Source organism: Cucumis melo, chromosome 1 (assembly GCF_025177605.1).
Source record: "Cucumis melo cultivar AY chromosome 1, USDA_Cmelo_AY_1.0, whole genome shotgun sequence".
Taxonomy (NCBI): Eukaryota; Viridiplantae; Streptophyta; class Magnoliopsida; order Cucurbitales; family Cucurbitaceae; genus Cucumis; species Cucumis melo.
In genome coordinates, this window is record NC_066857.1 from 23759073 (window position 1) to 23831161 (window position 72089).

At 36.9% G+C, this 72089-nt stretch overlaps 1 protein-coding gene and 1 long non-coding RNA gene across 2 annotated transcripts; one reads left to right on the forward strand and one right to left on the reverse strand.

Annotated features, from left to right (window-relative positions):
- Positions 1 to 32227: 32227 nt before the first annotated feature.
- Positions 32228 to 37983, forward strand: LOC127148357 (uncharacterized). Its single transcript, XR_007819231.1, has 2 exons — positions 32228 to 32700; positions 37639 to 37983. It is a non-coding gene; the product is annotated as an uncharacterized LOC127148357 (long non-coding RNA).
- A 29125-nt stretch (positions 37984 to 67108) lies between these two features.
- LOC107990863 (uncharacterized) lies at positions 67109 to 67657 on the reverse strand. Its single transcript, XM_017044849.1, has one exon. The coding sequence runs from the start codon at positions 67655 to 67657 to the stop codon at positions 67109 to 67111; it is 549 nt and encodes a 182-aa protein (XP_016900338.1).
- Between the last annotated feature and the right edge of the window lie 4432 nt (positions 67658 to 72089).

Consider the following 72089-nt stretch of genomic DNA (forward strand, 5'->3'; position numbering starts at 1 on the left):
TCAAATAGAATTATAGGAGTTATTTAAAAGCCTAATCAAAAGTAATTTGCGATATGTGTAAAGGTAAAATCCTAACTCGGGCCCTATCTAATTTTAAAGAAATAAAATAACAAATAAGGAATAACTAAAATGCAAACATTTAAGGTCTAAACTCGTATATAGAGCAGAAGCAAGAGATCCCTATGGCTCGCCACGGTCACTTCTGGTCGCTCGCCAGCTTGCCCTTGCCCTTACCCTTGCCCCTGCCTAAAAAAAGTGAAATGGAAAGAGTGAGTATAAAATACTCAGTAAGGGACCCACTACTAGTCCCGCTAGGTGCCTGTTAACTTCCTATTAGAGTCATGAAAATGGTACCCAAGAACTGACACGTTCCCGAACACGTACAACATGTGCTCCCGTAGGAATAAAATTTGGTCTTCGGTGACCCAAAGGAACACCTAGGACAAAATGGTCTGTAGTGTACCCAGAGGAAACACTAAGACAATCGGGTTGCGAGGATCCCGTCGAATCACTCGAATCATATCTATATCAATGCCAGACTGGCGGTCCCATCGGACTACGCAGTCCTAAATAGGTGGTGATCTTGAAGGACACCCATGCAGGTACGACTCTAATAGGATAAGCTAACATGCACCCTAACCATAGCATACACATAACATAACATCATCACGTCATCATGTCACATCCTATCCTTATATCACATCACATCATCATGTCAAAACATATTATCATATCAAACCACAACATCATTTCATATCATATCATCACATCAAATCACATCATCATGTCATATCATATCCTCGTTAATTGACATGTCGTTATGCAGTCTAGTCATCAATGTGCATAACTAAGAATGTATGCGATCTCTTAATTCTACTCGTAGGGCTAGTAGTAGAATCTCTTACCTGGAGATTTGTTCAAACGAGTTCTAACAGCAAGAAAAACATGCTTTCCAAGCCGTGGGGTCCTAAATGGTTAGAAAACACCAATCTTCATAACTTAAGCATTAAACGACCAAGGACTCAAGAATTCAGTTGGAATAACTAACCCGAGGTCGGGTTACAACGAGATGACCCTTAACTGGAGAAATCTTACGCTCCACAAATCAATTGGTCAAAGCTGTCCTTTTAAGAGAAATAATTTAATTTAATCCAAATTAAATTATTTAGGTTAAAAAAAATTAAGTCTTTGCTGGATATGCCAAAAACCCAATCAACTTACCAAAAATAGGTGGGAAACGAACCAAAATAGGCTCGGTGGCTCAGAAAAGTTGGCGGCTCGGCTGGGAGTAGAGAATTCAGCTCGGGGATCGCGCACGGCTCGTACGCGTGCTCGACTGGAGGGTGGCTCGGCTTCTTCGTGCGCGGCTTGTAGAGACGCGCGTGTGGCTGGTAACTAGCAGCTCGGCTTCACGCAGCGCACGAACAGTTGGAGGCGCAGAACAGCTGAGCAACGCGGCTCGGGTCTTCGGGTTTGGGCAGGGGTGACGACCTGACGCGGCTGGCTTTGACGACGACCGGTGCTACCAACCGCTTGATTTGCGACGATGAGCTGCGGACTGTGACAGAGAACAGATGGCCACGACGGCTCCCAGGCAGAGGAGTTCGGACGGAGTGAAAGAAAAATGGGCGGTGGTTGACGGAAACACCCGCGGCTGATGGGAACCTCGACGGCGTCAGGCAGACTCTTTCGGAGGGAGTGGCTGACGCGGCCGATGGTGGTGGAGGAGTGGCGCGACGACGGCTTGGGTTCTTCAACTAGGGTTAGGGTTTGCTTTTTGCTTCTTCTCTTCTTTTTTTTCCCCCAAAGAAGAGGATGATGGGTTTTATGGTGCACGGTCCCAATGGGCTTTTTAAACACCAATAATTGGCCAAAATTATTTTTCCCTTTCCTTTTCCTTATTTTAACCCAACCAAAACCAAATCTTCTCTCTCTCCACTAAATCCCACCAACTCTCCTTTTAAATTTCAAAATCAACCAATCACAACAATCCCTTTATTATTATTTTTCTTTCCAAATAAAACATCACCATTATCTTTAACCCATTAATTCAATTTTTCTCTCTCCTCAACCCAATTTTCTTTATCTTCAACAAATATCTTTACTAATTTTATTATCCGAATAAAATAATTATATTGTCCTCAAAACTTAATAAATTACACAATAAAAAATATACTTAATAAAGTTTCCTCCATTACATCCAAAAATTTCAATAACCACACTTGAGATAATAAAATTAAATTCCAAAATTTTGGGGCGTTACAAAAAATGTAATTGATCGCGTTGTTAAACGATTGGAAAAACATATAATGTTAAATGATGATGTTGTACAACTAAACGGTCATGTAGGATATCATTTGTAAGATGTACGATTTACGCGATCGTGTAGTATATTATTTAAGCGAATATGTATATATGCGGTTAAACGATGGTATTGTTGAATATGAACGATTGTGGTAATAAATGTAATTGATCCTTTTGTATGTTTTACTAGATAGTGTAGGATATAAAGAGTGAAATGGAATACGAATTTCTCGAGTATAAAATCAAGAAATATTTGAAAGTTAAATTTAATGATTTAAAGCGTTACAAAATTATAAATCATCTCTAAAATATTGAGAAATTTGTAGGTCAAAGGATGGAGCAGTATTAATATATTCTTGAGTTGACATTCTTCTTTAGTTTCTCTTGCTGTTTTCTCCTTGTGTCGAGACTTTTGTCTTTTTTTGCTGACTAACATTATTTTCCTTTTGCATTTTTTTTAATCTCTCTTGTTTTCTTTTGTTTCAACTTGATCTTCTAGTTCTTCACTGCTATCAGTGTCAATTTCTTCTTGTGGTTCTTGACTGCTATCAGTGTCAATTTCTTCTTCAATTTCAGTTTCGTTATTATCAAATTCATCTTCATCAATCAACTTTTATTTTCCTTTTGTTGTATCTTTTGTATTTTCTTCCCCTTGTTTTTCTATATTTTTTTCTTCAACGATTACAATATTTCCCAATTGAATCTAGCTTCGTTTTGTTTTGTCTTCCTAGCTTCTCATATTTTCAACTTCTTTTTCTTCTTTTTCTCCATCTTTAAATTCAATTATCTGAATGTAAAAAGAGAATGTGCTGTCAAAATGATTATGCGACAAAATGTAGACAGACATGCAATATAAAGATCGTTTAGTTATATTAAACGATCGTTTAGTTATATTAAAACGATCGTTTAGTTATATTAAAACGATCGTTTAGTTATATTAAACGATCGTTTAGTTATGTATATTGAACAAATTAAAACTTTTGTCAATAGGTGTGTTTTTGGTGTTCCTAAATGAATAAGCCAGTTGTTGTTTTCGTCTTCTTCATTTATCTGCAAGCATATAAAGTAAGAATGTTCAGATACATCATGAAGAAAACACATCCAGACAGATAAATTATATCTGTCTATACGAGTTATTTTTATTGTTTGGAAAAGAGTTAAACATGCGACAATATTTGTGTTTTGGGTGTTTTTAAATCTGTAGTTGCTATTGTTTCCAAGCTACTTTTTGTTTCCAAAACAGTAGTTTCCTATAAAGAAAAAGAAACAACATAATCGTGTTTTATTTTATTTGGAAAATGAGGAACATTAAACAAAACAAAGGAGTGGAAAATGAATAAGGCACTAACCGTAGGACAATTTTTTGTTGCATACTTCACCATTGTATTAACTTGTTCATCATCATCAAGAAGATCAAGGCTACAAGTAGGTGGTCTATTTTTTCCACGACTTTTGTATATGCAACTTCTTTCTCATTTTGTTGTTGTTGAAGTTTGGCTGATGGTGGTGCTACATTCAAGCTTGTCATAACCATTGTCAACATGCATTTTATTTCTTTTATTCCTTGTCTTAATAATATTTGTTTTGTTTCTATTTTTTCTTGATTTTTTCTGATTTCACTTCTTTCATTTAAGATTTTATTTGTTTCATTGTTTTTTTCCATTTCTTTCTCTTTTTTTTGCCGTTGCTCTGGTTTTTCCTTTTCTTTCCTGCTTCTCAATATTTTTGAAATATCTCAAAATTGTTTGGGACTCTTCTTCTGATGAGTCTAGAGGTGTCATGGAGAACTACAAATAATATGATATTACATTATTAGTGAAAAAGTAGTAGCAAAGATATTGATAAACAGTGATAGATTTATATCATCATCTATTCAAGACAGAGATGGATAGAAAATCTTTCATTGTCTATCTGGATAGACATATATATAAGCATGCTCTAAGTTTACTTACATTTTCAGATTCAAAAATGTCGATGTTTAGTCAGTCACTTGTTTCCAAACATTCCCATGTTACAATTGGTAGCCCTTCCTTTGCAAGCTTTCTTCCAAACCCAACATCTAAATTGGAAAGTCTTGGTATTTTCTCAAAAGCCCAATAGACTAAAGCTAGGGGAAATCCTTGAAGGTATACAACATCCTTGTCACTGTAGGATACTTTTTTCAAGAACTGATATTTTAGAATGTATGATAACCTCCCCCATGGATAGCTTTTGAAGATTTCATCATTATCCAATATGTCTAGATCTAGGAGATTTATGTGGTTATTTTGTTGTTTGGGAATTAAAAATGCTTCTAAGATATAGAGGTTAACTAGTTTTTCTTTCAATGAGTCTTCCTCGTTGCATAACGCTTTGAAAGTTCTTTCTTTATCTCTTCTTGTTATAAAGTCATCATGACAGAAAAGCGCATTCTTCAGACCATTTTCTTTTCTTTCTCCTAGATTTAACTTAGGGAATTTGTGACCTTTTAGTCCAGTCACAAAACAAAAGTATTTCAGCCCAAATTCTGCTATATGTCCATTGAAGTTGAAAGCAAGGACATTAGTTTTTTTTTGTATGGCATTGTTTTCTTAATAGAAAATTCAGGAATTGTGTTGGTATTTTGGCCATTTGTTAAGGAATTGGCCAAAAGGGCTGTTTGTCAAAACTCGAGACAGAATCCTTTTGTCTATTTTTGACTTGATCTGATTCAATGTTTCTAAGCTATAGTATACAATAATTCTAAGGTTTTTTTTGTTCATTTTCCATAATAATGTTATTTGGATAGTGTTTCACCTGTTTAGTGACACAATAAATAGTATGTTTCAAACAAGGGCAAGTTTAAGCAAATTTAAAAATGCAGAGCGCTATAAAGAAAAAGATACAGAAATATACAACGCTATACATACAAATATTCACATTCTAGTTTGTTACCTTTTTTTCTTTTCCTTTCTTTACTTTACTTTCTTCTGTCTTTACTTTACACCTTATTGATTTGGTACATGATGCTTGTTGATTCTTGCTCACCATCTATTTGTAAAAAAGAAGAATAATATAAATTATACAAACAGTATAGAAACAGACATGTTTGTATGTGGCATAGATCGCGATAGATATAGATTAAAAGAAATGAATATAGATTAAGGCCTGTTTGTATGCTATATAAATCTTGGTACGTATATGTGGATGGTGGAGATAGATCGAGATGAATATAGACTCAATAGATCGAAATGAATATAGACTCAAACCTTTTTGTATGCGATAAAGATGGTGCTAGATATATGTGGATGATGGAGATAGATCAAAATGAATATAGATTCAAACCTTTTTGTATGCAAGGCAAATCGTCGATAGAGACAGTTCTGTTGAAGTAGTTACCAGGATGTAAACGGTTGACGACGAAGACGATGAAAGAAAAGTCTAAGCAAGTTATTTCACCTTTTTATAGCCTCTTTATTTGGATGACATTTTTGTAATTACGGTTTATTGGAGTTTTTGTAAATTTTCGTTTATAAACGGTCGTTGAAATTTCTCTACACGATTGTGTATACTTAACCTTTTTCGTCATCTTTTACTATTTATTACCTTGTCGTTTATATATATGATTATCGTTTATATAATGTACATAATCGTGTATACTTATCGTTTATATTTACGAACGTGATCGGATGTACAATTTTTAAAGTATATTGTTATTGTTTAGCATTTATTGTTGATCGTTTATGTATTTGGTAATTTACGAGATCATGTATCAATTGTATATTATTCTACACGATGGCGTGTAATAATCGTTGATTAAGATTAGTCGTGTGCGCGCGGACGATTAATCGCGCGTTTGTTGGGGTATTTTTGGTATTTCGCATTGTGGGCCTATGAGCTTTTTTCGTTTCTAAAATTGTTCTATAGAGTGCAAATAACTTGCCACTTTGTCATATTATTAAAAAGACCTCTTAATTAAGAATAGCAACATTTTTAAATAATTGAAAATATGACGATTGTTTTCGATTTTCCATTCATTTTGTTTTTATTCCTAATTAAACCCTTACAACTAGGCTTTGTTTCATGGAACATTACATGAGTTTTTGTAACGAAAATGAATATTTGTGCTTGTTTCATGGATTTAAGTTTGAGAAACTATAGTTGGTGGTAATTTGAGTTTGAAGAATTGCAAGCTTGTTACACATTTTTCCATTTTGCAATTATGGCAAAAAAAAAAAAAAAAAAAAAAAACAAGTTCAATCCATGCGATACACATGATGTACACTTGATAAACCTAATACAACTGATATACACTTGATAATCCTAATACAACTGATATACACTTGATAAACCTAATACAACTGATATACACTTGATATACCTAATACAACTGATATACACATGTCACCTCTTATCCTGCCCCACATAACAACCTAAACCTCACGATAAGCATGCAACGTGACTTAAGCAGCCATGATGTCTCTAGCTGCGAAACGCCAGAACACTCAACTTATGTCTTTAAACTTAGCTTGATCACCTAATTCAACTTAACTTCCTTTGCTATTAAGTGATAAGAATAACATAACACAGCAAAAATATAGCAAGTAACAACTTTTTTATTAACTTAATAATACGCTTTCCAAAATACAATATACATGCTTTCTCTTTACAATAAAACTTAAAATAAACTTAAGGCCTTCAACGCCTAGCTCAACCTTTCAAGTTTAAACTTAGATTGCCTAGCTAATGCCTCATCGCGTAGCAATTCGCCCAACCCTTCATAATTCGACCTTAACACCTTGTCACCTAGGGAAGGGAAACTTAACACGTAAGTCAAATCCTTAGTGAGTGATATTTTGAAATTCTTTGGGGAAGAACAATACCTTCAATAAACACGGTTCGTAAAATAGGCTCTCACGCCTTATTTGAGAAACACAAACCACAAATTAGTCTTTTCTTTTCCTTACATCAAGAACATAAACCCCTCTCACGCGTAGCCTACTGTGATGACTCTATCATCATCAGCATCTCCTGAGAATCTCACGGTTCATTTCTTGTTGCTTAGGCTTCTAACACAACCACATTAGTTAGCTTCTTACCATCATGCAATCCTCCTTTTCTACATGGTTGCTTTGACTCATATGTGCACATAAACAATTAGCTTATGGATAGGAACATGACTAATGGTTTACACACATACATAATCATATAATCGTCACATAAATTTTTGTTGGAATTTATGTTCTAAAACTCGTAGTTTGTAGTTTAAATTATATTCTATTCAATAAAGTAGTTATTGAGAACTTATGAGTGAAAATAAGATATTATAATCTTGAATCCCATAAACCAAGGTCCCAAGGCTATCTAGTGTAAACTTGAACTTTATCTAGAGACATAAACGTGGATCAAGTTTGAGTATATAGCCCAAACAGTCTATAGTACATGAATAAGATTAGGACCTTATTCTGGAGACACTGTGGATGCGGCCCGCATTGTAATTTGTACAAATGATGTGATTTTGAATCGTTCATATAGAGACATGGAAGTAGGGACATCCTATGTAAAGAGTTTACATAAGACTGGAACCATGAAATAGTCACTTTTAAGGTATAACATCGTTGATTGAATAAAACAATCTATTTCGATTATTGATGACTAATGTAACTAAATCTTAATCCTAAGCTAACTATGAACTTCTGTTCAAATGAAATTATCTTTAGATCTGCATAGGAGAGAGCAACTCAACAACACTGACCCAATAAGTGTCCCATTTTCAGGGGTAAAACTGGGCAGATGGCTAGGAACATAGGGTACGAGATGGAATTCACTTCTACCCACTTAAGGGTTAGTAAATAGTTTGTTCCCTTAATGACTAAATCCAAGTCTTGAACAAGGAGGTCCACCCTCTCATTAGTCTGAGAGGGATTCGATTTATAGGTTGGACCTTAAATCAATTATTCAATAGTGGATCAGTGAGATTTAAGGATCAAGATGTAATCTCAGGGGTAAAACATTATCTTGACCCAACCGAGGTTACGAACAACCTATAAACGATTAACTTACTGATCATGGTTATATCAGATGGACACAAATATAATGAAGGGAGTGTAACTACGAGATTTTAGTGCAATGACCTATTAGTTAATGAATTTTGATTAACTCATTCTAAAAAAGTTTAGCCAGTTAATCTCGAATCGTTAGAGTCCATGATCTATAGTCCATTAAGTTTTCCACTAGCTCATATGGAATTAACTTTGAATAATATATTGGAATAATTAGAATTGTTCGAATTAGGTAAAGAGAAAGAAACCAGCGAATAAGTCATCAATTACCAGTGTGAGATAGAACTTTATGTTTAAATATGATTTAAATATTAAAAATATGAATATGAATTCATATTTGGAAGCTCGAGATTGATGGAATTTCTCAAAGTCGTGAAAAGTCAAAACATTGACTTTTGACTTCGAAAAGTCAAACTTGGACAAACTTTATATTCAAATGTGATTTAAATTTTGGAAAAATGAATGTGGATTCATTCTCGGAAGGTCGGAATTAGTTGTGACAAATAATATGGTAAAAAGATAAAATGTTGACTTTTGACTAGAAAAAGTCAAAGTTTAACTTTGACTTGAATGGTTAAATGCCCATATTGCCCTTGGACTATAGTTAGTGGAAAAATCAACATTTTGTTGGATAATCCCACTAACACTTAGTGGGATAAGTGGCTATGTAACGACCTAACTTTCCGGACTAAGCTGAGGTTACTACTTACTGCTAGGACTCGACAACAAAACACACAATCTCATGAAAGGCCTGTTACGATTCATTTCAAACATTCAAAATATCATGAAAAATAGTTTCGGACCCTATTTTAGATCAATTCCCAAAAGTTCCAAAAACATAGTTCGCGAAGTCATCAAAATAAAACGACAAAACAGATGTTCTAAACATGACCCCATCTAATAGTTAAAAGAAATAGAAAGTCACAATTATATCAACGAAAGCATAAAGAAAACTAGACGCGTCCATATGGCCTTCACGCATCCTTCTTGCCCCTCGTCGGTCTGTCCCTCGCCGTACCCTTACCTGAAAAGTTAATGAGGAAAAGAGTGAATATAAAAATATACCCAATAAGGGACCCACTACTGGGCCCGTTAGGGTAATAACAGTTAGCTTCCCATTAACGGGTACCCTACATAAACAGTCTAGTGGTCCGGTAGAACGCACACATCAATCAGTCTAGTGATCCCGTCGGATACACATATCAGTCTTGTGATCCCGAAGGATGCACATATCAGTCTCGTGATCCCGAAGGATGCACATATCAGTCTTGTGATCCCGAAGGATGCACATATCAGTCTAGTGATCCCAAAGGATACACATATCAGTCGAGTGATCCCGAAGGGTGCACATATCAGTCTAATGATCCCTAAGGATACACATATCAGTCGAGGAATCCCGAAGGACACCGTGCCTGCAAGGTACACTACCCCATAGATAAAGCTAATCGTTACCCCTCAGTTCATATTAAACCATCTACAACAATCACATGACAATAACGTTCAAGCTAACGGTTTAGTTTATAAGCTTTGCTAGTCAAACAGTTTAGGTTTAATCAACAGTCTCCTCAGTCGCTATACGTATATCCAATTCACACGCCATCGTGACATTACCTAAATCTAGTTAACTAATCAAATCATCACTTTATAAAATCACGTGATGGTAACTTCGTCTCAGTTCAAACCCTAGCATAACTATAGGTAATCTATGTTATGCATAACGTCCATATTATGCATAACGGTCGTATTCAGTCTACAGCACAGTCCAACAACGAATACATAATCTACACATGAGATTTTCGAACTCTTAATCCCTCCACAACCTAACTCAATAACTAGTGCCCTAACAACATACTTCAACTATACATCACATTAAGAATTTTCACAATCCATCGACATTACTATTTCAGTTAAAAAGCACAACCCATCAACATAACTACATTACACGGAACATCTAGGCATCTGTGCTCCATCCGTAGAACAACTCATTCACATATATAAATACATAGGCTACAACTAACGATCATGTCACCTTTAATCAATCAAGAGTGCATATTGGTAATGTTTTCTAGGCAAACATGCATCAATCAATTCAATACAGTTGCTATCGTATAATTCCCATGTGGGTTACTACGTTTCCATTCTCGGTCTGAGGTCTAGTAGTAAGAAATCCCTTACCTGAAATGCAACTAAAAATTCTTGGTCAAGTCAGCATCCAAACGAAACCACCTAAACACAAACATAAGAATTTAAATGATGACACCACCAATATCCACATTTAAAAACACTCCAAGGCAACGTCTACCGACTTACCCAAGTAGAGGAGAGTTGGCTCAGACTACACTTGATGTACAACCCCAGAACTCGAGCGTCACCTCTCTAACACCTTCAAGGGATCAAAAGTTAACCCAACCAATAAGTCCAACATTCTAATCTGATAATTAAACTCGCATTGGCAATAGAAAATGTTAGGGACTCCTTACATTGTCCTTACTAAAACTCGCCGGGACTCAGCACGAATGAAAACGACTTACGTGACTCGGTGAATAGGGAGATTGGCTTGGAAAATCAGCTTGGCTTGGGAGGCTACTCGGGTCGGGTCGGCTCACAGCTCGGGTCGAGTTAGCTTGGTTCGGCTCGACTCGCGGCTCGACTTAGCTCACGGCTCGACTCAACTCGTGACTCGACTTGGCTCGATTCACGGCTGACTCAGCTCGCGGCTCGGCTCTGCATAGGCACTTGCGAAACTGGAGATCCACGATTGTTGGAGGGGCTCACTGACGGCTACTTAGCAAAACAATGCGGCGAAAGGCAGCTGGGCATGGGTAAACACGGTCGGACGAGGTTGGAGGGCGACCGGTGACGCTTGGTTGAGGTCAGAGACAGTCGAAGGTCAACGAATGAGTGACAGGAGAAAGAGAACCAGAGACACGATGCTAAACACTCTACCACGCGACTGTCGACTTCACAACAGAGGCAGATCTGGCTGACGGAGGAGATGCACGGGCGACAGTGACTGGCCTTGTCGGACAGCGCCCGGGGGAAAAGATTAGAGCGTGGCGGCGGATGGCTTGCTCGCACGAGAACAGGATGACGGCGACAACGTGAGGAGAGATGCGACGACGGTTGGCGTTGAACGGAAAAGAAGAAGAAGGCTTAGGAAGGTGCGGTGGCTGATGTCTGTTGGATGAAGGAAGAGGAATGAGCAGTCGGATGAGGGAGGGAGGCGGCGCGGAAGGAGAAGAGAGTGAAAATAATAATAATAATAATAATAATAATAATAATAATAATAATAATTATTATTATTATTATTATTATTATTATTATTATAAATTATATTATATTATTATTATATTACATTATATTATATTACTATAATATTATATTATATTATTACCAGTTCCGCCCCTCCTTTTTCTCTTTCTTTTCTCTTCAAAACCTAATTAATTTTAATACCCGAAAATTTTTAAATCCTCAACAATTACATAAAAATGTTAAAATTTACCTCGAAATTTGGGGCGTTACAGGCTACATGAGATCTAAACACTTAGCCCACTAAGTTTCACTAATGGTTAGTGGAATGTTAGGTGTTGAGATTTTATGAACTAATTACATGCATTTTTTTTATGTCATTAGGTTATTTAAAGGATTAATTTCAATTTAAATACTTTTTGCAAAATTTGTAATTTTGAATCACAAAATTATTTACCAACCTAATTTTCTCTCTCAAATCTCAAACCTAAATTCTTTCTCCAATTTCCATCTCTCTTAATTTTCTTCATATATTGGGTCCCACGCCAACCGGTTCTAAGTCCAGAGAATAGTTAGTCAACTCTAATGGTGGTTTCGACTTCGAGTTCATAAGGAGATTAAGAGGATCAGAAGGCTTTGAAGGTATGTATTTGATAAACCCTAATTTTGTTCATTTAGGGTAATTTATGCATGTTAGTTTCTAAATTCTTTAGAGGCAAAGGGTAAAATAGATCCTCTATTTCCGCTGCGCATGTCTCGTGTTACTTTAGTTTCAACATTAGAACCTTTTCTTTATAAAATATTCAAGCTTTCTCATAAATATGAATAATTTGTACATGCTTAACACATTAGCATAACAATACAAAAGAAGAAAGAAAGCTTTGAAACACGGTTTATCTTTGGAAATTCACTCATAAACTCTAAGTTTAAATTCTCTTTCCCCTGAACGCCTGACACCTTCTCGTCTATTACTTCTTCTTTTAGCAGAGTAACTTTAAGAATTTCAGCATATCCTCTTTCCTACATATTCTTCAACCCTATCTATACTACTTTCAAATTAGATTAGTCACTCTTAAGCTCTTATTAACTTGTTAGCTCTGGCTTAAAGTGCTACATATATAAGCTTATTAGCTTCCTCCAACCATGCTTAGCTTAAATTTTACACGTAGCTCACCAATTTTTATTAGGAAATTTTCCAGAAAATTCCTGTCTTTCAACGCATGAACTCTTCTCGCCTTGCATAAAAACACCTTCTTTCATACCCACATCGCCTATCTTCAACGCCAGCTAAAACATAAAAGGCCTACAACAAACATCCTTCCCAAAACGCCTAATTCAAACTTCCTTCTAAACAAACTCCTAATTTATTTAATCCTTCTATTCCAAACACAAGTCTCACAATACACCTAATACACATATTCATATACATAAAAGTTGATAATGATAAAATATTAAATGTTTTAAATTGAATGGAAATTAAGTAAATATGTTTACTGGCATCTGGGTAAATAAAACAATGTGACCTTTTTGTATTTATCAACTTTATGGCCAAAAGATGTGAAACACCTTTTAAGCGACATTTCAGGCAGAAGTCAGTGATTATAATCTTAAGTTATTATAGTTGAGTTATATAGTTTGTGTTTGAGGTATAAATTATTTTAGTTTGGGTTACGATAGTATGTGTTTGTGGTTTATTTTACAACAAACATATTTTATCATAAATTTAAATATTTGGTATATCAAGTGTTCTAGTGTAATCAGGTGCATTAAGTGTATCAAATATGTACCAGATGTATATCACGTGTATCAAGTGTATATCATAGGTGTTTTAAATGTACCAAAGTGAATATCAGTAGTCTATCAAGTGTATATTAATAGTTTATCGAGTGTCAAGTATGTATTAAGGTATATATAAAGTGTATGGGGGTATATCAAGTGTATATCAGATATATTACATGGGTTGGCCTTTTTCTTTTTTCTTTTTGTTTATTTTGCCATTTTTACAAAAGTAAATAAGTTTATGCTATGAATCTAACTTTTTAAACTTATTTTGTCAGATATGTGAGAAGCCATTAAGTTTCCTAAATCATGTGTATTAACAAACTTTATGTGAAGAAAATCCTCTAAATGTGGGTTTTTATTAACCCATATAAGAGTTGTGTAGAAGAGAGAAAAAAGTGATTGCACCAAAAGAAATTTATTCTCTTTCCCTCCTCCAAACCAATAACAATACTATTTAATATTTTATATAATTAACATATTATTATTATTAAATTAATGAGTTAATAATGGTAGCTTTAATTTTTTAGTCTTTTAAAAAATATAACAAAGCGGTAAAATATTTACACTGTATAGAACAATTTCGAAAACGAAAAAAGCCCACAAGTCCATAATAAAAAAATACCAAAAATGCCCCGTCAACAACGCGCGTAATATATTTGGTACACGATCATTTAGATTTTGCTATTGTTTGGTACACGATTGTTTAGATTTGATACATGATCGTTTAAATTTGATTGTTTAGATTTAGGTAACCAAATCTAAATGATTTTTTTTTCAAGATTCTTTAGCACATGATTGTTTAAATTTGGCTACACGATTTTTTTCAAGATTCTTTAGTACACGATCGTTTAATTTTGTTACACGATCGTTTAAGATTTGTTACATGATCGTTTAGATTTGGGCAGCCAAATTGATATGATTTTTTTTTAAGATTCTTTAGTATACGATCGTTTATATTTGGCTACACAATTTTTTTTCAAGATTTTTTTGTACACGATCGTTTAGATTGGACTAAACGATTTTTTTTTCATGAATCTGTTGGTACACGATCGTTAGCCAAATCTAAACAATTTTTTAAAGATTATTTGGTACACGATCGTTTAGATTTGGGTGTTTAGATTTGGCTACCCAAATCTAAATGATGTTTTTTTCAAGATCTGTTATATTTACTACACAATCTTGAACAACCAAATAACAGTTTGAAAAAAAAAAGATCTTTTATATTTGATGCATGATCTTGAACCAAATAACAGTTAGGAAAAACTAAAGAAGAAGAAGAAGAGAAGAAAGACGATAGAAAGAAAAAAAAATCGCACAGGTAGAGGAGATGAAAGACGTTAAAAGGGAAGGACAAACCTGAAATATTTTAAAAAATGGCAAACTTTATGGGCTTTTTCATTATTTACATAGGCCGTAAATATAAAAGGGGCTTTTGCAAAAATAGAAAAAAAATTTATGAAAATAGAGCCCATGTGTAACGCCCCAAATTTCGAGGTAAGTTTTAACATTTGATGTTAATTTTCGAGAATTTAAAAATTTTGTTGTTAATTTTTGTTTGGTTTAGAAGAAAAAAGAAAAAGAAATTGAAGGGTTTGAATTTTTTTATAATATAATATGATAATTATTATTAATTATATTAATATTATTATTATATATATATATATATATATATATATATATATTTTTTTTTTTTTAAAAAAAGAAACCCTAAGCCTCTCCCGCGCGCCGCCCCCCTCCCCCCGATTTTCTTCTTCTTCTTCTTCTTCTTCTTCTTCTTTTTCAACTCTTTCACCCGGCAAGCATAGCTGCCGCCCCAATCTTCTCCTTCTTTCTCAACAGCGCTAGCACACACGCCTTTCCGTCCCGACCTTCTCCTTCGTTCAGTCGACAGCACCACCGTCCTCTCTTGTTCATTTCGGCATTTCTTCTCCGCTGCCGTTGTCCGCACAGGCGCGACCTTTTCTACACTGGCATCTTCAGACGAATGCAAGAGAGTCGGCCGTCTCTGCCGCAGTCGGTCATCCGTCAACTCCTCTGCCTTCATCTTCTTCATCCCAGAACCGTCGTGCGTCCCCCTTTCGGTCGTCGTCACGTGGAGCAGAAAGTAGTCGTTCGCGTGTGCGCCGGCTACAAACGATCGAGCTGAGCCGAGTTAAGCAAGCCAAGTCAAGTCGCAGCTGAACCAAGTTAAACCAAGCCAAGTCAAGCCGCGAGCTGGATTAAGCCATGTCACACCCCCTCCCGGACCACCTACTGTCTTAGCCCGAAAGACGACGTGAAGCTAACAGACATCGTCTCCTCTAACGATCCCTGCTGACCCTAATGAACGTTTAACCCGATAAACATACCAATCTTAGATATAGAATATTCAACATGGAACACCACACAGAGGAAACCACGAAAACCTTCCCAACATACACGAGATGCAGTCTTGACATCACTTGGTTTGTAAAATAACCTGATATAAATATCACGACCAAAACCTATACAACTAGAGTTTTACGACCATGACCTCCAGGACGATATTATTCAAACCTTACAAAACATTTCAACATGAACAGACTCAAAATACAACTCCAACCACGTACTGGAGTTTGATCCGGAACTTTCAGCAGACGTTGGCAGTGTATCAGGCACCGATAGCTCAATCTCTACCTGAAAAGTGGGAAACATTTTGAAAAGAATGAGCTACAAGGCCCAGTGAGTGACTAAATTTAAAACTCTAAATACGGACGTCAAAACATGTGATAAACCTTTAGACGTATAAATATGCTCAATCAAAGAATTTAACATAAACGTGTAATAAATAAGGCTTTCTAAAATATCTTCCAAGTTCGTCATAAAAAATCTAGCAAGGCATAACAAGTACATCAAACGTTTTAACTAACATGACCGATCTACGTGGTGTAGGGCACGTCCAGTACAACCAACGTTTACTAGTCCTACGATGTAGTGGGGTCCGCCCGACACTCCCATCGTCTTTGTCGTAGTGGGGCCCGTCCAACACTCACGACAGCATCGTTGTCACGGAGTACACTCAACGTCGACAACGAAAATATAACCTGTGTGCACACGGTACCATTAGCCTCAGGCTCAATATCTCAGTCATTTAGTCAATGGAAATCTCCGCGAAGTCACATGAAAACATTTAAACATGCCTGTTTATCATTATCTTTTGTAAAACTCAAGTTTTTCAGCTTGCTTGTGAAAAACTTTAAATCATTATACAATATTTGCTAACACATGCTTTACTTTAAAAGACATCGTTTCAACTACTTTTCATAAAACCATTAGCCACGTGCTCGAATATAACCCTCATTAGAAAATCTAAGCTCAAAACTCATGTTTGAAACCATTCACAAAAACCATGTATCATTCATAGAAAAACATGTAAAACATGTAATTATGAACAACTGTTTAATAACATTTTAGAAATTTGTTTTGTCACTCACAGTCTTATCTAGTTCCTCGATTTGTAGACTCGGCCTATTTCCTCTTGGCTTGTCAACAACCAAAACCGAGCATTAGAATCAGAGATAGCTTTTGTCCTTCCATGCTCATGAATTTCTAAACAATTAGATTAAGAATCACATTACATCCCACTTTCCAGATTTTCCAGATTCGATATCCTAACTTCCAACACCCATAACTTCCTCAAAACTTAACCAAAATTAATGAAATACATATAAAACTCTTCATTTTCGAACACTATACAACTTACCTGAAGAAATGAAAACGAGATTCTCAACCAATTCATCCAGAATTGCCCCAAACATAGACAATACAGAATTCAAGGTTCTCTACCCCTCTTTATCTATCTTCTACAATTAACCCCACTTAAAGTCATTTTTGGCTCACAAAATCTTCATGAAAGTTGTAGGATATTGAACAATCTTTCCAACCGTACCAAATAGAGCTTCTGATTCGACTTTTGTACTTCCAGAATAGTCAAAGCATCAGAGAACACCAGAAATCCTCCTGGTTTGCTCGAAAATCCTGTGCTCTGTTATCCATTTCAAAAACCATTAACTTCTCATACTATTAAGCTCAAGATTCCTTCATGAAATTCGTTGGAAAATGAACTAACTTTCAAGAAAATCAAACCTCACCTCTTAGTTCCTTCTGGATAGCTCAAACCGAACGAAACAAACCAGAGGTTGACAGTTGAACCCAGATTCTACAATGGCTGGGTTTGCATGAACTTTTTTCTATCTTCTTCAACGTCAAACCACGAAATTCTTCTTCTTCTTTCTTCACTCTCTCCTCAAAGTGCTCTGAAAGTTTGGATGAAAAATGATGGAGGAAAGAAATGAAATTGGGCTGAAAAAAATAAGCTTGCGGTGGTGGGCTTTGTGCTATCCAATTCCACTTCCTTTCTTTTCTTTTCTTTCTTTTTTTTTTCTTCTTTTAACTTAGTAATCCCAACAATAGATGACAAGAGAAAATGATCCTAGAGAAATCTTGGGTTTACAAGCCCAATCAAGGGTCGAGTCGAACCGAGCCGCGAGCTGGATCAAGCCAAGCCGCGAACAGAGCCGAACTGAGCCGCAAGCTGAGCCAAGCCAAGCCAAGCCAAGCCGAGCCGCGAGCTGAAGCAAACCAAGCCGCGAGCCGAGCCAAGCCGTGTGCTGAACCAAGCCAAGCCGAGCCGAGCCGCCTCCCAAGCGAAGTCGACCTCCTTGTTTCTTGAGCTGAACTAAGCCACTTTCCTTTCACATCGGGTCACGGTGAGTCTTCGATAAGGATAATTTAGTGAGTTTCCTAATGTTGCTATAGCCGATTCGAGTAGATATTGGAATAAAACATGGAACTACCTTTCGTTCCTTGAAGGTGTTAGAGAGTTGACGCTCGAGTTCTTGGATTCATGGCAGGCTTAATTGGAGATAGCTCTCCTTTACTCGGGTACGTCGACGGATGTTGTTTAGAACGATTTAAAAGTGACTTTTACTAGTGTCATCGTTTAAATCCTTATGATTTCGTTTAGGTGGATTCGTTGGACGTGGACTCGATCAAGGAGTATAGCCAAGTTTCAGGTAAGGGATTTCTTACTACTGGACCTCGGATCGAGACTGAAAACGTAGTAACCCACATGGAAATTATACGATAATAACTGTTTTGAATTGATTGACGCATGTTTGACTAGTACATATCACTTATATGCTCTTGACTGATTAAAGGTAATGTGATCATTAGTTGTATCCTATGTGCTTATATACGTTAATGAGTTGTTTCTTCAGATAGGCACCGATGCCCAGATGTTCTGTGTATTATAGTTATATTGAAGGGCTATGTTGTGAACTGGAATAGTATGCCGATGGACTATGAAATCTTAATGTTATGTAAAGTTAAGGTCTATTGTCTGGTACTGGTTATGGAGTTATGTCGTGGAGGGACTAAGAGTTCGTAAACCTCTTGTGTAAGTTGTGTAGACGCCGTTGATCTGCGTTGTGGCTTGAATGTGATTGTTATGCATAAGATGAATGTTATGCATTACATAGATTATCTATAGTTGCTCTAGGGTTTGAATTGAGACGAGGTATCGTCAGGTGATTTTACAAGGTGATGATTTGACTAGTTGACTAGATTTAAAGAAATGTCACGATAACGTGTGAATTAGATATTCATATAGCGACTGAGGAGACAGTTGTTTAAACCTAAACAGTCTGACTGGCTAAGCTTATAATTGAACCTTTAACTTGAGCAGTATTGTGATGTGACTGTTATAGATGGTTTAGTATAGACTGTGGGGTAACGGTTAGCTTTACCTATGGGGTAGCGTACCTTACAGGCATGGTGTCCTTCGGGATTCCTCAACTGATATGTGTAACCTTCGAGATCACGAGACTGATATGTGTATCCTTCGGGATCACGAGACTGATATGTGCATCCTTCGGGATCACAAGACTAATATGTGCATCTAATGGGATCTCTAGACTTATTGATGTGTGCGTTCTACGAAACCACTAGACTTTTTGTGTAGGGTACCCCTTAATAGGAAGCTACCTGTTATTACCCTAACGCGCCCAGTCGTGGGTCCCTTACTGGGTATATTCTTATACTCATCCTTTTCTCTTTAACTTTTCAGGTAAGGGTATGGCGAGGGGCAGACTAGCGAGGGGTAAGAAGGATGCGTGAAGGCCATATGGACGCGTTTAGTTTCTATATGCTTCCGCTGACGTATTTGTAAATTTCTATTTCTTTTGAGAATTTAATGGAGCCATGGTTAGAACATTTTATTGGTGGTTTTGTTTTGACGACTTTTGTGAACTATATTTTGGAACTCTTGGGAACGTAATTTAAAAAAGGACCCGAAACTGCTTTTGTGATATTTTAAATGTTTTTTAAATGAATCGTAATCGGTCTTTTATGAGCTTGTGTGTTTTACTGTCGAGTCTTAACAGTACGTAGTGACCTCAGCTTAGTCCGGAAGGTTGGGTCGTTACACCATGTCATTACATTTTCTAAATTGCAAAAGTAGCAAATTTAAAAACAGATACCTCTATAATCGTCTGATTTTGTCATATTCGCAATATACAAAAAATAGGTGCTATAAGCTATTTTTTTCTAAATTTCTTTTCATCTTATGAAATTTTCCAATATTTTCCCATTTATTGTATTTATGAAAAAATTCCTTAATTTTTCTTACATTTTTTAAAATTATTTACTATTTTAAAATTTAATATTAAACCCAACATACCGATTGAGCTTACGGAGCATACATTAAATCAATTGTAAAAATAATATTTAAATTAAATAAAATATAAAATAATTATTAATATTGTTTTAGAAATTTTATATTCTATCATTTAGTTTTAGTTTTTATGTACAAAATTAATGAATAAACATAAAGCATTTAATTTTCATATATTAATTATAGGGGTCTTTTAAAAAATATAAAAAAGCGGTAAAGTATTTACACTGTATACAACAATTTCGAAAATAGAAAAAGCCCAGAGGCCCACCGTGTAAAATACCAAAAATGTCCCGTCAACTACACCGTCAACAATGCGCACATAATATATTTGCGATCGTTTAGATTTGGCTATTTTTTGTTACACGATCATTTAGATATGACTACAATTTATTTTTCAATTATATCGTTTAATTTTGTTACATGATCGTTTAATTTGGTTATGTTTAAATTTGGTTACACGATCGTTAAAATTTGATCGTTTAGATTTGGATTTGGCTATTGTTTGGTATACGATCGTTTAGATATGACTATAATTTATTTTTTCAATTCTATCGTTTAATTTTGTTACACGATCGTTTAATTTGGTTACGTTTAAATTTGGTTACACGATCGTTTAGATTTGGCTAAACGATTTTTTAAAATTCTTTTGCTACACGATCGTTTATTTTTTTTATACGATCATTTAGATTTGGCTACACGATCGATTAGATTTGGTTAAACGATTTTTTAAAATTCTTTTACTACACGATCATTTATTTTTTTTTCGATCGTTTAGATTTGACTAAATGATGTTTTTAATTCTTTTGGTACATGATTGTTTAGATTTGTCTAACGATGATTTATTTTTTTTACACGATCGTTTACACTTGGCTACTTCAATCTGAATGATTTTTTTTAAAGATTTTTTATACACGATTTTTAGATTTGCTATTTTTTTGTACACTATCATTTAAATTTGGTTATCCAAATTCAAACGACGTAAAAAAAGAAGTGGAAAAGAAGAAAGATAATGGAAAGAAATCACAACAAAAAAAAAAGGAAAAGAAGAAAGACGATGGAGAGATTAAACGATATAAAAATGAATTAGAAAAGAAAAAAGACGAAGAAAATATTAAACGATGTAAAAAAGAATCAAAAAAGAAGAAAAGACATTGAAAGAAATCGCAAAATCAGAAAAGAAAAAAGACGATGGAAAGAAATCGCATCGAAAAAAAAGAAGAAAAGAAGAAAGACGATGGAAAGATTTAAAGACGTAAAAAAAGAATTGAAAAATAAGAAAGATTATGGAAAGAAATCGTAGAAAAAAATGAGAAGAAAAGAAGAAAAACGATAAAAGAAATCGCAGGAGGAAGAATATGAAAGAAATCGCAAGAGGAAGAAGACGATTTTATCGCGAGTAAGTGAAAAAGATGGAAGGGAAAACCTGAAATATTTCAAAAATGGTTAACTTTATGGATTGTAAATATTTTGGTATTTTGTTACATGTATGTAAGTTTCCCTTAATTATATCTACTTATTCAAACACAAATATTTAACCCTCATACATTAATTATACACATCCAAAAACAAACATTTATCATTCCAAATATTTAAGTCATAGACATTTAAATTCCAGATATTTACTATCTATACTCATAAAACAATATATTTGATCTAAACTGTCCCTTATGGATTCTTGCTAGTAATTTTTTCTCTTTTTTTTTCTTCTCTTATTTCTTCTTTTTTTTTTGAAAAGGTAATTTATTATACAACAACAAAGAGAACCTCAATGCCCGAGGCCAAGATACTAGAGCAATAACATAACAAGACAGAAAGAACAACAACACCAAAATAAACAACACAAAAAACAACTAGCAAAAAAAAAAAAAAAACCTCACACATTAAGGAAAAGAAATGACAAAAAAAAAACAACCCCATAACCCAGGGCCAAGCAAACAAAAACGAAAAGGAAAAAAAACTAAATAAGATCCTGAACATCTTTACGGCAAGAGAAAGCATGAGTACGAACACAAGATCGAATAATCTGAAACAGAACAATGGGCTTGCGAGCCTACGCACCATGGAGACGAAAATTACGTTCATGCAAGATAAAATAGATCGTAGCACATCAGAGCCCACACCACAACTTCCTCCTCACACCCTTCTCGATACCTTAATGACAAAACCAAAGACAATTCAACATCCCACCCCCAACCTTATGAGAGGAAGTCATGACTTGAATGACACCAAACCAAATAGCACACCTAAAAGGACATGAAAAAGAAAATAGATGGTCATAAGACTCAAAACCCCCTCACATAGAATGCACGAAGAAGGAACCAAACTATTCCACCTACGCAACTTATCCCTATTATCCAATCTATCTTTTATGACCAAAGCACAAAAGGAATGCTTGGGAATATTCCCCCCACTCTACAACAAACCCACCCAACAAACCTTTATACAACGAGGAAAAATAGTATCCCACACGTTTTCCATTGAAAAACTACCCTGATGACTCGAAACCTACACCCACCAATCCCCAACAATTAGACATGGATAGATGACCTAAACCCTATCCCACAAATCAATCATCTCAATAGACACCCGCAACCGCCTCCACTCTCCATCCAGAATAAACTCTGAAAGTCTAGCTTCCCGCTGACCCGTCGCATCATAATGCACCCCCTTCCCAACTCGTTCAAGGATCGAACCACCCTGAAATATGAGTCAAGCCACACTCTACACCGCTTACCATCACCAACCTCCAGCCGAACATGTTCTTTCAGTCTATCACACTAGAGCAAGATAACTCGAAGACACCAAGACCGACTAACCCCACAACCAACCGACCACAACGATCTCTCCTTTAGAATGTAAGCTTTCACCAAGCCACCCACAGAGAACCCAAACTGGCCAAGAACAACCAAAGAATCTTTAAAATACCTGCAATGTTCCAAGAAGGGCCATCATGGATAGCAACCCACCATTATAAAAAAGAAGACATACCTCCTTCGAAACAACCTTAACTTTCCCTCTACCCTCCTCCTTCCCCCTCTAAAGATACGACCTGAATAATTTATCAACTTCATGACGCACACCCGCAGGCAACACAAACAAGCTAGCCTAGTAAACTTGAAAATTGCACAACATAGAATAAACAAGCTGCAATATACTAGCAAGAAATGAAACTCTAGCAAACCAAGAATGGACTCGGCTAGTAATACACTTGATAAGAGGAGCACAATAGTAAGCCATAACCTACTAGAAAGCAAAGGGAGTCCAAGATAGAGAACATGGAGATGACCCAGCGTAAAACACATATTATCGGTAAGATGAGAAGCAACCTCACTAGCAACCCTCGCCCAAGCATAGAGCTTTTCCAAAAGATTTTCAAACAAACTCAAAAGCTCTCCAAACTTTTGAACAGTCTTATGAACAAACCTCAAAGAGGAGTCATCAGCAGCACAAAAAATCATAAGATCGTCAGCAAAGGCCTTCTCACAATGCTGATGAAACTGAAAACTTTGGGAAGGCCTATTAATCATACGAGAAAGAACCTCAATCACCATAACAAAAAGGAACGGAGATAAAGATCACCCTTCCTCGATCCTTTCCTGCTAGGAAAAAACCCCCACCAAAGAGCCATTAATCATAATGGAGAACATCGGGAAGGTAACACAAGCCGTAATCCAACTTACAAACCTCAAGGGAGTGCCAATAGAAGTCAACAAAGCAAATAGAAAATCCTACTTTACAGAATCGTAAGCCTTTTGAGGATCAACTTTAATAGTACATTGAGGTTGCCAAAGTTAATATGATAACCCCCAACCAGCTCCTGACAAAGTAGAATATTATCAAGAATACTCCTCTTAGGAACAAAAGCAGACTGATTACCACTAATAAAACTAGGAAGCTTTATGCGAAGCCTATCAGCCAAAATCTTTGAAATACATTTGTATATCACATTACAACAATAAATGGGCCAAAAATCCTCTATACACTCAACCCTACAATGCTTAGGGATGAGAGTAATCACAGTAGCACTAAAAGAAATGCAAAACAACATCATAGAAATCCTCCCCAACCACATTTCAGGCACCTTTAAAGAAACCCACAGAAAACCTATCAGGACAAGGAGTCGTACCACTATCCATGGAAAATAGCACCCTCCTTACGCCCAATAGGAACCTGCAAAGCATGGATACTGTAAACCCGAAATTCTCTTTGGATTTTTTTATATGAAAGGAATAAAATAAAAATGGAAATTAAGTATATATATATATTTATATATATATAATTAAAGGTTTTATTTTTTAAAAAAAAGAAAAGAAAAGAAAAGAAAAGATAAAAGGAAAGAAAGAGGAAAGTGGGAGAGAGAAAGAAATAAAAGAGAAGGGTTTGTCTTTGTTATTCATTTCTCCATCTTCATCATTTGTTTTTCCATTTCCACCGTCTCCTCTCAAGGAAAAGCAAAACTCATCCACCAGAAGCTGAGCAAGGAAGAAGAAGGAAGGTTTTGTGAAATTGAGGCTGAAGAGGAAGAAGAGAACCTTGGAAATGTGACAGCTATGACAGAAGTATGGTAAACACAGACCACCTCTAGTGTTCTGAACGGTTTGAGCTACAATAAAAGAATTAAGAGGTGAGATTCAAATTTACTGAAATCTACTTCATTTTCAAACAAATTTTAAGAAGAAAGTTTGAGCAAATTCGGATGTTCATTTGGTGATTTTTGATGAAGAAAACAATGTAGCTGGTTTTCACGTGAATTCAGGAGGTCTCTAGTTTTTCTTATATTTCTGAGAGTACCAGTGAAGTTAGGATCTCTATTTGGTATGGTTGGAAAGCCTATTCAACTTACTACAACGTTATCAAGAAATTGTGAGCTAAATATGATTGGAAGTAAGCTTAATTTCAGAAACAAGTCAGGGGATAGCAGAAGACTCTATTTTTGAACTCTCTCTTTTTCGGGCCATTTCTGTAGCAATCTATTGGGAATCGTATTTTCTTTCCTTTAGGTAAATAATAGAAGACATCAAAATGAAGATTCTGACATAAAGAACACTCATTTTGGTTAAGTATTGATGAAGTTATAGTCATTTGAAATTTATGTTAGGAATCTGGAAAATGCAGAGAGTTGTTCAAATAGGATTTTATTTCTTAAGCTTTGTTTTTGTGAGTGTCATCTTTAGTGTGACATGTTATGTATATAGTAGAAAACTAGAATGTTTAGAGTTCTAATACTCGGTTGGGTTGTTGGCAGGTGGAGAAGAATTAAACCGAGCTTACAGACCAAAGATCTAGCCCAAGACTGTGAGTGACAAAACCAATTTTGAAATATTTTTCGTAACTGTTATTTATGATTGAATGCGATAAATGTTTATTTATGAAGCCATGAAAGGTATTTGAATTTCGTGACTATTTTCAAGTATACGTTTGGAGACTAGATTTCTTAATGAAATTTATGCTAGCACATGGATATTAATGTTGTAAGCAAAGCATGAATTAGTAAGAAGTTTTGTTTTAAGAACTACAGTTTTCCACGAAAGAGCCGAGTAAAGTTTGAGCTTTTTGTAAGATTTATAAGTAGGCATGTTTTAATATTTTTTAGATTATTTATGAAATTTTCATTAACTACATGATTGAGATATTGAGCCTGAGGCTAGAGAATACCGTGTGCACACTGGTTAGATTCCGTTGTTGACGTTGAGTGTACTCCGTGACAACGATGCTATTGTGAGTGCTAGACGGGCCCTACTACAACAAAGGCAATGGGAGTGTCGGGCGGGCCCCACTACGTCGTAGAGCTTGGAAACGTTGGTTGTACTGGCGTGTCCTACACAACGTAGATTTGTTATGTTTGTTAAAATGTTTTGATATACTTGATATGGCTAGCTAGATTTCAGTGACGTACATGCTGAGTATTTGAGAAAACTATTCTTACTACTATACGTTTATATTTAGGACTTGTATAAACAGATTTATATGTGTAAAGTTTTCATGTGCTCATATATGTAAATTTATAGTTTTAAACTGAGTCACTCACTGAGCTTTATAGCTCACCCTTTCCAAAATGTTTTACCCATTTTTCAGGTAGAGATCGAGTTGGAAGTGCATTTTCCTTTTGTTGGAAGTGCATTTTCAGTGGTTTTTGACACCGGACAAGCGTTCGCCACTAATGGCAAGTATTGGCCATCTTTTCGGTCGTTTTGAATTGCACCTTAGTTCTCCCTCCAACGAGCTCGCTTTCTGACCTATACATTAGGAAAATGTGTGAGGGATCATGCTAAAAATGTAACCTGAAGTCCTCGGAGTATGAGTCCCGAAGCTCGAAAGGCTTACAACTAATATAAAACAAAGAAACTGTTGGAGGACCGATTTTTACCCCAGGATAAACAAACTGAGTCTAGGAAATTCTCGTTGGCATTTTCATGGAACAAACACTTGAATCTCTTGAACTTAGCCCGTTCTCTTTGTTGGAAGTGCATTTTCTTTGGTTTTTGACACCAGACAAGCATTTGCAACTCGTTGGAAGCATTGACCATCTTTTCGGTCGTTTTGGGTTGTACCTTAGTTCTCCCTCCAACGAGCTCACTTTCTGACCTATACTTTTAGAAAATGTGTGAGGGATCATGCCAGGAATGTAGAATGAAGTCCTAGGAGTATTAGTCTCGAAGCTCGTTAGACCTACGACCAATACAAAATAAAGAAACTGTTGAAGGATCGATTTTTACCCCAAGATAAAAGAACTGAGTCTAAGGAAATCTAGTTGACATTTTCTTGGGATGAACGTTAGAAGCTATTGATCATAGCCCGTTCTCTTTGCTGGAAGTGCATTTTCAGTTGTTTTTTACATTGGACAAGCGTTCTTCACTCGTTGGAAGCATTGACCATCTTTTTAGTCATTTTTTGCTGCACTTTAGTTTTCCCTCCATCGAGCTTGCTTCCCAACCTATACTTTGGGAAAATGTTTGAGGGACCATGCCAGAAATATAGACTGAAGGTCTCGAAGTATGGGTTCCAAAGCTCGAAATACATAAGACTAATACAAAAAAAGAAACCGTTGAAGGATCGATTTTTACCCCAAGATAAAAAAAATTAAGTTCGAGGAATTCTCGTTGACATTTTCTTGAGATGAACATTAGAAGCTCTTGAACTCAACCCATTCTCTTTGTTGGAAGTGGATTTTCAGTGGTTGTTGGCACTGGACAAACGTTCGCCACTTGTTGGAAGCATTTTCCATCTTTTCGGTCGTTTTCGGTTACACCTCAGTTCTCTCTCCAACGAGGTCGCTTCTCGACCTATACTTTGAGAAAATGTGTGAGGGACCATGCCAAGAATGTAGACTAAATTCCCCAAAGCATGAGTCCTGAAGCTGGGAAGACTTATGACCAATACAAGATAAAGAAACCGTTGAAGGACCGATTTTTAATTGAGGATGAAAAAATTAAGTCTGGGGCATTCTTGTTGGCATTGTCTAGGGACGAACACCACAAGCTTTTGAACCCAGCCTATTCTCTTTGTTGAAAGTGCATTTGTAGTGGTTTTTGACACCAAACAAGCGTTCGCCACTCGTTGGAAGCATTAGCCATCTTTTCGGTTGTTTTGGGTTGCACTTTAGTTCTCCTTCCAACGAGCTCACTTCCGAACCTATACTTTGAGAAAATGTGTGAGAGACCATGCCACGAATGTGGACTGAAGTCCTTGGAGTATGACTCTCGAATCTCGAAAGACATGACCAATACAAAACAAAGAAATCGTTCAAGAACCGATTTTTACCTCAGGATGTAAAAACTGAGTCTTGGGCATTCTGGTTGGAATTTTCTTGAGATAAACACCACAAGCTCTAGATCATCCCATACTCTTTGCTGGAACTGCATTTACAGTGGTTTTTGACACCAGACAAGCGATCGCCACACGTTGGAAGCATTTGCCATCTTTTTGGTCGTTTTAGGTTACACCGCAGTTCTCCCTCCCACGAGCTTGCTTCCAGACCTATACGTTTGAGAAAATATGTGAGGGATCATGTCAAGAATGTGGACTGAAGTTCTCAGAGTACGAGTCCTGAAGCTCGAAGGACTTATGACCAATACAAAACAAAGAAACCGTTGAAGGAATGAATTTTACCCTAGGATGAAAAACGGAGTCTGGGGCTATCTTGTTGCCATTTTCTTGGGACGAACACCAGAAGCTCATGAACTCAGCTTGTTCTCCTTGCTGGAAGTGTATTTTCTATGGTTTTTGACATCGGACAAGCGTTCGCCACTCGTTTGAAGCATTTTCCATGTTTTCGGTCGTTTTGGGTTACACCTTAGTTCTCTGTCCAACGAGGTCGCTTCTCAACCTATACTTTGTTAAAATGTGTAAGGGACCATACTAGGAATGTAGACTAAAGTCCTTGGACCATGAATCTCGAAGCTCGAAAGACTTTTGACCAATACAAAATAAAGAAACAGTTGAAGGACCGATTTTTACCCATGATGAAAAAACAGAGTCTGGGCATTATAGTTCGAATTTTCTTGGTATAAACACCACAAGCTCTTGAACTCAGCCTGTTCTCTTTGGTGGAAGTGCATTTGTAGTGATTTTTGACACCACACAAGCGTTTGCCACTCGTTGGAAGCATTGGCCATCTTTTTAGTCGTTTTGGGTTGCACCTTAGTGCTCCCTCCAACGATCTCGTTTCCTAACCTATACTATGGGAAAATGTGTAAGGGACCATACCAGGAATGTAGACTGAAGTCCTTGGAGTTTGAGTCCTGAAGCTTGAAAGACTTACGACCAATACAAAACAAAGAAATCGTTGAAGGATCGATTTTTACCCCTGGTTAAAAAAACTGAGTCTGTGGCATTCTCGTTGACATTTTCTTTGAACAAACTCTAGAAGCTTTCAAACTTAGCCAGTTCTCTTTGTTGGAACTGCATTTTCAATGGTTTTTGACATCGGACAAGCAATCACCACTCGTTGGAAGTATTGGCCATCTTTTCTATCGTTTTGAATTGCACCATTGTTCTCCCTCCAACAAGCTCGCTTCTTGAACTATACTTTGGGAAAATGTATGAGGGATCATGCCAGGAATGTAGACTGATGTCCTCAGTGTATAAGTCATGAATCTTAAAAGATTTATGACCAATACAAAACAAAGAACCCGTTGAAGGACCGATTTTTACCCAGGATGAAAAGCTTAGTCTGGGGCATTCTCGTTGGTATTTTCTTGGGAAAAACACCACAAGCTCTTGCCCTCATCCCATTCTCTTTGCTGAAAGCGCATTTACAGTGGTTTTTGCACTGAACAAGCGTTCGCCACTCATTGGAAGCATTAACGATCTTTTCAGTCGTTTTAGGGTGCACCTTAGTTTTTCCTCCAACAAGCTTGCTTTCAGAACCAAATTTTGAGAAAATATGTGAGGGACTATGCTAGGAATGTGGACTAAAGTCCTCGGACTATGAGTACTAAAGCTCGAAAGACTTATGACCAATACAAAACAAAGAAATCGTTGAAGAACTGAATTTTACCCCAGGATAAAAAAACTGAGTCCAACACATTCTCGTTGCCATTTTCTTGGGACGAACACTAGAAGCTCTTAAACTCAACCCGTTTTCTTTGCTGGAAGTGCATTTTTAGTGGTTTTTTACATTGGACAAGCGTTCGCCACTCGTTGGAAGTATTGGTCATCTTTTCGGTCGTATTGGGTTGCACCTTAGTTCTTCCTCCAACGAGCTCGCTTCCCGACCTATACTTTGGGAAAATGTGTGAGGGATCATGCCATAAATGTAGGCTGAAGTCCTTGAAGTATGAGTCCCGAATCTTGAAAGACTTATGACCTATAGAAAATAAAGAAACCGTTGAAGGATCGATTTTTACCCTAGAATGAAAAAAATTAGTTTGGGGCATTCTCGTTGGCATTTTCTTCGTACAAACACCACAAGCTCTTGAGCTTAGCCCATTCTCTTTGGCAGAAATGCATTGATAGTGATTTTTTATACCAGACAAGCGTTCTCCACTCGTTGGAAGCATTGACCATCTTTTTGGTCGTTTTGGGTTGCATCTTAGTGCTCCCTCCAATGAGCTCACTTCCCAACTTATACTATGGGAAAATGTGTGAGGGACCATGCTAGGAATGTAGATTGAATTTTTCGAAGTTTAAGTCCTGAAGCTCAAAGACTTATGACCAATACAACACAAAGAAACCGTTGAAGTATTGATTTTTACCCTATGATGAAAAAACCAAGTCTGGGGGCACTCTCGTTCATATTTTCTTCAAACGAACACTAGAAGATCTTGAGCTTAGCCTATTCTCTTTGCTGAAAGTGCATTTTTAGTGGTTCTTGACTCTAGACAAGCGTTTGCCACTTGTTGGAAGCATTGGGCATCTTTTCGGTCGTTTTTAGATTGCACGTTAGCGCAGAATGGTCGTTTTGGATTGTATTACTATTGCAACACAGTCATTAGTAGGGTAAAACTAACGTATCTCATGACGGTCTAAACCCAGCTCACGTTCCCTAATGGTCAGCGAACAATCCAAAACTTGGTGAATTTTGCTTCACAATGAGAGGAAGAGACGACATCGAAGGATAAAAAAGCAAGGTTGCTATGAACGCTTGGCTGCCACAAGCCAGTTATCCCAATGGTAACTTTTCTAACATCTCTAGCTTCAAATTTCAACAGTCTAAGGGATCGATATGCCATGATTTCATAGTTCGTATTCATATTAGAAATCAGAGTCAAACGAGCTTTTACCTTTTTATTCCACATGAGATTTTTGTTCTCCTTAAGCTCATCTTAGGACACCTACGTTATCTTTTAACCGATGTACCGCCCTAGCCAAACTCCCCACCTGCCTTATGTCCAAAAAGAGGGGCAGTGCCTCGCTTCAGTTTCACGGAATAAGTAAAATAACATTAAAAGTAATGGTATTTCACTTTTGCCTTTCTGCTCCCACTTATGCTACACCTCTTAAGTCATTTCACAAAGTCAGACTAGAGTCAAGCTCAATAGGGTCTTCTTTCCCTGTTGATTCTACCAAGTCTATTCCCTTGGTTGTTGTTTTGTAGGATAGTAGACAGGGATAGTGGGAATCTCGTTAATCCCTTCATGCACGTCACTGATTAGATGATGAGGCATTTGGCTACCTTAAGAGAGTCATCGTTACACCCGCCGTTTACTCATGCTTGGTTAAATTTTTTCACTTTATCACATTGCATTAATGAGGGGTTGGCCTTGGACCAGAAAAAAAGTTGAAGCAAACAATCTTTGAATGCCCAAGTACATGATAGGGTACTCGTGTGCAAGTCAAGGCCCATGGCCGAGGCTTGCACACAAATGCTTATGGTGCATGGCAAAAATACTTTAAAGGTTATTGAAACTCTTCAGTGCCCACCACCATGCATGCCCCCATGCCCAGTTAGCATGCACCATGCGAGCCTCCATGCACACAAATGCAACACGGCCATGGGCACACGCGCCATGCATCCACGGGAGTGTGTGGGGCGCATGCGCAAGGTGCCCACCATAGAGGTTAATGGCACGCAAGGTGCCTAAAATGTAAACCCGATATTTTCTTGGTTTAATTTCTTTAAATGTGGAAAAAAAAAGAAAAAGAAAATGGAAATTAAGTGTAAATATAAATATATATATTTATATATTAAATAGTTTTATTAAATTAATTAAAGAAAAGAAAGAAAAGAAAGGACAAAAAGAAGAAAAGGAGAAGAAAATTTCATTTTCTCTTTTCTTCTTCATCTTCTCTTCCCTTCACCGCCAAGAGTTTGAAGACATCCAAGTTCCCTTTATTTTTTTTTTTTCTTTTTCCTTCTTCAATTTGCAGAGAACTTCTAAGAGAGAGTTTGGAAGAAGAAGAGAAATTTTACTAGAATTTTTAGGTTGAAGAAGAGGAGGAGAACTCAAGCAAAGTGTATCAATGGCTGAATTTTAGTTCATTCTGCACATCATTGGTTTTTAATTCGGTTTGAACTCTTCAAAAGGAATTAAGAGGTGAGATTTACATTTACTGAAAGTTAACTCATTTTTAAACAAACTTTATGAAGAACGTTGGAGCAAATTCGGATATAAATTTGGTGCTTTTTGATGAAGAAAACAGGGCAGTTGGTTTTCACTCGAAATCAGGAGGTCTCTGGTTTTTCTTGTATTTCAGAGTGTACCGGTGGAGTTAGAATCTCTATTTGGTATGGTTGGAAAGCTTATTCAATTTAATACAACTTTCATGAAGAAATTGTAAACCAAAAACGACTAAAAATTGGTTAAATTGTAGGAACAAGTTAAAGAGGTCGTGTGCGCGCGATTCTGGAAGTGGTTCTGTTTTGAGGGTTATATGTGTTTATGCACGGGGAATCAGATTTATATGTCTTCAGATAAGTTTTAGAGGATCTCAAAATGAAGAGTTTGATATAAAGAACACTCATTTTGGTTAAGTATTGAGAAAGTTATAGTCCTTTGAAGTTTATGTTAGACATCTGGAAATTTTAGAGAATTGTTGAAATAGGATTTTATTTCTTAAGCTTTGTTTTCGTGAGCGTCATCTTTGGTGCGACATGTTATGTATATCTTTAGGAAACCAGAATGTTTAGGGTTTTAATACTCGGTTGGATTGTTGGCAGGCCGAGAAGAATTAAACCGAGCTTATAGACCAAGGATCTAGCCCAAGACTGTGAGTGACAAAACCAACTTTGAAATATTTTCCATAACTGTTATTATGATTGAATGCGATAAATGTTTATTTACGAAGCCATGAAAGGTATTTGAATTTCATGACTATTTTCAAGTATACATTTGGAGACTAGATTTCTTAAAGAAATTTATGCTAGCACGTAGATATTAAATGTTTGGAAAGTATTTAAACCACAATATTTTAAGCAAAGCGTGAATTAGTATGAAGTTTTGTTTTAAGAACTACAATTTTCCACGAAAGAGCTGAGTAAAGTTCGAGCTTTGTGTAAAATTTATAAGCAGGCATGTTTTAATATTTTATGATGATTTATGAAATTTTCATTAACTACATGACTGAGATCTTGAGCCTGAGGCTAGAGATTACCGTGTGCACACTGGTTAGATTTCGTTGTTGACGTTGAGTGTACTCCGTAACAACGATGCTGTCGTGAGTGCTGGGTGTCACAATCGTAACTTCTCAACACGATTGTGCGGCACTTGCTTAGCTCAATCAGCAAGTCAGCCGTTCGATAATCGGAATCCGCGGACAAACTCGCGGTATGACGTAGCCTCCCTTCCCGTTCTTGGAAAAATGTTTTTATAAAACGGGAGAGAGAAAGTAAATAATTGAAAACGTCATAAAGAAAGCATTGAAGACTGTCAATTGCAAGGAAAATAACTCAGCATGCAAAGAGTGCGACAAGGCTTGGGCGGGGGTCGGACTGTTCATGTACCCCCTATAGTACATATTGAGAATTTTGGCCTTGGCAGGCTTGCATATGAAAAAGCCGAAATGTCACACTATGACTCGGCGACACCTAAACGAAAGAATTAACCTAAACTACTTTCAAGACATAAAGATAAAGTGATTTGGGGGTATTCGGGCATATGACCAACGGTAACTAATACGTTGGACAATTATGCCCCTGACATTCTCCCCCACTCAAACGGTTGACGTCCTCGTCAACTGGCGAAGCTGGAGCTCTTCGGTCTTCTGCATCCACGCTTCAAAATCTTCGACAGGTCTTCCACTGGTTACCTCCACGAGGGCTTCTTCCGCTTCACCAGGAATTTATGTATCTCCCTCGTGGGCCTTCTACAGGTCCTTACTCTGTCAACAAGGCCTTCCTCGACTTCTCTGTCTTCCTCCAGGTCCAGGTTGACAGGCAATCGTACGGCGTTGTTGCACCGTCACTTGGAAGCTTGGTCATCCCCTCTAACTCGAGGGGGCATCGCTTTTGATCTCCCCTCTCCTCCGTCGGCCTTGAAGCTTCTTCTAGACACACTTGAGCGATGTTGGCCATCTGTTCACATTCTTCTCCAACTCGGTGGACTTGAGGGCGGTTCCCTAGACAAGGGCCATCAGCGATGAGCGGCAATGCAGAATGCCTCTTATTTTCAATCTCAAACGGACTTTTCTTGATCAGCGAGTCGGTCTGAGCACTATAACCGAATTGGGTTACCTTCTGCAGTTGAACCCAATTCTCTTGTCTGCCATCAACACAATGATGCAGCTGTTCTGCGAGCACACAACTGAGTTGCTCGGCTTCGACTTCAGGAGTCTTGGTCGCCCCGACGACCCCAAGACTTGGCCCCTCGATCATGGCTTGCTTTGAATCATTGAAGGCGACCTGACACTCGAGGTTCTCGCTCCATTGAGTGTCTTCTCCTCTCGACGACCCACCCTGGTGGCACTCTCCCACATGACTCAGCACGCTCACCTGGCCCTGCGCAGAATAACACTTTCCTCCCTTGGCATCAGTAAGACCCAACGGCACCACGGGGGACTCGTATGCTTCATGCCTAGTGACACAATTTTTCTCGAGTCCCTTTGCCTTCATTGTTCTTACTCGACATTGCCTCGGTCGGTCGTTTGACTTTGGGAGATGCTTCACTTCACGTGGGCGGCCATCAACACACTGTTGTGGGCTTCTGTCCTCCTCCTTCAGGGAAAGGACGCGGGCTCCATACGGAGCTTGTACGGGTATACTACACCCTGTATTCGACAACATCTCTGACGGTTTCCGAAGTTTGGTTAACTTCGATGGCGCCATGCGATAAGTATTTTTCGCATGCGCGTTTGCCTCTGATGGCGACTCTACCCCATGGTCGGTTCTCCTCCGCATCAACGAGGACTTGGGCCATCTACTTGGCATCACACCATGGCACTTCTTTGAGACACACAGAGTGTCCTTGGGGACTGTCTCCCCTGGTTTTTCCAAAGCCCCAAGCAGGATCTCCACAGATGGTGGTTCCCCTTGGGCGCAACTCTCGTGTAGTTGCATGGCCGATATCATTCTGAACCCGTTAGGCTGCCGAATATCTGCTTGCACTACCGTAGGGAAGGATCCAGTAATCGCTAGACATTTGGCTGACGGCATTGGAATGACTTGATGTTCAAGGAGGAACTCCATTCCCAGCACTACATCAAAGTCGTCCATCTTTACAACCACAAAGTCTACGGGGCCTCTCCATCCTCCCAACTTTGTCGTCGTTCGCTTCACCAATCCGACGATAGGTAGGGCAATGGAATTCACGGCTTTCATCTTTCCTGAATCCCTCTCCCAACGGAGCCCTAGACGTCTGGCTTCTGCCTCTGTAATAAAGTTGTGGGTTGCACCAGAATCAACCATTGTGCTCTTAGTCTGTTTTTGGTTGATCCAGGTGTCAACATACATTAGGCCCCCTTTTGTTGGTACGTGTCTCTCCCCTGACTTTTTCTGGAGAGACGACATGTACTTTATGGCCCCAATCCGAGTCTTCTCGCCTCCATCTACCAGGTCCGCTTTGTCCTCAGCACGATTTGACTTATCGTCTGAGTCTGCAATTAGTGAGGCCTGAAATGCATGGAAGTCGACTTTGTTCGGGCATTCCCTTGCCAAATGGGGCCCCTGACATATGAAACAACTGAGGGGACGCTTGGTTGGGCTTCGATCATTCGGCCTCCGCCATGTATTTTCCGTGGTTGGCTGGTAAGGTTTGCGGTCCTTACCAGAACGTTTGTCTCCCCCGACAGCTTTGGGAGAGCTCGGGCGACTATCCCTGTTCCTTCTTGGTGATAAACTTTGATTACGCCTCGCATCTTGAGAGTCACTCGTCAGGTCGAACAACCGTTCGGCTGCTGCATATGCTGACGTGAGGTCTTGGACCCTTTGTTCATACAACTTGGCCCTCGCCCACGGCTTCAGCCCTTCGACAAAGTAGAAAACTTTGTCTTTCTCTGACATATCCCGGATGTCTAGCATTAACCCTGCGAACTGCTTCACGTACTCCCGAATCTCGCCAGTGTGTCTTAGATCGCGCAATTTTCGCCGAGCCAGGATTTCCACATTCTCGGGGAAAAATTGCGAGCGGAGTTCTCTCTTCAGGGCATCCCACGTATCTACAGTGCAACGTCCTTCCTGTATGTCTACGTATCGGGACCTCCACCACAACTTTGCATCTTCAGACAGATGCATCGTTGCCAACGTCACTTTGGCTTCTTCGGCGACAGTGTTTGTAGCCTTGAAGTACTGTTCAAGGTCGAAAATGTAGTTCTCCAGGGCCTTAGCATCTCTTGCCCCACAGAAGGGCTTTGGTTCTGGGACTTTTACTTTGCTAACCGAAATTGCTCCTCCAGCTGGAGCTTGGTTAGCCATTGCTCGCATCGTGAGACTCAGCCTTGCGTTCACGTCTGCGATTTCATTCCTAACGACATCGAGGGTGACTCTAAAATCCTCCGACATGCCGTTTATCATCTCTAATAGTGTCTTCTGAGCGTTATCCAGCTCGCCGACACGTTCTTCCATGTGGGCAGCAAAGCCTGAGGAACTCTCCCCACGCTCGTAGTTAATAGTTCTTCTGGCGTTGGTGTTTTCTTCTAGGGCGTCGACCCTTGCCAACAACTCTTGTATTGGCAACCCTTCGACACGGCCAGCTACCACATCGATCATGTTAGTTTTCTCAGAAATTTCTTCGACACGAGACTCCAAGTAGCGGATGGAGTCGGGGACTTCGACTAGGTAGAGCATCTGCTCTTCTATCTCTACTAGTCGGTCTCTCTGGGCCTTGCCCGATGGATTTGACGACGACATGCTTCGGTGTACTCGTCAATTAGCCAATTTGGCTCTGATACCACTTGTCACAATCGTAACTTCTCAACACGATTGTGCGGCACTTGCTTAGCTCAATCAGCAAGTCAGCCGTTCGATAATCGGAATCCGCGGACAAACTCGCGGTATGACGTAGCCTCCCTCCCCGTTCTTGGAAAAATGTTTTTATAAAACGGGAGAGAGAAAGTAAATAATTGAAAACGTCATAAAGAAAGCATTGAAGACTGTCAATTGCAAGGAAAATAACTCAGCATGCAAAGAGTGCGACAAGGCTTGGGCGGGGGTCGGACTGTTCATGTACCCCCTATAGTACATATTGAGAATTTTGGCCTTGACAGGCTTGCATATGAAAAAGCCGAAATGTCACACTATGACTCGGCGACACCTAAACGAAAGAATTAACCTAAACTACTTTCAAGACTAAAGATAAAGTGATTTGGGGGTATTCGGGCATATGACCAACGGTAACTAATACGTTGGACAATTATGCCCCTGACACTGGGCGGGCCCCACTACGACAAAGACGATGGGAGTGCTGGGCGGGTCCCACTACATCGTAGTGCTTGTAAACGTTGTTGTACAAGGTGTACCCTACACAACGTAGATTCGTCATGTTAGTTAAAATGCTTCGATATACTTGATATGCCTTGCTAGATTTCAATGATGAACATGCTGAGTATTTAAGGAAGCTATTCTTACTATTACACATTTACATTTACGACTTGTATAAACAGATTTATATGTGTAAAGTTTTCACGTGCTCTTATCTTTAAATTCATAGTTTTAAACTGAGTCACTCACTGAGCTTCATAGCTCACCCTTTCCAAAATGTTTTACCCATTTTCCAGGTAGAGATCGACTTCCCGGTGCCTGATAGACTACCTTAGTCTGCGGAAGCTTCATTATCGATTGCCAGTACGTGTTTTGAGTTGGGCATAAAGTCTGTTGTGTTGTGATGTATTCACACCCTTGTATGTTATAGATACTCCACAGTTTGTATAAGCTTTAGGAGCTGTAGTTGTGTAAATTTTGTTGGTTATATTTTGATTAAGGTGTCTTTAGGTTTACTCGTGAAATCGGTAAATTTTGAGGTACACTTCATGTATGTGTTTGACTAGCTGTGTTTGACTAGCCTAGGATCCGCTGTGTTTTGTGGCATGTACAATAGTTTATATACTAGATTGGCAAGTTCATCACATGAAAGTTTTAAGCAGAGTCGACAGATACAGGTACAGAAAAACGTTGTTCGTCGGCTTCACGCCATCTTTCGGTCTAAGGTAGCAAGTAGTCCGGGAGGGGGTGTGACATAAAATTCACACCAAGTATCGCATTTTGCTACATTCTTTATCGATGCAAGAGATGAGATATTCGTTGTCAAGAGTAATATTTCAAGTTCCTTGGCACGACCTACGCTGGGGTTTTGTTTAGACGCATTGGGAGAGGAGGAGGTAGGTAAAGAGTATGCTTCCCCCCACCCCTGACGTAGACAGTTTGTTTTTAAACGAGTTCGTAGGTCATTTGATGTTTAGGCATCGACAATGATCCTTCCGCAGGTTCACTTATGGAAACCTTGTTACGACTTCACCTTCTTCAAAATGATAAAGTTTAGTGGACTTCTCGCAACGTTAAAGGCAGCGAACCACCCACATCGTTGCGACCCAAACACTTTAGTGGACTATTAAATCAGTAGGAACGACGAGCGATGTGTACGAAGGGCAGGGATGTAGTCAATGCGAGTTGTTGACTCCCGTTTACTAGAAATTCCTCGTTGAAAACCAACAATTGCAATGATCTATACGTATCACGATTAAATTTCAAAGATTACCCGAGTATGTTGGCCAAGGCTATAGACTCATTAAATACATCAGTGTAACACGCGATCGGCCAAGGACATCTAAGGGCATCACAGACCCGTTATTACCTCAAACTTCTTTGGTCTAAGCTGCTATAGTCCCTCTAAGAAACTGGTTGCGGAGGGGTACCTCCGCATAGCTAGTTGAAGACTAACAATTGCAATGATCTATCCCTATCATGATGAAATTTCAAAGATTACTCGTGTATGTTGGCCAAGGCTATAGACTCATTAAATAAATCAGTGTAACACGTGTGCAGCCCAGGACATCTAAGGGCATCACAGACCTGTTATTACCTCAAACTTCTTTGGCCTAAGCGGCTATAGTCCCTCTAAGAAGCTGGCCACGGAAGGGTACCTTCGCATAGCTAGTTAGCAGGCAGAGGTCTCCTTCGTTAATGGAATTAACCAAATAAATCGCTCCACTAACTAAGAACAACCATGCACCATCACCCATAGAATCAAGAGAGAGCTCTTAATCTGTCAATCCTTACTACGTTTGGACTTGGTAAGTTTCCCTGTGTTAAGTCAAATTAAGCCGTAGACTCCACTCCTGGTGGTGTCCTTCTGTCAATTCCTTTAAGTTTCAACCTTGCAACCATACTCCTCTGGAACCCAAAGACTTTTATTTCTTATAAGGTGCCGACGGAGCCCTTAAAGCAACATCCACCAATCCCTGGTCAGCATCGTTTATGTTTGAGACTAGGATGATATCTAATCATCTTCAAGCCCCCAACTTTCGTTCTTAATTAATGAAAACATCCTTGAAAAATGCTTTCGCAGTTGTTCATCTTTCATAAATTAAAGAATTTCACCTCTGGCTATGAAATACGAATGCCCCCGACTATCCTTGTTAATCATTACTCCAATCCCAAAGGCCAATAGAATAGGATCAAAATCCTATGATGTTATCCCATGCTAATGTATATAGAGCGCACGCTTGCTTTTAGCACTCTAATTTCTTTAAAGTAACAGCGTTGACGGCACGACCTGGCTAGTTAAGGCTAAGAGCCCATCGCCGTAGAAGGGATGAGTCGATCGATGCTCACCATAGGCGGACCGATCGAACCAATTGAAGGTCCAAATACGAGCTTTTTAATTACAACTTAAATATACGTAATTGAAGCTGGAATTATTGTGGCTGCTGGCACTAGACTTGATCTCGACTTGATCATCGTTAAGGGATTTAGATTTTACTCATTTCGATTACAAGACTTGAAGAGCCTGGTATTGTTATTTATTGTCACTACATCCTCGTGTCAGCATTGGGTAATTTGTGCCTCTGCTGCCTTCCTTGGATATGGTAGTCGTTTCTTGGGCTCCCTCTCCAAAATTAAATCCTAATTCTGTCACTCGTCACCACCATAGTAAGCCATCCTACCATCGAAAGTTGATATGGCAGAAATTTGAATGTTGCGTCGCCGGCACGATGAATCATACAATCTATCAAGTTATCATGAATCATCAGAGCAACGTGCAGAGCCTGCATCGACCTTTTATCTAATAAATGCATCCCTTCTAGCAGTCGGGGTTTGTTGCACGTATTAGCTCTATAATTACTATGGTTATCCGAGTAGCAAATACCATCAAACAAACTATAACTGATTTAATGAGCCATTCACAGTTTCACAGTCTGAATTAGTTCATACTTACGCTTGCATGGCTTAATCTAGCATATAAATATTGGCAGGATCAACCAGGTAGCATTCCTACATGATATTCCACCCCGTATGCATGTCTACATCGTATGGCTTTGGAGTAACACGGGGAGCAAGAGTCATTCCTTAAAGCAATGAGCAAAGGCAACAAGTTTCGAGGGACTTCCTGAGCATATCATGCCACCAAATTCACTGCATCCGAGAGAGTGCGCGCCGACGATGCGGGCCCCGACGAAAATTGAAGATGTCGAGGCAGAATGCAACGAAGGCTATGGTCGTCTACCCAAAGACGGGTGTAGAGAGAAAGGTGGCAACGAGATGTGATGATTTGATCGTGTGAGCTACCAATGCAAGAATCGATCAATTGCGACCGCTCGAACTGAAACTTCGTTCTGAACACGTTAGTGAGGAGGAGTCGAGGCGAAAGTCCGATGCCCAAGCAACAAGCCTGCTAACCCCAACTACCAAATCACCACTCACACACCGTATGCATCGAGTCCATGCAACGCTTAGTTGTCTGCACCTCTACGCTAAATAAGAACAAGAACTGCTACAAATATGGGTTTTAACGGCGCAAGTTTTGCGTCATAAAGACTTTCAACGACACAATTTTCGCGTCATTGAAGCCACTGTCAAGAAATGCTATTTAACAACACTTTGAAAAATATGTCATTAAATATGCTTAGATGACACCAAAATTGTGTCATTAATACCTTTACCTTGACGCAATAAATATGTCACCGTTATCTATAACTCGACATCAATATATTGTCATCAATACCCTTATATTGACGCAAATCATGTGTCACAGTTATCTATACCTTGACACTAATATATTGTCATTAATACTCTTAAATTGACGTTTTAAATGTGTCACCGTTATCTATTACTCGACACGAATTTATTGTCATTAATAATCTTATATTGACGCTTTAAATATGTCACCGTTATCTATACCTTGACACAAATATATTGTCATTAATACCCTTATATTGACACTTTAAATGTGTCACCGTAATCTGTCACTCGACACAAATATATTGTCATTAATACTATTACATTAACAATTTAAATGTGTCACTGTTATCTATCACTCGACACCAATATATTGTCATTAACACTCTTATAACGACGTTTTAAGTGTGTCACCTTTTAATATAACTCAACACTAATATATTGTCGTAAATATTTTGTTACACAAAATTGTTGTCAAGAAATGTACTTTAACGACATTGTTTCTGTTTAATAAAAGCTTATATGTCAACACATGTTTGGTGTCGTTATTCATCATTTTCGCAACACATATCTTTCTATCATATATTTCTTTTTTCAAAAAAATTAAATACTAAATTTCAGCATTACCCACATATGTTTGGAAAGATATTTATATTGATAATAAAAAAATATAACATACATTATTGGTAAAGATTTTACAATATTCCAAAAGATAAATTTACTGTAATATTACATGTATGTGTGACCTAATCTAATCAAACTGACGCATAAATGAGAACTTGGTCGATACCATGGTCCGTGAATTCTTCAACTATCTGCAAATTTGAAGAAAATGAACCTTAGCCAACATTCATTACGGAAAATGCATAAGCATAAGCATAAATATTAAGTACATGCCAAACAAAAATCACCTTCTTAATAAGCAGACCAATAAACTTTTCAAAATAACCATCCAAAGTTCATACAACCAAGGTTTTTAATAAAAGACCCATAAGGAATGCAAAAGATTAAAAAAAAAAAAAACACCGACTACATAAGCATAAGCATAAGCATAGTATATAAATGTTGCAAATGTAAGTTTTGATTCAATCTTTACAGTCCAAGCAATGTTCTAGTTTGCATCAAATTGAAACTTAGCATAAACTTACCCTTAGCCCCCCTCCTCCAAAGTAAATACGAAACAACATGATTTCTATAACATATGTCTAAGCGGATTGAACAAAATAGCTTTTCAATGACTACCATAACTGCAGAATAGTTAACACAACAAAGTATCAAGTTCCTAAATACGTGTCAACATGATTCCTAAAACATACGTCTAAACGGATCGCACAAAATAGATTTTTAATGGCTACCACTGCAGGATAGTCAAAGCAATATTCCTAAATACATATTAATATGATTCCTAAAATAAGATAGTTAAGTTACGTTACAAAACATAAAGCACGCTTACCTCTTTCTTTTACTAAATCTCCGCCCCCATATCTTGATTACCCTCCATAGAGGCTTTTTCTTTCTTGCAAGTTCGGAAGCCCTAATAATGAATAGCAAACTACGTAAGTTATACAATTATTATTTCATATGCAATATATTAACTCATTATTTGATTCCTAACGGAGTTCATGATAAATTAAGTTTACTCCAAAAATCCAAATAATATATAAAATCAAGTTGCAAAATAAGTAAGTTTCAAAACTTTCTTACTATGAAGATTGGGAAGTGTTGCTATCAAAGATCTCTTGTAGTTCATCTTCTATCAAATTCAACCCAAAAATCGAGTAGACAATATATTGATCTAAATAATCATTGTTTTTTCCTGGGAACCATAAAACAAGAAAACATCATCATTGACATTCAACACATAAGCAAATCTTTAATGGTTTAAATTGAGAAGTCCTAGTTTTGTATCTTATCCTCTTATAGTTTTAAATTTAGTCTATCACTATTCGTAAATGTCAAAATTAGATGATAATGAAACTTACATAGCATGATACTTCATAGATTGACAGAAGTTTGAAAAAGCAAAAAAAGTCATCTAAGTGAGGAAAAATGAATTTTTTTTACTAATTGAAAAATGTAATATACTATTTGCAAGCCAAGAACCATAAAATCCATAAATGAACATTATTTCTTTCCATCTCAAATTTCTATATCCATATGGCAAAAACCAAATGAATTTTTCATACATTTTGCAATTATAGAAATTGAAAAATAAATAATAATAATAATAATAATAATAATAATAATAATAAATAATAATAATAATAATAATAATAATAATATTAGCAAAATAATGTGAAATATGAAAAATATAGGTTGGGAAATAATACAGGTTGACAAATGATTTGACAAATAATAAAGCAAACAATATAGTTGACAAATAATACAGGTTGAGAAATAATATAATATACAGGTTGAGAAATACTACATCGGAAATAATATACCGATCGAGAATAAATATATTGGAAATAATATAAAATAATATATTGGAACTAATATAAAATAATATATTGAAAATAATATAAAATAATATAATGAAAATAATATAAAATAATATATTGGAAATAATATAAAATAATATATTGGAAATAATATAAAATAATATATTGAAAATAATATAAAATAATATATTTAAAATAATATAAAATAATATATCTAATATAATATAAAATAATATATCTAATATAATATACAAGTTGAGAAATAATAAATATCAAACGTAACAAACTATTATGTCTTTTACAAGTTTAATCAATTAATAAACACTAAACCAAAAAATTAACAATAGCCAAATTAAATCAATTGGCTTAAACATAAGCAATTTAAAGAATATAGAATAAAATGGCTTAAATCTACTAAATTTGAAACAACCATAAATTCAATTGCCCTAAACCTAACAAAATTAAAAGGTCAAACCACCTAAATCTGACAAATTCAAAGCATTGAAATTAATTGACCTAAACAACAATAAATTCAATTGACCTAAATTTGAACTAACAATAAAAGCACAATAAACCCAATTGGCCTAAGCCTAACATGCCTAACCCTAACAAAATTAAACTCACCTTAAAATTAATTAATGAAATTACTACAAAAACAAATTTGAAAAACTACATCTTATAATTTTTCAACCCTCAAAAGGGAAGGGAAAAAGAGGAAATTAAAAAAAACAAGTTACCTTTGACAGAATAGTTTCCTTAGCTGACCCTTCCAATTGATCTCAAAGGTACCCTAAAAATAAAATCCTCCTTTGTTTTTGTAGGGGAGAAGGTGGAGTGAGAGAGAAAATAGGGGGAGAGTGGAGAAGGTGGGAGTGGAGAGAAAATTAGGTGAGTTGAGGGAAAATAGAGAAGAGAGTGGAGAAGGTGGGAGTGGGAGAGAAAATTGAGTGAGTTGAGGGAAAATAGGGAAGATACTGATATTCATTTTTTTAAAAAAAAAAAAAGTTAAATTCAAATTCAAATCTAACTTTTAAAATAAAATAAAATAATAAATAAAGGATAAAATGGTGTATCTACCACTTCTTAGAACATTACCCCTCAATTGGATCAAAAAATATTTCTTGTAGACAAAGATAATCGAATTTTGCACTTTAATTTTCTAAACAAAATATATTCTTGCATACTAATTAAACAATCAAGAGCAAATTAAAAGATTGTTTCATAGAGATCACATGGAATTGAATTCGTTTTTGAACAAAAATTAAAGAATCAACATGCTAAATTAAAATAAAAATGGAAGAAACTCTCAAATAAATTAATACCCATGATCCTCTTACCTCTTAGAAGATTACCCCTCTATTGGAATAAAAGATTGATGGAATATTTTTTTGAGAAAAAATGAATGGGAGAGTTCTGAAAAAAAATGATATTTAAAGAGAATTTGGGTGAAAATTGGAGTTGGATTTATGAATGGATCAAACATAACTGAAAATTTTGATTAAGATTTACAGAAAAATGAGTTATATATAGAAAATAAATGAAAATAACTACTTTATGGGTTTCGAACTCATAACTTCAGGGCCAGGCGCGCTCAATTTGACAGAAAGAGAGGATTTTCGGAAAGTTATTATATATTTACAAGATTGCCATTGAAAATATGTGAGAAAAATGATGCAGGCTATGAGATTCGAACACAGGACATCAAAGGCGCCCACGTGAGGAGAAGACGACATGTGGCATGCGTAGATTGGCTGAAGAGTGGAGAAGGTGTGCACGTGAAGTCTTTCGAAAATGGGGAATAAAGGAAAACGCTCGGCTAGGATTCGAACTCACGACCTTGAGGTGTTTACGCGCGTGGACGTATTGAATCTTTTTTGTTATTTACCAATTGGTCTCTGATCTTCGATTTACCCGATTTTGTTTGTTCGGACTTTGTTTTAAGTGTTTTTCATTGCATTGAGTTCGTAATAGAGTCTAGATTCTAATTCTGTATAAAATTATAAAAATAATGAATATATGCATGATATAGGTGGAGACAGCCTAGACTTTCGTGTTTTTGGTAGAGAGAGAAAATGTTAAGAGAAAATATGCTATTGTTATATAATTTTAATTGCGTGAGAGAGAGAATTAACAAATTTTGAAATTTGAGGTTTTTTTATGTTGAAATTTTTTAAATGACACAAAAAATTTGTTGATAATTAACGACGCTTTAAATGTGTCAAGAAAAATTAAATTGTGTCAATAGAATTGTGTCAATAAATAATTTTCAACAACACAATTGTACCTCACCCCATCTTTTTTATTTTCAACAACACAATTCCTTGATTAGTAGTATCATTAAAACTCATTTTTCTAGTAGCCGAGGGAGAAGAGAAATCGAAGCGGCCAAGATTCTTCAACGGCAGTCTCTTAGATTGGTGGGTTCGACGGCAGTCCCTTAGACAATGTTTGCTTGTTCGACGGTGTGAGATAAGTGGGTTTGACGACAATCTCTTAGATTTGCAGATGAATTACATTGTTTTCCATTTTTTGGTAGGGAGAGAGAGAAAAGGTTGAACAAATTGTAAAACTCTTTTTGAATGTCGCGCGAAGAGGGAATTGAAAATTTTTGAATTTTTGGTTTTTTTATTTCAAAATTTATTTAATGACACAAAGAATTTGTCGTTAATTAACGACACTTTAAATGTGTCAAGAAAAATTAAATTGTGACAATAGAATTGTGTCAAGGAATAATGTGTCACTTCTATTTTCAATGACACATTTTACTCCTACCCTATCCTTTTTTATTTTTAACGACACAATGTTTTGATTTGTAGTATCGTTAAAACCCAAATTTGTACTAGTGAAGTAGGGTCGTAGAGTCATTGCACGAGGTCAAGCATGGAACGTCGTGCTTGCTCAATCTGAGCATTGTGTAACCCATGTGAACATTGCAACCAAAACACCTTTATTGTAATGGGGTGAGCCCTTCTGCCAAACAGGGATCGATCGCAACACGTTTAGTCTTAATAGAGGCAAGGATGCCGGAAACACATCTGCAACGAGGTGCAAGTATTATCCAAGCAAACCCATCCCTTACCTCGACCACACATCCCACTCTCTATCCCCATCCGACGTAGGGGCATGAGGGGCACTAACCAGACCCTTCCACCAAGCAAGAAGCAATCGCAAGACATCTCGTATCGCTAAGGACAAGCACACCCAGACTACGCCTACAACGAGGTGCAAGCATTATCCAAGAAAGCCCATAAAAGTACATCAACTTGACACCCAACTCTCACTCCCTGCCCGACGTAGGGGCTCAACATTCCTTCAATTCCGACCAAAACCTTCCACCAAACAAGAAGCAATCGCAAGACATCTTGTATCGCCACGGACAAGCACATCGAGAATACACCTACAATGAGGTGCAAGCATTATCCAAGCAAACCCATCTGAGTACATGAACTAAACATCCCACTTTCACTCCCCGCCTGACGTAGGGGCTCGACATTCTGTCAATTACGACCAAACCCTTCCACTAAGCAAGAAGCAATCGCAAGACATCTTGTATCGCCATGGACAAGCATGTCGAGAATACGCCCACAATGAGGTGCAAGTATTATCCAAGCAAGCCCATCCGAGTACATAAACTCGACATCTCGCTCTCACTCCCCAATCGACGTACAGGCCTGTCGTTATGGCCAAATCCCTCCAATGAGCATGAAGCTATTGTAAGTCATCTCGACATGGACAACACGTCCAGACTACGCCCACAACAAGGTGCAATCATTATCAAAGCAAGCCCATTTGAGTACATCAACTCAACATCCCACTCTCACTCCCTGCCCAATGATCATACGTGGCACTCCAACCAAACCCTTCCACCATGCATGAAGCAATCGCAAGACATCTTGTATCACTTTGGATAAGCATGCCCAAACTATGCCCACAACGAGGTAAGCATTATCCAAGCAAGCCCATCTAAGTTCATCAACTCAACACCCCGCTCTCACTCCCCGCTTAACGTACAGGCCCGTCATTCTAGTCAAACCCCTTCATCGAGCACGAAGCAATCATAAGTTGTCTCGTATCGCCACGGACAAGCACGCCCAAACTACGACCAAAACGAGGTGCAAACATTATCCAAGCATGCCCATCCGAGTGCATCAACTCAACATTTCGATCTCACTCCCTGCCTGATGGTCGAACGTGGCACTCTAATCAAACCCGTCCACCAAACATGAAGCAATCGCAAGTTGTCTCGTATTACCACGGACAAGCATACGTAGATTAGACCCACAATGACGTGTATGCATTATCCAAGCACGAAGCAATCTAAGTCGACATCCTGCTCTCACTCCCCACCCGGCTACCAGAGGTGACACTCCGACAACGTCAACACCCCAAGCATATGTGCCCATGATGGGCACAATGTGCTTGAAAGGTCAGCGTCGTGACATAGAGGTACCACTACGCCCCACCTATGCAGGCAGGTCGCCCCCTGTATAGTACATTTTGGATTTTTTTGGTCTTGCAGGCTTGCATATGAAAAATCTAAAATGTTTTACCATCGAGGAAAGCTTGATGTTAGTATTATGACCAAGACATCATTGTATTATGTTTTAGATATTCAAGTGAGTGTGAAGAACCAGTTTCATAATTTTTTTAATCAACCAATAATATTTTTATGAATTTTTATTATTAAAATAATAAAGAAATATAAAAATATAGTAAAACGTGTAAAAAAAACCTAATTTTTTAGATGACATCATTACTTTACATTGCTTAGCTCTGAGAAAAAACTCATAACAATCCAAGCGCTAGAAGATAAACTTGACATCTCATTTGTGTGTTGAGTGGGCATAGGGGCCGTAGGTGGGCATGGGGCGTGCATGGTAGGTGTTGGGTGGGCACGAGGGGCGTGCATGGCAGGCATCGAGTGGACAGAAGACAATGTCAATAACCTCTATGGTGGGCACTTTGCGCGCGCTACCCACACACTCCACAGACGCATGGCGCGCGTGATGTCATGAACATGCTTGTCCAGGGCATTGTTTGCCTATGACCGCATGTCTAAATAACTCTAATTTATCTTGTCTTTATGTTTTCTTTATTGTTTAGTCTATTGCTTTCATTTCGTGTCGCCGAGCTTGAGTGTGAAATTTCAGCATTTTCATGTGCAAGTTTGCCAAGGCTAAAAATGTTAAAATGTACTATAGGGGAAACATAGTAGTTGAATCCCCGACCAAGCCTTGTCATACTCTTTGCAAACTAAGCTTTTCTTTGCAATTGACAGTCTACAATGCTTTCATTTATGATGTTTTCAATGATTTTATTTCTCTCTCACGTTTTATAAAATAATTTTCTCAAGAACGTGAAGGGAGGCTACATTATATCATGAGTTTGTCCACAAATTTCGAATTTTAAACGGTTGACTTGTTGACCGAGTAGAACAAGTGCCGCACAATCTTGTTTGAAGGGTTACGATTATGACAAGTGGTATCAGAGCCAAATTGGCTAATCGACAGTTAAAACCAAAATATGTCGACGATGAATCAATCAGGCAAGGCCTAGAAAGATCGACTAGTAGAGTTGGAAGAGCAGATGCTCTATCTAGTGGAAGTTTCTGGCTTCATTCGCTTCTTAGAGTCTCGTCTCAAAGAAATTTCTAAGAAAGCTGATATGATCGATGCAATGGCTGGTCGTGTCAAAGGATTATCGATACAGGAGTTGTTGGCAAGAGTCGACACTCTAGAAGGAAAAATGGGAAGAACTGGTAGCCACAAACGTGGGGACAGTTCGATAGGCTCTGTTGCCCATATCGAGTAACGTGTCATTGAGCTAAATAACTCTCAAAAAACACTTTTAGAGATGATAAATGACAGGTCAGAGGATTTTTTAGATACCCTCGATTTTCTTAGGAATGATATCACAGATGTGAACACGAAACTAAATCTCACAATGTAAGCCATGGCAAACCAGTCTCCCAAGCCATTTACATTTTCCAGTAAAAGGTCTCTTTGTCATTTTTCCTTCAAGACAAGATTCACATGGAAGTAATGAATGATCTTCTAACTCGTTTAGAAGTCGATTCTTTACCAATCTCCCGATCCGATCGAGATTTATGTGACCTAATCTTAAACGCCAAAGATAGGCATTGTTATTTCGAAAAATTCTTTGTCTTTTATTTTGAGTGTTAGCAGTTCTAAACATCTCATGATTTAAAACTTCTTTTGCTTCATTAGGTTTTAATATATACAAGTTGTTTTCGAGCTTAGCCGAACAAATATGTACACCATTCTTAGAAATGAACTCTTCATTCATAGAAAAATTAATTGAGTAAAAATGTTCAATAAGACAAGAAACGGAAACTAAGGTCCTTTTCATTTTAGGAACTATGTACAAGTTTTCTAAAAACATGAATCTATTTCCGAAAAACAACTTAGCATTCCCACTGCGCGAGCTGAAATGACATCTCCTGTTCCAACCTTGAGTGTCATCTCACCCTCCTCAAGCTGCTTGAAGGAACTAGTTTTCTGTAAAGAAGAACAAATATGGTTAGTGGCCCCTAAATCAAGTATTCAGGCATTTTGGTCATTTTCCACTAAGCATGTTCTAAGACAAGTAAATCATATTTACCTTCCTTTTCTTCTTAGCAAGGTACTTAGGGCAGTTTCTTTTCCAATGTCCATCAACATTGCAGTGGAAACATCTCTCCTTGATGACTACCTTAGCCTTCCCTTTATCCTCAGCAGTAACAGTAGGACCTTTCCCCTTCCCTCCTTTCCTCTTCTGAATTTTCTTAGATCCAGAAGATGAAGGTGCAAACCTCCTGGAATGGGCAACATTTGCCTCTCCTTCTTTCTATCCCTTAAGAGACTGAAAAATTTACAACTCTTTTAGGAGGGTAGTCATGTTGTACTCTATCTTGTTCATTTCCACATATTGTGAAATTGAAGAAAGCTCTTCGGAAGAGATTTCAAGATATAGGACACTTGACTCTTCTCATCAAAGACCGCTCCGTTCATTTCCACTACGTTGAAGTTGACTATCATGTCGAGAACATGTTCTCTGACAGATTGGTCCTCTTTCATACGTACATTATAAACGTATTTAATAGCCTCTTGTTTGATCTGAATGGACGATTGCCCAAATATCTCTCTAAGAGAGTCCATGATCTGACGTGCAGTGACCATGATCTCATGTTTCTTGCTCAATATGTCAGACATACTAGCCAAGATGTAGAGGCAGGCCTTGTCATTGGCCTTTGTCCAGTGGTCATATGCATCCTTAACACTTTGGGATGCATTTTGAGTGGGAAAAGGACATTCCTCCATTAAGACGAAGCGTAGATCAGCGATAACTAGAATCATATTCAGTTTCGATTTCCACGTCACATAATTTCACCAGTTAATTGATCTTTTTAAGCAATGAAATAATTGAGGAAGACATGCTAAAATAGCAAACAATTGACCATATTAGTTATCTTTATCTTAACCCATTACATAAAATAATCCAATCAATTTAGCAAAAGAAAACAATCAAAGAACCCTAATAAAACTAATGATTTAGTTTTTGCAACGATACTTCAGAAGTTTAGAGCAATAGTCATCAAAGGGTAATCAACTACTCCTCTTTTGAATTGAGACAATCTCAGCTAATTAGTGATACCAAAATAACTCTTATTCCTATAGTTCTTAGCTATCGTTGTTCGGTCAAGGATTCATTAACTAACTTAATTCATCCTGTAAGTGTGACCCTACCATTTTCAGATCCCAGAGGTACGCTTCAACAGGCTACCGTTAGGAAAGACAACTGTTGAAGATTAACCTAAGAAATCCTATCCATTTCTGGAGTTTGCGATGTTCCGACTTAAATGATCAGGCCCTCCGAAGGGATGGTCACTCCAGGACGACATGCAGACGGATCATAGAAATCTCACGGTGCAACCTAATGGAGGAGACCGTAGGATATGTTGACACGCGTCATTCTCCCACTTACTATGAACATTTTCCCTATTCACCTTGTTATTCACCCATACAAACACTTTCCGAAGGGAGGCCGCGCCGGAGCGACACGAAGCCGAGTATGGATTTCACGTGTGAACTCTTAGGGACGTAAGAGTAAAAAATTGATATATCATATATACCATTTTTCTCCCACTAAAATGTTCTATTAATTTAGGGTTTCGTTGTACTTAGCTAAATTCCAGGTAAATGAATCTAACTAAGTCTATTCTTATTATAACACTTATAATAAAACTTTGCTATAATGTTTCTAGGTGTATTAAACCATTTAATTTACCTAGTGATATTTTATGCTAATAGGAATAAGGTTAATTCAACGCCAGTTTCGGGTCAGTTCCCAGGTAAGAGGTGTTCCGTAAACCGTCAACTTAAGTACCCCCAGCCTTAGACAGAACTTTACCGGTGGAGTTCCCTTATAACCTTAAATCCTATTTGTCCTATTTAGTTTCATTAAACTAAAATAAGACTTAATTCTAATCCTATTAGAATTAATGTGATCTTAGGTTTATTTAGCTTAAAACAATTTAAAATTAAACCAAATTAATCCTAAGATCCTATGTTTGCATGCAACTCTTTATTATAGGTTGACGGTTTCTAATTATTAAATTTTATAACTATTATAAAATTAGCTAATTAGCCCTATAATCATGCATACTATGGTTTAAATAATTAAAATCAAATTATAATTAAATAAAACCATATTACATGCATACATTAGAATAATATAACATTTATATTAAACTATGGATGTAATATGCATAATGCAAATTAATTTTCATCTTTATTAATATAACAATTATATTAAATAAAATATGAAAATCAATCAAGCATACACAAGATATTAATTTAAATATAACAAATTATATTTAACTAAGTAATGTCATGCATCATGCTTATTCAATTTCATATATTTAAGATATCAACATATTTTAAATTACTCATGAAATTCACAATCATGCATTAAAACCATACATTATAACATTTATAATATATGAAAATGCATGAACATGCTTAACCTAAGGTGAGATTTATCTAAATGACATCCATAAAATATTTAAATAATAATTGAACCTGTAAAATTGGCCCCTAGGATAAAATAAAGCAAAAATTACAATAATAAAGCCTTAAATTTATCCTAAAAGTGGTTTCAAAGCTCCAAAATCGACCTCAAAACCTTCAAAAAGCTTCAAACCGGGCCCCAAAACTTTGAATCAGTCAAAAACCGCTCTAAACCAGTCAAAAAATGCTTGATCTGGTCCAAAATATGAAGAACCGGCTCAAAAATAGCTTGAACCGGCGTCAGATGAAGAACCGGGCCGACCGAGCCGAACCGAGCCAACCGGAGCCGACCGCCACTGAACCGAGCCGAGCCGTAAAGCCACTAAGCCGCACCTATTCCAATAGTGTCGGCTAACATCACGCTGATGCACTGTTAACGTCATGATGACATCAGCATGACGTCATCTTTTCTTCAACCTTCAGCCTCAGAAATTTTTTTCGCTTCGGTTTCTGTATAGAATTGAAAAACTCCCCGTTGATGGCCTTTCGGTTGTCCGTTTTGGGCAAATTTGGTGTCGAAAAACTTAGAAAAACATTCTGAATCAAAAAAATGGACTCTAAATTAGAGTTACAAATTAAAATGGCCAAAATGCAGGGGTCTTTACATTTTGATCTTATCAAAATAGTAAATCTATGGCCAAAATTACAGAAACATTCAATTGCAAAAATCCACATTCATAATCCAAGATCTCACCTAACCAATGCAAATTTTTTAAAATTCTCAATTAAAATTGAGATGGCTCTAATACCAATTGAAGGGATCAAAACCCTTTACAACGGAGGAATTACAAAGACCAAATTTTAATTGGAACCTTAAAAAGTACCAATACATTGGTAAAATTGCAAAAATAATTTCTATAGTTAAACATGCTTTGAAGAAAATACAGAGAAGAAGAACTTACTCTCGTTGACGACTCTGAAACTACCAAACACCAACTTGGAGCACCACAACTTGAAAACCTTCTTATTCTCTAATTGAGATGGTTTGTGGGAACCAAATTGGATTGAAGGATTTTTCTTTACAGAGAAATTCTTTTGAGAGAGAATGGGAGAGACTCATTGTTCGCAGAACCACCTTCAATTTTTGTTACGCAAAAATTCCCTCTTCTTCAGACGGAAGAAGTGAGAAGTTGAGAGAATAAATGGGAACGTAGGAAAACCACCCACGTTCCTTATTAATTTAATAAATAAATATTAAATTAATATATAATTAATTAATTAATTAATTAAATCATATTTAATTAATATTTCATTTAAATCATATTTAAATGAATATCTCTCGCATAACCTATAGTTTTAATTTAATTAATTTAATAAATTTAATTTAATCAAATTTAATTAAATCAAATTAAACTAAACTATTAATTAATTCTCCAATTAATTAATTTCTAAATTAAATATCTTATATTTAATTTAATCCAAAATTTGAATCATATTCAAATATAAATTTCTCTCATAACCTATAGTTTTAATATGTATCACATACACATTAAATTTTAACCTATAGTTTTAATATGAATCTAATTCACATTAAACTAATATTTGAACTCATTCAAATATTTTATTCTCTCGTAATTTAATTTTGAATCATATCCAAAATTAAATTTATATAATAAAGTCTAGTTAAAATATAAACTTTATATTATAATGTATCAATATACATTATATTAATTCCCAAAGTAAATTTGAACACTTCAAATTACAACCAATATAAAGAAATCTCATTACTCTTTATGAGCTAGGAAGGATACCTAATGGACCTACAGATCAGAAGCTACAACAATATGAGATTAAATTAGCTAAACTCATTAACCACATTAATCAATATTCGTTAATTGTGTATACACTCCACTAAAGACTTACAGCTGAACTCTTGTCACTGTAGATATATTTTTGTGTCCACAGATATAGACCAATACCAGTAAGTTAGTCCTTCACAAGTGTTCGTAACTCCAGCTGGGTCAAATTACCGTTTTACCCCTAGGTTACTTTTAGTCCTTAAATACCAGTGCTCCTCTAATGAACAACCTGTTTATGGTCCAACCACTAAATGGAAACCCCTCTCATGCCATAGAGAGGGTAGGGCCCTATGTTCAAGTTTTGAAGACACCATTTAAGGAAACACTTATCTACTTACCCTAAAGGAGGGAAGGAGTGAATTTCATCTTGTGTGATTATGTTCCCAGCTCCCCACTCGGTCTTGTCCCCAAAATGATAAGCATATTGAGTCGGCAATCTGGCCACCTTCACCCGTACAAATCAAAGGACAATCCCTCGTAAACAGGAGTTCATAATACACTTAGGATTAAGACTAAGTCACCTAGGTTATCCTAATGAAATAGAAATCCAACTAGTTAATGGAGTTACATATAGTGATTATTATTTCGTGGTCCAGTCTTATACAAACTCATTGCATAGGATACCCTCACTCACATGTCGCATACATGAACGCATTGGATCAATATGTTTGTATCAAATACGAAGTGAGTCGTATCCCATAGTGTTAACAGGATAAGGTACCCAACCTTAACCCTATACTATAGACCCTTGAAGCTGATCTTGAACATTGATCCCCGTATGTCTCTACATACTATTCAAGACTCATCAAATAGCTTAGGATGTTAGTTTATCTGATTTAGGTTATTAAGACAAAACTAATAATATAATCAATAACACTTATTGAAGTTATAATAATAAAATACTTTATTAATAACGGTCAATTGATTATATTTACTATCTACGAGTTTTAGGACATAAAATCCAACATAAATAACCATAGAATTCACAATGCATCAAGTGTGTTTCACCACACACTTATCTAAATTGTTCCATAATTTCAGAGTTTCAGACAGACAACCATAGGTGACGCTAAGGTTCTCGGATCCATGTCCTCACCTAGGCTCAGGTTCTCGGATCTCTAGTCACGGACTCTTTTAGCCTCGAAATCCCCTGACAACCATAGGTGACGCTAAGGAAACACATTCACATAGCTTAGGGAAACCACCTTCTCGTTCACCATAAACATCGGTTAGCCATATTTCAACACCAACTATTATAAAAACTTCAAATACGATTTTTTATAGAGTTTAAGCCATGTATATTCTTAAAATCATGATGAATAACACATCGTTTAAGTGTAATTGAAAACAAGAAGTTGAAACCCGCTTTTATACGATCCAAGTCATAAACATTCCTTAAACCACAATGCATTAACACATTGTTTAAACATAAACAAAAACGTGGTCATAAAAGGTTTAAGTCATGGTAGTTTCCAAGGAATATCAAGAGATAACGTGTATATGTATAAAGAAAGCTTGAAAATGAGTCACTCACAATCAATGACTCGATCCTCCGGGATTATATGCTTTTCCCACTTCAATTTGTCCTGAAGCAAAGATTAAGGTCTATCAGTTAGCTTCACAAAGCAAGACGACGCACAAATCTTCAAATCGTTTCATAAGACCAACTCAAACTATTTTATGTTTTTAAAGTCCTTAAATTCTCAATTTTCCTTAGATTAGACTAAACTTTTCACCTACAAATCCTTAGACTTGAAGTCTAACTACTTAACACAATGAGCGTTCAACTTAGTTCAAGCTTAATGGATCTTTTATGTAAATACATCAAGCTCAATGGATCGTTTATGTGGATTTATATCCATTATCTCAACAAGAAACCAACAACCTTAAGTACTTCTAAGATTTAGATTGAACTATCCCCCAAATGGTTTAATTTAGGCTATTTGGACCCTTAAACTTCAACTTAAACTCTTAACGCCACAAGTACCCCAACTTATGTCGTCTTTTAAATCCATAATCTCTAATATCCCATACTCATACCTTAAAAGTTTAGATCTATTTACAATCCCAACATCCATCTAATCGAACAATAACTTAGAAGCATACTTCATCTCATTTAAAACAACCTCAACCATGTTAATTAATGCTTCCAAGTTCTCGAAATCTTCAACTCCTCATACAAAACAATATAGTTAAAATCAAGTTCACGTTAAAACTAGATGGGTATTTTAAAAAATTTGAGAGAACTCAATAAATTTATCTAAAACCTTATCGATACCTTGTTAAAATTGCCTTGACAGTACATTAATGATTTTCTAATTTTGAAACTAATACCTACAACTATTTTTTGTTTCGAAGCTTATAGAAGTAACACCTCGACGAACTCTAAAGTTAAAGGAAAATCTATTTTCAACCTTTAACCTTTAACTCTAGGAAAATTTTCAATGAAGTTATTCCAAAACTTTCCAAAGACTTAACAAAGCACCCATAATTTCAATGAAGTTATTCCAAAACTTTCCAAAGACTTAACAAAGCACCCATAACTACCTTCTAATCTCAAAAAGCATCCGACATCATGGGCTATCCAAGAACTTAGCAAAATAATCTAACTTCAATGAAAAATGCTCTAACAGCACTCAATTATCGAATCCTAGCATCCATAAACCATGGTTTTCTTAATATTGGCACAAAAAATCAATGGGTTCTAAAGACTCATTCAATAAAGCTTAGAATCTTACCCACAATGTGCCAAAGCGTTCGATTTTGAGCTTCTGAACGGCTAGACTGCAGTTTAAACTCTTCCAAAATTTAAATCTAGCATAAAAAAGTAATGGGTACTGTGAAAATTGAGTTAAACTTAATGGGTAATAGAAACTCACCAAGAAATCCATTAAAACAAAGAAGATTTATCCAAAAACTTAGATCTAACGATACAAAGTTGAAAAGAATGAGATTTGAAATGATTCGACTTGTCGAATGATGACGAATGATGGTTAAATAATACACAGCTTGTTGGGTTTTATGTCCTAAAACTCGTAAATAGTAAATATAATCCATTAACCATTATTAATGAAATGTTTTATTATTATAATTTCAATAAGTGTTATTGATTATATTATTAGTTTTGTCTTAATAACCTAAATCCAATAAACTCACATCCTAAGTTGTTTGATGAGTCTTGAATAGTATGTAGAGACATACGGGGATCAATTTTCAAGATTAGCTTAAAGGGTCTATAGTATAGGGTTAAGGTTGGGTACCTTATCCTATTAACACTATGAATACGTCTCACTTTGTATTTGATACAAACACATTGATTCAATGCGTTCATGTATGTGACATGCGAGCAAGGGTATCCTATGCAATGAGTTTGCATAAGACTGGACCACGAAATAGTAATCACTAGATGTAACTCCGTTAACTAGTTGAGTTTCTATTTCATTAGGATGACCTAGGTAACTTAGTCTTAATCCTAAGTGTATGAACTCCTATTTGCGAGGGATTGTCCTTTGATTTGTACGGGAGAGAGTGGCCAGATTGCCGACTCAATATGCTTATCATTTTGGGGACAAGACCAAGTGGAGAGCTGGAAACATAATTACACAAGATGGAATTCACTCCTTCTCACATTTAGGGTAAGTAGATAAGTGTTCCCTTAAATGGTGTCTTCGAGACTTGAACAAAGGGCCCTACCCTTTCTATGGCACGAGAGGGGTTTCTGTTTGATAGTTGGACCATAAACAGGTTGTTCATTAGAGGAGCACTGTATTTAAGGACTAGAAGTAACATAGGGGTAAAATGGTAATTTCACCTAGCTGGTGTTACGAACACATGTGAATGACTAACTTACTGGTATTGGTCTATATCCATGGACATAGAAATATATCTACAGTGAGAAGAGTTCAGTTGTAAGTCTTTAGTGGAATGTACATACAGTTAACGAATATTGATTAATGTGATTAATGAGTTTAGCTAATTATCTCATATCGTTGTAGCTTCTGATCTGTAGGTTCATTAGGTCATCTTCCTAGCTCATAAAGAGTAATGAGATTTATTTATATCGGTTGTAATTTGAAATGTTCAAATTTACTTTGGGAATTAATATAATGTATATTGATACATTATAATATAAAGTTTATATTTTAATTAGACTTTATTATATAATTTAATTTTGGATATGATTCAAAATTAAATTACGAGAGAATAAAATATTTGAATGAGTTCAAATATTAGTTTGATGTGAATTGTATTCATATTAAAACTATAGGTTAAAATTTAATGTGTATGTGGTACATATTAAAACTATAGAAGAAGAAGTGGACTTTGAAGCAAACAAGATGGCAGGAATTTCTGATCGAGTTTGAATACGAATAAGAAGAATAAGTGGTCGAGCAACCAGATTGTTGATGCCCTAAGTCGAAAAAATGAACAAGCAGCCATGTGCATGTTAGCTCACCTCCTAATGAGTAAGATTGATGGGTAAGTTAGAGATGTCTTGAGAGAGTTCTTGCAAAAAGATCATGCTGCTCAGAATGTCATGAATTTAGCTAAGGTGTGTAAAATAAGACAGTTTTAGGTCGAGGTGGACTTGTTGGTAACACAGGGTAATCGGCTGTACGTCCCTAGAGTAGGAGACTTGAGGAAGAAATTGTTGCATGAGTGTCACGACACTCTATGGACTGGCCATCCTAAATGGCAGCGGGCGTACGTTTTGTTGAAGAAGGGCTACTTTTGGCCAAACATGAGAGATGATGTCATGCAATACACAAAGACATGTTTCATCTGTCAACAGGATAAAGTAGAGAAAGCAAAGGTTACCAAACTTCTCGACCCTCTTCCTGTTCCAACAAGACCTTGGGAGAGTGTTTCTATGGACTTTGTCACTCATCTTCTCAAGGTAGGTGACTTTCAGACCATCTTGATCATCATTGGTTGATTTTCAAAATACGCCACCTTCATCCCCACCACCAAACAGTGTTTAGTCGAGCTGATGGCTTAGTTGTTCTTCAAGCATGTTGTTAAGTTGTGGGGAGTCCCGACAAGGGATGGTAGATTTATTGGCTCCTTCTAGACAAAGTTATTTACCTTTTTGGGGACGAGTCTAAACACATCCTCAAGCTACCACCTCTAGACTGATGGTCAGATCGAGCGATTCAACTGCATGCTCTAAGAATATTTGCGTCATTTTGTAAATGCAAGGCAAAAGAATTGTGTCCAATTGTTAGATGTAGCCTAATTCTGTTTCAACGCTTAAACGAGTTCATCTACTGGGAGAAGCCCGTTTGAGATTGTTTTTGGTAGGCAACCTGTATTGCCACACCTTATCGATCACCCTATGTAGGGAAGAACCTCCAAGCCTACAATTTTACGATGGAGTGGAAACAGACAACAAACATCGCCCCAGCGTACCTAGATATACCAAAGCCTCGAGGTAGATGAAGAAGTGGAAGGATAAGAAGCGACGCTCCCTTGAGTTTCAGGCAGTGAACCAGGTACTCGTTAAACTACGACCAGAATTGATTAGATTTTGGGGACCAAAAAACCAATGCCTCATGAAAAAGTACGAAGGATCAGTAGAAGTGCTGAAAAGGGTAGGGAATACATCTTACAGAGTAGCGTTACCCATATGGATGAAAATCCACCGAGTAATTCATGTAAGTAACCTGAAGCCTACCACCAAGATACCAAAGGCCTGCAGTAGAATGTCATAATTCGTCCAATCATCGAACTCAGTGAGAAAGAAGACAAAGTTGTTGAAGAAATTTTGGTTGAACGAGTAAGAAAGAGCAGAAGACCCACATGAAGGATCCACGAGTATTTGGTAAAGTGGAAGAAACTAGTTAGGAATGTGTCGAAGATCTTGAAGCCTAGACGCAGAAGATAGAAGAATTCAAGTTTTGCCAGTCGACAGGGACGTCAACTTTTTAGGTGGGGGAGAATGTCACGAACATGCTTGTCTAAGGCGTTGTTTGCTTATGGCCACATATCCAAATACCCTAAATTTATCTTGTCTTTATGCTATCTTTATTATTTAGTCTGTTGATTTCATTTTCGTGTCGTCGAGCTAGAGTGTGAAATTTTGGCATTTTCATATACAAGTTTGCCAAGGCTAAAAAAGTTAAAATGTACTATAGGGGAGGCATAGTAGTTGAATCTCCGACCAAGTCTTCTCGCACTCTTTGCAAACTAAGCTTTTCTTTGCAATTGACGGTCTTCAATGCTTTCATTTATGATGTTTTCAATGATTTTCTTTTTCTCTCATGTTTTATAAGACAATTTTCTTAAGAATGTGAAGGGAGGCAACATCATATCACGAGGTTGTCTACAAATTTCAAATTTTAAACGACTGACTTATTCACCAAGCAGAACAAGTATCGCACAATTGTGTTTGAAGGGTTACGATTGTGACATGCGGCACCCTGCACGCACGCCCATTGTCACACCCCCTCCCGAACTACCTACTAGCTTAGCCCGAAAGACGGCATGAATCTGATTGACATCACTCTCCTCTAACAATATCTATCGACTATGTTGAACTCTTGAACATGATAAACTTGCTAATCTAGATATAAACTATTATACATGCAACAGAACACAACGTAACCTAGACTAATCATATACACACATGAAGTGTAGCCCGAAAATAACTGATTTTGAAAATAAACCTAACTGAGACACCTTAACCAAAACATAACCAACAAAGGTTTACACAACCGCAACTTCTAGAGCTTACATAAACTGTAGATTATCTATATCGTACAAAGACATATACAACATAACACAGCAGACTTTATGTACAACTCTAACCACGTACTGGCAATCGATATTGGAACTTCAACAGACTAAGGCAGTCTATCAAGCACCTTGAGCTTGATCTCTATCTGAAAAGTGGGTAAAACATTTAGAAGGGTAAGCTATAAAGCTTAGTGAGTGACTTAGTTTAAAACTATAAATTTAAAGATAAGAGCATGTGAAAGCTTTACACATATAAATATGTTTATACAAGTCGTAAATATAAACATATAATAGTAAGAATAGCTTTCTCAAATACTAAGTATGTACGTCATTGGAATCTAGCAATGCATATCAAGTATATCAAAATATTTTAACTAACACGACAAATCTACGTTGTGTAGGGCATGCCTAGTATAACCAACGTTTATAAGCTCTACAATGTAGTGGGGCTAGCCCAACCTTCCATCGTCTTTGTCACAGCGTCGTTGGTACAGAGTACACTCAACGTCAACAATGGAATCTAACCTGTGTGCACACGGTACCATATAGCCTCAGACTCAACATCTTGGTCATGTAGTTAATGGAAACATTAGAAAATCATACGAAAACATTGAACATGTCTGCTATCTTTATCTTTCATAGAGCTCAAGCTTACTTAGATTGTTTGCGAAAAACTGTAGTTCTTAAAACAAAACTTGTTAACTCATGCTTTGCTTGAAACACTGTGGTTAAAATACTTTTCAGACATTCGATATTCACGTGCTAGCATAAATTTTCATTAAGAAATCTAGTCTCAAAACTTATACTTGAAAATAGTCAAGGAATTCAAATGATTTTCATTGCTTCGTAAATAAACGTGTAAAGCGGTCAATCATAAATAAGAATTAGGAAAAAAAATTCAAAACTGATTTGTCACTCACTGTCTTGAGCTAGATCCTTGGTCTGTAAGCTCGGTTTAATTCTTCTCGGCCTGTCAACAACCAAACCTAGTATTAGAACCCTAAATATTCTGGTTTTCTAAAGATAGACTTAATAAGTCACATTAAAGATCCTATTTAAACAACTCTCTGCATTTTCCAGATTTCTAACACAAAATTCAAATGACCATAACTCCCTCAATACTTTAACCAAAATAAGTGTTCTTTAAATCAAAATCTTCATTTTGATGTCCTCTATAATTTACCTGAAGATATGTAATCTAAATTTCCAGTTTAAAAACTCAGAAACACAACGAAACAAAACCACTCCAAAATCACGCACTCTACAGACCTTCAACTTGTCCCTGTAAATTAACATATTTCCCGTCATAATTGGCTCTCAGTATCTTCATAAAAGTTATAGGAAATTGAATATTCTTTTCAACCATATCAATTAGAGGTTTTAAGTCAATATATACACACAGGAAAACTCAAACAACTAGAGGATATCTGATTTCACGTGGAAAACACCTAGGCCTTCTCTTTCAAATATCACCCAATTAACAACAAAATTGACTTAAACATCCTTCACGAAAATTGTACATAAACGAATTAGCTTTCTTCTTGAGAAGATCAAACTAAATAAGAAACCTTACCTCTTATTTCTTCTTGAGAAGATCAAACTTAATAAGAAACCAGAAGTGTGCAGAGTGGGTCAAAATCTACCATGATTGAAACTTCATTTAAGTTTTTCCCCTTCTTCTTCAATCTTAGAACTAAGAAATCTTCTTCTTCTTCCTCATGTTCTCTCCAAGTCTTCTCTTAAAAGAAAGCTCTGAAAGTTTGAATGAAAATGGTGAGCAATGATCACTTTGGCGGTGGAGAGAGCTTAATCGAAAGAGAAAGAAAAATTTCTTTCCTTCTTTTCCTCTTCTTTTTCCTTTTAATCATTTCTTTTCTTTCTTTCTTTTTTTTTTTTATAAATAAAACCTTTAATTATATAATAATATTATATACTTAATTTCCATTTTCTATTATTCCTTTTATATAAAAAAAATCCAAAGAGAATCTCGATTTTACAACTTACCTTCCCCTTAGAAAATTTCGTTCTTGAAACTTAGATGTCCTTAACTGAAAAGTTTTGGGTATTTCTTCTTCATCTGATCTTCTGGTTCCCAAGTTACCTCCTCCACTCCATGATGTCTCCATAAAACCTTTACAAATGGAACTGTCTTGTTCTTCAAAACTTGTTCTTTTCTGTCGAGGATTCGAACTTCTTCTTCATCATAACTCAAATATTCTTTTAACTCAACTGGTTTCTCTCGCAACACATGTGATGGATCTGGTATATATTTCCTTGACATGGATACATGAAAAACATCAGTATTCGAGTAAGTTCTGTTAGCAATTCAAGTCTATAGGCTACTGGTCCCACTCGTTCTGTTATCTGATAAGGCTCAATATGTCTAAGACTTAACTTACCTTTCCTTCCAAAACGAATAACACCTCTCCATAGAGATAATTTCAAGAAAACTTGATCTCCAACTTGAAATTCTATGTTTCTTCATCGCTTATCTACATAACTTTTCTTTCGATCTTGGGCTATTCAGGTTTTCTCTGATTAACCTAATATTGTTTGTCGTAATCCGAACCAACTTAGAACCTACTAGCTTTCGCTCTCCCACTTTATTCCAGCACACAAGATTTCTGCATGGTCTGCTTTATAAGGCCTCATATGGTACCATACCGATACTAGACTGATAGTTGTTATTATAAGCAAACTCCATAAGTGGCAAGTGGGTATCCCAACTTCCCTTAAACTGAAGGACACATGCTCTCAATATGTCCTCTAAGGTTTGGACGGTCCTTTCAGACTGACCATCTGTCTAAGGATGAAATGATCTACTAAAATTTAGCCTTGTTTCCATTGGCTTCTGTAAACTAGGCCGAAATTTAGAAGTAAACCTTGAATCCCTATCTAAATTATGGACACTGGCACTCCATACTGACTTAAAATCTTGTCGACATATAATCTAGCTAGCTGATCTAACGTAGATGTCCCTCTAACCGGTATAAATCATGCTCTCTTAGTGGGTTTGTCTACTATTACCCATATACCATCATGTCCATCAGATGTACGAGGTAATCCAAATAGAAAATCCATAGTAATATGCTCTCATTTCCACTTCGACACTGGCAAAAGATTAAGAAGTCCTCTTGGCCTCTGCCTCACTGGTTTAACCTGTTGACAAATCAAATATCTATCAACATATTTAGCTATCTCTTGCTTCATTCCATGCCACCAATTAGTCTTCTTTAAAGTTTTGTACATCTTGGTGCTACCTGGATGCATAGCATAAGCTGAATTGTGAGCTTCTTCTAGAATAGCATCCTTAGGTTCACTGATACTCAGAACACATAATCTTCCCTGTTTAATAATGGCTCCATCTATTCTCAGTTCAAACTCCACCTCTAAGCCTTCCATGGATTTTCCAAGCTTCTTTTGTAAACTATTGTCCTCTGACTGTCTTCTCACAATCTCAGATACCAGAGAAGACCTGACCTAAAATTGAGCTAATAGACTTCCTGAATCCTTCACAGTCACTACTGCCTTGGAACCTCTTAACTCACTCAACAAAGATACTCAAATACTACACAAAGCACTCTTTGGAAGTCTTGACTTCCTACTTAACGCGTCTGCTACTACGTTAGCCCTACTTGGATGGTACTCTATAGTACAGTCATAATCTTTAATCAGTTCTAGCCATCGTCTTTGTCTTAGATTTAGCTCTTTCTGATCAAAAATATACTTCAGACTCTTATGATCTGTGAAAATATGGAACTTTTCCTCGAACAAATAATGTCTCCAAATCTTCAGTTCTAAAACAACTGTTGCTAGCTCAAGATCATGGGTAGGGTAATTACACACATGCCTCTTCAACTGCCTTGAAGCATAAGCTATTACCTTCCCATCTTGCATAAGCACACAACCTAATCCTTGCCTCGAAGCATCACAATAAATCACATAGTCCTTCCCTGTTACAGAGAGTGCCAGAATAGGTGTTGTGACTAATCTCTTCTTCAATTCTTGAAAACTCTATTTGCATTTATCTGACCACCCAAACTTAGTGTTCTTCCTTGTCAAAGTTTTCAAGGGTAATGCCAATCGTGAGAAATCCTCAATAAAACGTCTATAGTATCCTACCAAACCCAGAAAACTACATACTTCTATCTTACTTATTGGTCTTTCCCAATTGACAACCACTTCCACTTTTTGTGGATTAACACTAACTCCTTTTGCTAAAACTACTTGCCCCAAGAATACTACTTGTTCCAACCAGAACTTACATTTGCTAAACTTAGCGTACAACTGTTTATCACGTAGAATCTGTAAAACAATCCTAAGATATTCCTCATGGGCTTCCTTGCCAACCGAGTAAACTAGTATATCATCAATGAACATGATCACAAACTGATCAAAATACTGATGGAAGATCCTATTCATAAGATCCATGAAAACCGCTGGTGCATTCGTTAAACCGAATGGCATAACTCGAAACTCATAGTATCCATACCTCGTTTTGAATGTTGTCTTAGAAATATCTGATTTCTAACCTTTAACTCGTGGTAACCTAACCTTAAATCAATCTTAGAGAACAATGCTGCTCCCCTTAGCTGATCAAATAAGTCATCGATGCGTGGTAAAGGATACTTATTATGTATTGTAACCTTGTTTAACTGTCTATAGTCAATACATAATCTAAGGGTACCATCTTTATTTTTCCTAAATAGCACTAGTGCTCCCCAAGGCAATACACTCGACCTGATGTATCCCGTACCAATCAGTTCTTTTAACTGCACCTTTAGCTCTTTAAGCTCGCTTAGAACCATTCTGTACGGTGCCTGTGAAATAGGTGTTGTCCCTGGTAACAAGTCACAATAGTGAACTCGATCTCTCTATCAGGTGGCAAATTTGACAGATAGTTTGGAAATACATCGAGAAACTCTTTCACCACAGGAACATCTTCTAGCTTCAGCTTTTCTCTCTGCACTTCTACCACGTGTGAAAGAAATGTTGTACAACATTTCCTCTATAATTTCTCAGCTTTCAAAACTGAGATTAAACTCCTAGGAATGATCTTCCTCATACCTCTAAAACATTTCTTTCTAGTGGTAGCATTCCCAAAATTACATCTAACCTCTATAACTCTAGTGGTAGCAAATCCACTAACATACCTATACCTTCCACTAAAACCTCACAATTATGCAACACCTTACTGACAAGTAAAACATCACTAACTGGAGTGGATATAGCTAATCCCTCAGATAAAGGCTCTAGCATCTTATTTAGCTTGGTCAAAAATATACTAGAAACAAAGGAATGCGTGGCACCTGGATCAAATAAAACAACTGCAGGTAGATTATAAATAAGAATCGTACCAGTAATAACGTCTAGTGCATCCTCCACTTCTTGTTGAGTTATAGCATAGACCTTTCTCTGTTGCCTAGGTCTTCCAACAACTCCCTTTTTCCTTGCACTTCTAGTGCCCTCTGTTGGAACCACTGAAACTCTCGATTGCTCAACTGTCTGGGACCCAACTCCCTGATCCCTCTGAACTCTTATGTTCAACTACGGGCAATCTTTCTTGAAATGTCATGGCTGTCCACACTAGTAACACACATCGGCACCCATAAGACACTGACCCTGATGATTCCTACCACAACTCGTGCATGGGGTTCGCCTGACTAAACTAGCAACTGACTCTTGACTTGTTTGCAGTCTTATTATTGATCTAGCAGATTGACTAGGCATTCTCTGGCTCTGCCTCTGATAAACACTACCATAACTCATATTCCTCTATGCTTGGCATCCAAACCGACTCTTAAAGTCTTGACAGTCTGAAATATTTACCCCAGGTGTGAACATCCGCTGCCCATGGCCTTTAAAACCGCTAGCTGTTGAAGTCTCACGACTAAGCTCCATTGCTGACTTCTTTTCTGTTAAACTCTGCTCCATACGAAGGGCAGTCTCCACTAAGTGAGAAAAATCTGTCCACTTAGCAATGGCTGTAACTGAGGTACGTATTTCAAAATGCAATCCTCTTTCAAACCTTCAGCATCTGTCACTCTCAGATGCCACAATAACATCAGCATACCGTGAAAGCTCGGTATACTTTCTCTCGTACTCAGCCACTGAAAGTGATCCTTGTTTCAACCCCAGAAACTCATCCCTCTTGGCCTCACAGTATGTGTTGGGATAATACTTATCTTTGACTGTGCCTCTAAAAGTCTGCCAGTTTAAAGTACATGCATCACTGCACCTAGCTAATATGGATTTCCACCATCCTTCAGCCTCGTTCAGCAACAAAGATGTGGCCAATCTAACTTTCCATTCCTCAGGATAATTCATCACGTTAAAACATTTTTCAAGCATATTACACCACTCCTCCGCATCAGCTGGATCTATAGAACCCTCAAACACTATAGCCCCTAACTTCTTTAGTCGTTCAATTCCATATGCCTTTTCCAGATCACTAGGCTCTGCTCTCTCTGGCCTTCCTATCTCCTGTGTAGTTCTCGTAAACCGCTCGTTTCCTACCCCAACCTGAACTCTTGGAGTGCTAGATTCCCCTACAGACTGACCCTGGGTAGGACCTTGCATCCCGTCCTGATTCTACCGGCGTCGTTTGCTAATTCGTGGTGGCATGACTCCTATAATATGTCAACACATTAGACATACTATAGATACTTAACTCAAATGCATGATACTAAATTTCTACACACATGTTAATCATAACTGGACTTACTTATACCCTTACTTAGACCATACTTCACTAGTTCCCTCTAAATTAACTTAACTTCCAACTATTTACTTTCCAGTTTCTTCTTAGAGCTAACTACTTTGTTTGAATTCCTATGGAGCAAACTGCTTTAATACCAAGTTGTCACACCCCCTCCCGAACTACCTGCTAGCTTAGACCAAAAGACAGCATGAAGTCGACTTGCATTGCTTTTCTTTAACAATATCTTTCCACTCTGTTGAAATCTTGAACGTGATAAACTTGCTAATCTAGTATATAAACTATTATACATGCAACAAAACACAACGGAACTTAGACTAATAATATACATACATGAAGTGTAGCCCAAAAATAACTGATTTCGCAAGTATACCTATGTATAACTCTAACCACGTACTAGCAACCGATATTGGAGCTTCAGTAGACTAAGGCAGTCTATCAGGCATTGGGAACTTGATCTCTACTTAGAAAGTGGGTAAAACATTTTGGAAGGATAAGCTATAAAGCTTAGTGAGTGTCTTAGTTTAAAACTATAAATTTAAAGATAAGAGCACGTGAAAGCTTTACACATATAAATCTTTTTATATAAGTCATAAATATAAACATATAATAGTAAGAATAGCTTTCTCAAATACTCAGCATGTACGTCATTGAAATCTAGCAAAGCACGCCTAGTACAACCAACGTTTACAAGCATGACAAATCTACATTGTGTAGGGCACGCCTAGTACAACCAACGTTTACAAGCTCTAAGATGCAATAAGGCCTACACAGCACTACGACAGTATCGTTGTTATGAACTACACTCAACGTCAACAACGGAATCTAACCTGTGTGAACAAGGTACCATATAGTCTCGGGCTCAACATCTCAGTCATGTAGTTAACGGAAACATCAGAAAATCATACGAAAACATTAAAACATGCCTGCTATCTTTATCTTTCATAAAGCTCAAGCTTACTCAGGTTGTTCGTGGAAAATTGAAAATCTAAAAACATTACTTACTTAAAATGATTTGGTTTCAGCTACTTTTTAGAAATTTGATAATAACGTGCTCATATGTAAATTTCATCATAAAACTTTTCACTTGAACTTATGCTCAAAACCTTACATAGAAATCATGTATTATTTATAGAAATATAATCATAGATAACAATTTAGGAAACTGTTTGAAATTTGTTTTGTCACTCACAGTCTTGAGCTAGATCCTTGGTCTATAAGCTCGGTTTAATTCTTCTCAGCTTGTCAACAACCCAACCGAGTATTAGAACCTTAAATATTCTGGTTTTCTAAAGATAGACTTGACAAGTCACACTAAAGATGACGCTTACGAAAACAAAGCTTAAGAAATAAAATCCTATTTGAACAACGCTCAAATGACCATAACTCCCTCACTACTTAACCAACATGAGTGTTCTTAATGTCAAAATTTTCATTTTGATGTCTTCTAGAATTTACTTAAAGATATGTAACCCAAATTCTGATGGATACAAACATTAGTAGAGAAAAAACAGATCGAATTTTACTCTAATTACATCTAAACACTTACATGCATTATCACAACCCTAATGAACCTTTGTAGCATCCTAAAATCTCGAAATCTTCTCCCAAACTCGAATCGGATCACCACTAGAGTTGACCCGCTAATCTCCAAACTAAGAAACGGGTTGTGGGTCTCGTTAATTGAACGAATTAGAGAGACATAGAAATTTAGAGGGAATTAGGTTGAGATATGTTTAATTTTTTGAAGAGAGGAAAAATAAAAGTTTTGAAAATAAAAAAAAAACATCAAATGACCAAAAGTCTTTTTCAATTTGAAAAGAGGACTATTTATAACCTAATTACATGCAAAATTGCATGTAATTAGTTGGTCAAAATCTCAACACCTAGCATTCCACTAACATTCCATTTTCTCTTAGTGGGCTTGGTGTCATCACCATAAGCTTCCACATAGCCCAATAAGAGTTAATAGGATTTTCCAACAAAATATTGGATTTTTCCACTAACTTTGGTCAAGGAGCAAAATTGTCATTCGACCATTCCAGTCAAAGTCAAACTTTGTCTTTTTAAGTCAAAAGTCAACATTTTGACTTCTTACCATTTTGTCCGTCTTGACTAATTCCAACCTTCTGATCATGAATCCACATTCATTTTTTCCAAATTCAAATCACATTTGAATATAAAGCCAGTCAAAGTTTGACTTTTCAATGTCAAAAGTCAACATTTTGACTTTTTATAACTTTGACCATTTTCATTAATTCCGAGCTTTCGAATATGAATCTCTATTCATAGTTTTAATATTTAAACAACATTTAAACATACAGGTCTTGCTCAAAGCTATAACCGATGACTATATTACTTGTAGTTATCGGTTTCTCTCTTTACATAATTTGAACAATTTGAAAAATTCCAACATGTTGTTCTAAGTTAATTTCGTATGAGCTAGAAGGGGAACCTAATGGACCTATAGATCATGGGCTCCAACGATCCGAGATTAACTGGCTAAACCTTTTTAGACCAAGCTAATCAACGTTCGTTAACTAACTAGTCATTCCACTAAAGTCTCATAGTTGCACTCCTCTCACTATAGATATATTTCTGTCCATCTGATATAACCATGATCAGTAAGTTAATCCTTCACAAGTTGTTCGTAACCTCGGCTGGGTCAAAATACCATTTTACCTCCGACGCTACATCTTATTCCTTAAGTCCCACTAATCTACTATTGAACAATTGGTTTAAGATCCAACCTATAAATTGAATCCCTCTCGGGCCAATGAGAGAGTGGGGCCACTTGTTCAAGACTTGGATTTAGTCCTTAAGAGAACAACCTATCTACTAACCCTAAAGCGGGTATGAGTGATTTTCGTCTTGCACTCTATGTCCCTAGCTATCCACCCAGTCTTACCCCTGAAATGAGAAGCTTGTTGGGCCAGCACCATTGAGCTTCCCTCACCCATGCAGATCTAAGGATAATACCATTTGAACAGAAGTTTATAGTTAGCTCAGGATTAAGATTAAGTTATCTAGGTCATCATAATCGAAATAGTCAGTTTATATAGTTAACGGTGTTACAACTTAAAAGTGATTATTTCTTGGTTCCAATCTTATGTAAACTCTTTACATAGGATGCCCCCACTTCCATGTCTCTACATAAACGATTTAGGATCACTTTGTTTGTACTAACTACAAAGCGGGCCGCATCCATAGCGTTTCCAGAATGAGGTGCCTAACCTTATTCATTCACTATAGACCATTTAGGCTATATATTCGAACTTGATCCAAGTTTATTTCTCTACATCAAGTTCAAGTCTACACTAGATAGCCTCTGAACCTTAGTTTATTGTATTCAAGATTATAGTATTCTATTTTCACTAATAAATCCTCAATAAATACTTTATAGAAAATAATGTAATTTAAACTACAAACTACGAGTTTTAGAACATAAATTCCAACAAATTCCCAGTTGAAAATCTCATAAACACCACAAAATAAAACCACTCCAAAATTGCGCACTCTACAGACCTTCAACTTGTCCCTGTAAATTAACACATTTACAATCATAATTGGCTCTCAGCATCTTCATAAAAGTTATAAAAAATTGAATAATCTTTCCGACCATATCAATTAGAGGTTTTAACTCAACATATACACATTAGAGGATATTTGATTTCACGTGGAAAGCACCTGCTCTACCTTCTTTGTCAAATATCACCCAATTAACAACAAAATTGATTTAAACATCCTTCACAAAAATTGTTCAAAAATGAACTAGCTTTCAGGAAATTCAAACCTCACTTCTTAGTTCTTCTTGAGAAGATCAAATTGAATAAAAACCAAAAGTGTGCAAAGTGGGTAAAAATCTGCCATGATTGGAACTTCCTTTGAGTTTTTTCCTTTCTTCTTCAACCTTAGAACTAAGAAATCTTTTTCTTCTTTCTCAGGTTCTCTCCAAATCTTCTCTCAAAAGAAAGCTCTAAAATTTATGGTGAAGAGGTTGTTTTGGCGGTGGAGGGCAACATGACCAAAAGAGAAGAATAAAAAAAAAGTATTTCTTCCCTTTTTCCTCTTTCTTTCCTTTTTCTTTTTTTATCTTTTTTTTTAATAAAACCTTTAATTATATAAAAATATTATATAATTAATTTCTATTTTTTATTATTCCTTTTATATTAAAAAAATCCAAAGGGAATCTCAATTTTACAATCATACAAAAACTTAACTTCTTCGCTCAACATAATGTAGAACATGCTGGAGGTAAAAAGATCTTTTTCTGCCGTACTTGAGGGGCTAACT

What these genes read in the sequence shown, in the direction of transcription:
- LOC107990863 (XM_017044849.1), bottom strand. Translation starts at nt 67,657, where the DNA reads ATGCAAGGTCCTACCCAGGGTCAGTCTGTAGGGGAATCTAGCACTCCA.